This window comes from Oryza sativa, chromosome 9 (genome assembly GCF_034140825.1).
Source record: "Oryza sativa Japonica Group chromosome 9, ASM3414082v1".
NCBI lineage: Eukaryota > Viridiplantae > Streptophyta > Magnoliopsida > Poales > Poaceae > Oryza > Oryza sativa.
This window is the reverse complement of record NC_089043.1, coordinates 24,951,031-25,018,669: the sequence shown is the minus strand read 5'-3', so window position 1 is coordinate 25,018,669 and position 67,639 is coordinate 24,951,031. Positions and strand designations below refer to the sequence as shown.

At 42.3% G+C, this 67,639-nt stretch overlaps 10 protein-coding genes, 1 long non-coding RNA gene and 1 other non-coding gene across 14 annotated transcripts in view; 8 read left to right on the top strand and 4 right to left on the bottom strand.

Annotated features, from left to right (window-relative positions):
- LOC136351656 (uncharacterized) overlaps positions 1-643 on the top strand; it is a 3,356-nt gene extending 2,713 nt beyond the window's left edge. Inside the window, exons 3-4 of the mRNA XM_066303916.1 lie at positions 1-55; positions 155-643. The exon at positions 1-55 is cut by the window's left edge and continues 113 nt beyond it. Coding sequence (XP_066160013.1) covers positions 1-55; positions 155-287 — 188 coding nt within the window. The 3' untranslated portion in view covers positions 288-643. The remainder of the gene's footprint in view (positions 56-154) is intronic.
- A 947-nt stretch (positions 644-1,590) lies between these two features.
- On the top strand, positions 1,591-8,692 carry LOC4347635 (homeobox-leucine zipper protein ROC6-like). Its single transcript, NM_001422866.1, has 9 exons — positions 1,591-2,503; positions 2,604-2,854; positions 2,950-3,067; positions 3,180-3,917; positions 4,006-4,107; positions 4,205-4,438; positions 5,524-5,698; positions 5,776-6,185; positions 7,659-8,692. Exons 1-9 carry the CDS (start codon positions 2,339-2,341, stop codon positions 8,079-8,081), a joined length of 2,616 nt encoding a protein of 871 aa, NP_001409795.1. The 5' UTR covers positions 1,591-2,338; the 3' UTR covers positions 8,082-8,692.
- A 4,940-nt stretch (positions 8,693-13,632) lies between these two features.
- LOC136351829 (uncharacterized) lies at positions 13,633-16,512 on the bottom strand. Its single transcript, XR_010735096.1, has 3 exons — positions 16,283-16,512; positions 15,297-15,401; positions 13,633-13,923 (listed from the first exon to the last, which is right to left on the bottom strand). It is a non-coding gene; the product is annotated as an uncharacterized lncRNA (long non-coding RNA).
- Positions 16,513-17,474: 962 nt separating this feature from the next.
- On the bottom strand, positions 17,475-18,929 carry LOC9267672 (uncharacterized). Its single transcript, XM_015755282.3, has 2 exons — positions 18,390-18,929; positions 17,475-18,268 (listed from the first exon to the last, which is right to left on the bottom strand). The coding sequence occupies exons 1-2, from the start codon at positions 18,666-18,668 to the stop codon at positions 18,071-18,073; spliced, it is 477 nt and encodes a 158-aa protein (XP_015610768.1). The 5' UTR covers positions 18,669-18,929; the 3' UTR covers positions 17,475-18,070.
- A 4,691-nt stretch (positions 18,930-23,620) lies between these two features.
- Positions 23,621-26,859, top strand: LOC4347634 (RHOMBOID-like protein 2). The gene is made up of 5 exons (NM_001422865.1): positions 23,621-23,996; positions 25,192-25,355; positions 25,791-25,957; positions 26,042-26,289; positions 26,488-26,859. Exons 1-5 carry the CDS (start codon positions 23,716-23,718, stop codon positions 26,597-26,599), a joined length of 972 nt encoding a protein of 323 aa, NP_001409794.1. The 5' UTR covers positions 23,621-23,715; the 3' UTR covers positions 26,600-26,859.
- A 110-nt stretch (positions 26,860-26,969) lies between these two features.
- TRNAK-UUU (transfer RNA lysine (anticodon UUU)) lies at positions 26,970-27,041 on the top strand. Its single transcript has one exon. It is a non-coding gene; the product is annotated as a tRNA-Lys (tRNA).
- A 1,353-nt stretch (positions 27,042-28,394) lies between these two features.
- Positions 28,395-35,404, top strand: LOC4347632 (protein HAPLESS 2-B-like). Of its 3 annotated transcripts, none has more exons than NR_186599.1 (18): positions 28,395-28,690; positions 28,822-28,966; positions 30,046-30,134; positions 30,453-30,492; positions 30,739-30,796; positions 30,883-30,943; positions 31,466-31,544; positions 31,726-31,860; positions 31,961-32,133; positions 32,309-32,389; positions 32,459-32,559; positions 32,793-32,910; positions 33,191-33,223; positions 33,514-33,607; positions 33,710-33,798; positions 34,021-34,139; positions 34,327-34,382; positions 34,474-35,404. NR_186599.1 is itself a non-coding variant. In NM_001422864.1 (18 exons), exons 2-18 carry the CDS (start codon positions 28,889-28,891, stop codon positions 34,911-34,913), a joined length of 1,869 nt encoding a protein of 622 aa, NP_001409793.1. In that variant the 5' UTR covers positions 28,395-28,690; positions 28,822-28,888; the 3' UTR covers positions 34,914-35,404. The 3 variants fall into 3 exon arrangements, 2 of the variants coding, with proteins under 2 accessions (NP_001409793.1, XP_066159989.1); NM_001422864.1 differs by having other exon boundaries at positions 31,936-32,133; XM_066303892.1 differs by having other exon boundaries at positions 28,551-28,690; positions 31,936-32,133; positions 32,796-32,910; positions 34,474-35,105.
- Positions 35,405-36,420: 1,016 nt separating this feature from the next.
- On the top strand, positions 36,421-41,343 carry LOC4347631 (plant UBX domain-containing protein 8). The gene is made up of 10 exons (NM_001422863.1): positions 36,421-36,594; positions 37,861-37,922; positions 38,030-38,567; positions 38,759-38,859; positions 38,945-39,185; positions 39,266-39,454; positions 39,526-39,690; positions 40,160-40,303; positions 40,369-40,425; positions 40,927-41,343. Exons 1-10 carry the CDS (start codon positions 36,511-36,513, stop codon positions 41,038-41,040), a joined length of 1,695 nt encoding a protein of 564 aa, NP_001409792.1. The 5' UTR covers positions 36,421-36,510; the 3' UTR covers positions 41,041-41,343.
- A 388-nt stretch (positions 41,344-41,731) lies between these two features.
- LOC4347630 (protein YY1-like) lies at positions 41,732-42,499 on the bottom strand. Its single transcript, NM_001422860.1, has 2 exons — positions 42,136-42,499; positions 41,732-42,028 (listed from the first exon to the last, which is right to left on the bottom strand). The coding sequence occupies exons 1-2, from the start codon at positions 42,416-42,418 to the stop codon at positions 42,024-42,026; spliced, it is 288 nt and encodes a 95-aa protein (NP_001409789.1). The 5' UTR covers positions 42,419-42,499; the 3' UTR covers positions 41,732-42,023.
- Positions 42,500-44,413: 1,914 nt separating this feature from the next.
- Positions 44,414-48,016, top strand: LOC4347629 (E3 ubiquitin-protein ligase BIG BROTHER). The gene is made up of 7 exons (NM_001422862.1): positions 44,414-44,561; positions 45,311-45,463; positions 45,586-45,650; positions 45,800-45,844; positions 46,801-46,925; positions 47,052-47,160; positions 47,437-48,016. The coding sequence occupies exons 2-7, from the start codon at positions 45,319-45,321 to the stop codon at positions 47,470-47,472; spliced, it is 525 nt and encodes a 174-aa protein (NP_001409791.1). The 5' UTR covers positions 44,414-44,561; positions 45,311-45,318; the 3' UTR covers positions 47,473-48,016.
- A 3,241-nt stretch (positions 48,017-51,257) lies between these two features.
- Positions 51,258-53,915, top strand: LOC4347628 (F-box protein PP2-A13). The gene is made up of 3 exons (XM_015756771.3): positions 51,258-52,023; positions 52,569-52,687; positions 53,203-53,915. The coding sequence occupies exons 1-3, from the start codon at positions 51,709-51,711 to the stop codon at positions 53,630-53,632; spliced, it is 864 nt and encodes a 287-aa protein (XP_015612257.1). The 5' UTR covers positions 51,258-51,708; the 3' UTR covers positions 53,633-53,915.
- Positions 53,916-54,130: 215 nt separating this feature from the next.
- LOC4347627 (uncharacterized) lies at positions 54,131-57,433 on the bottom strand. The gene is made up of 9 exons (XM_015756773.3): positions 57,278-57,433; positions 56,995-57,182; positions 56,846-56,912; positions 56,115-56,167; positions 55,552-55,606; positions 55,381-55,455; positions 54,655-54,772; positions 54,501-54,547; positions 54,131-54,414 (listed from the first exon to the last, which is right to left on the bottom strand). The coding sequence occupies exons 1-9, from the start codon at positions 57,383-57,385 to the stop codon at positions 54,313-54,315; spliced, it is 813 nt and encodes a 270-aa protein (XP_015612259.1). The 5' UTR covers positions 57,386-57,433; the 3' UTR covers positions 54,131-54,312.
- Positions 57,434-67,639: the final 10,206 nt, after the last annotated feature.

The following is a 67,639-nucleotide window of genomic DNA, read 5'->3' as shown; positions in this document are numbered from 1 at the left end:
CAGAAACACAAGTGCAGCCATCACAAACAAGCAGCCCTGGACCAGTCACTAGGAGGTAAGCACCATTATGCTCTTTTCATTTTTCTCTAGCTTTCATTACTTATTATACACTGAACTAAACTTCTTTTATTATTTACACCATCACAAACACCAGGAGGTTGGCATTGGAGCTTGACCAAAGCTCTCAAGTAGCTCCAGCTATAGTGGAGCCACCCAAGAAGCTTACACCCAGAAAAAAGCTCGCAAGCAAGAAGAAAAGTGCAACACCACCTAAACTTTTGGATTGAAATTTGTCAACCTGCTAGTGAAATTGGTTATTTGTGGTCTACTATGGCATGATATTTTGGAAAAACTAATTGCAAGTAATGTGCGATGATATGTGCACTTTGGTATGGCATATTTTGCTATGTGGTGTGAATATCTTAAGTGTATGGCCTAACGAACTTAAGTGTATGGCCTGGCCTGATGTTGCTATTTCTATTATTGTGCTTTTGTAATGATGTATGGCCTTGCGTAATGGCATGTAACTTGTTATGTATGGCCTTCACAGTAACTCTGAACTTGATAGTGGTTATGAACTTGGTAGTACTATTTCTAACGATGAAGAAGTTATTATGGGATAAAAATTGATTTTTGTTGCGCATGTGTGTTAATGATGCAGTATGTTATGTGTTGAGTTGTTCTCAAGTTATTATGTTTTATCATTTATTCATGTGTGCGTAGTTGATTTAATTGTATTATGTTGGCTATTAACCACTTGAGAATGGAGGGGTAAAATTGTCATTTCACTAGGCCGGTCCATGCTGGCATGCTGATGTGGTGCTCCAACCCAACGAAAGTGGCAAAAAATTAGGGCGTAATCTCTCTCTAGTGGTAAATATGTTAGGCCAAATCTAATAGTGGCATATGGAGAGTTGACACTCGTAAGAGTGGCAAATAGTTAAATTTCCCACCAATCAAAGGTAGTAGTCGCAGTAACACAACTTTTCACCTATTTCCCTTTTTAGGGGGTGTTTATATGGGGCTAAAACTTTTTAGCCCATGTCACATCGGATGTTTGGACGCTAATTTGGAGTATTAAACATAGACTAGTAAAAAAACTAATTTTATAAATGAGAGCTAATCCGCGAGACGAATTTTTTTAAGCCTAATTAATCCATAATTATCAAAAGTTTACTGTAGCATCACATTGTCAAAATCATGGCGTAATTAGACTCAAAAGATTCGTCTCGCGAATTAGTCCAAGGTTATGGAATGAGTTTTGTAATTAATGTATGTTTAATACTTTAAATTAGTGTCTAAACATCCGATGTGACAGGGACTTGTATGTGACAGGGACTTGAAATAAGTCCCTGAAACCAAACAGACCCTTACACTACAAGTCTATACACAACCGGCTGCGGGTATGGAGAAGTACTCTGCACACGATATCCGAAGCTGATCGAATAAAATAATCGTCGTTATTCGCCGGGATCTGAGGCATATAAAAATGGGCAGGAGTATATGCATGGACCTGCGTCTGCTTACGTTCGTTCATCATCGGTGAGTGAGGGTGAGAGTGGGGGGCCGCCCATTTGACTCTCGCCGTCGACGCCGCGTGCGAGTCAGCCCCACTTGCGATTGATTTTTTTTACCCCGTTTCATCCTCTGATCGATCTTTACCGCTAGCTGCAGTTTTCTTGGGCGGTAACAGCAGTAGCGGCCTCTGTTTTATCTGCGCTGCTCGTGGACTCTCCACATGTCCAGCTTTATCTAACACGCTTGTTATTATAGCCATTCTCTCCAGCCACCCTCTCGCCTCCTCCTCCTCTCATCATCTCCCATCCTTCCTCCTCCTCAACTCCTCTCCTCTCTTCGCTTCTTCTCTCATGCTAGCTACTACTACTAGCTTCTCCTTCTCCTGTCGCACGGTGCGGCGGAAGTGGTAGTAGTAGTAGCTTTCTTGGTTTAAGCAAGGATCGGCGAGGACGGACGCCGGCGGCGACCGAGCTTGGGGTGTGTGTGTGTAAAGTTGTCTTCTCCGGCGGATGAGCTGTTGTTTCTTGGCTCGCGCCTCCGGCGTGTCCGGCTTGTTGCCTTCCATGTCCGCGACGCTGCAATAATTCGCTTCCATATTTGCTGCCGCCATGCCATGTATAGCCGCGCTGCTGATGCGGCCCTCCAGCCGTTTTAATGCGTGCCAAATCCTCTCCCCGAGGCTCATAAAAATTATTGAATTGTTGGGATCTGAGGGGATCCGCCGGAGTTGGTAGGATCACGGTGGAGTGATTTTGGCCGGAGGAAGAAGAAGAAGAAGAAAAACTGGTGTTTGTTTTGTCATTTGTAGTGAGCTCGCGTGATGAGCTTCGGTGGCATGTTCGATGGCGCCGGCTCCGGCGTCTTCTCCTACGACGCCGGCGGCGGCGGCGGCGGCGGCGGAGTACACAACTCCCGCCTCCTCCCTACGCCGCCCGTCCCCAAGCCCGGCGGCGGGTTCGCCGCTCCCGGCCTCTCTCTCGGCCTGGTAGATTCTCACGAGCTTTTCCACTTCTTTTGTTTGTGATTCTTTGCCGTGCTTAGATATTGATTTACTTTTTTAAAATTTTAATCTTGTGTTGGTTTAGCAAACTATGGACGGTAGCCAGCTCGGCGACGTGAACCGGTCGCTTGCCATGATGGGCAACGGCGGGAGCGGCAGCGGCGGCGACGGCGACTCGCTGGGACGCGGCCGGGAGGAAGAGAACGACAGCCGCTCCGGCAGCGACAACCTGGACGGCGCCTCCGGCGACGAACTCGACCCGGACAACAGCAACCCGCGCAAGAAGAAGAAGCGTTATCACCGCCACACCCCGCAGCAAATCCAAGAACTCGAAGCGTAAGCGTCAAACTCTCGATGACATCAGGAAAAAAAATAACGAAGCAAATTCTGATTTTTGATGGTTTTTTTTTTCTCTACGTGCGATCGTGCAGCGTGTTCAAGGAGTGTCCACATCCTGACGAGAAGCAACGGATGGAGCTCAGCCGGCGGCTCAACCTCGAGAGCCGCCAGGTCAAGTTCTGGTTCCAGAATCGCCGCACCCAGATGAAGGTTTCGCTTGCTGTTGCACAGATCAATCCATGATGATGTTTGATTCTTCTCGTGTTCGTTTGATCATGATTTTGAATTTTTTTTTGGTTCGATTTGTGGTGGTGGCGAGCAGACGCAGATCGAGCGGCATGAGAACGCGCTGCTGCGGCAGGAGAACGACAAGCTGAGGGCGGAGAACATGACGATCCGGGAGGCGATGAGGAACCCGATGTGCGCGAGCTGCGGCGGCGCGGCGGTGCTCGGCGAGGTGTCGCTGGAGGAGCAGCACCTGCGCATCGAGAACGCGCGGCTCAAGGACGAGCTCGACCGCGTCTGCGCGCTCGCCGGCAAGTTCCTCGGCCGGCCAATCTCGAGCATCTCCTCCCCGGGCCCGCCGTCGCTGCAGGCGTGCTCCGGCCTCGAGCTCGGCGTCGGCAGCAACGGCGGGTTCGGGCTCGGCGCGCTCGGGGCCTCGGCGGCGATGCAGTCCATCCCCGACCTGATGGGCGGCTCCTCCGGCCTGACGGGGGGGCCCGTGGGCTCCGCCGCCATGCGCCTACCCGCGGGCATTGGCGGCCTCGACGGCGCCATGCACGCCGCGGCGGCCGACGGCGGCGCCATCGACCGCGCCGTGCTCCTGGAGCTCGCCCTCGCGGCCATGGACGAGCTCGTCAAGGTGGCGCAGATGGACGAGCCGCTCTGGCTCCCCAGCCTCGACGGCGGGTTCGAGACGCTCAACTACGACGAGTACCACCGCGCGTTCGCCAGGGTGGTCGGCCAGTGCCCCGCCGGCTACGTCTCCGAGGCGACGCGCGAGTCCGGCATCGCCATCATCAGCAGCGTCGACCTCGTCGACAGCCTCATGGACGCGGTACACACGCACGCACGCACGCACGGTTAACTCCAAAAACAACGCATTTGTTTAAGCTGTGTACTGACGCAATGCAATCCGCGGCCAGCCACGGTGGTCGGAGATGTTCCCGTGCGTGGTGGCGAGAGCGAGCACCACGGACATCATCTCCAGCGGCATGGGCGGCACGCGCAGCGGGTCAATTCAACTGGTGAGCCATCGATCTCCCCCCTCTCCCCTCGCCGCGAGCTAGCTGTTCGTCCATGGCGTCTCGCCGGCTCAGACACGCCATGCCATGCCATGCGCAGATGCACGCGGAGCTGCAGGTGCTGTCGCCGCTGGTGCCGATACGGGAGGTGGTGTTCCTGCGTTTCTGCAAGCAGCACGCCGAGGGCCTCTGGGCGGTGGTCGACGTCTCGGTCGACGCCGTCCTCCGCCCCGACCAGAACGGCGGCGGCGGGTCGTCGTCGTCGTCGTACATGGGCTGCCGCCTCCTCCCCACCGGCTGCATCGTGCAGGACATGAACAATGGCTACTCCAAGGTAATTAACCAAACCAAAAGCAAGCAAAAACTTCTACACCTTTCTCCCGTCGATTGTGTTTGCACTTGCACGCACGGCGCAGCAAGCATGTGGCGGCTACAGTGGTGGCCTGGCCCGAGAGAGACACCGCCATTAAGACCTTGTACAGCTCAGTATTTTATGCTGGGTGAATCCAAAGCCGCGCGCGCCGCGACGACGGACGCGGCGCGCCAACCGATGCAGCGTCGCCAAGTGCCCCCAAGTCAATGCGCCCCCGTACGCGCGCATGGTGGTGATGACCGCCGTGGACGCGCGCGCGCGCGCGCCGAGGCGCGCGTAACAACAACGGCCGGTTTCGCCGGCGACGACTCAGCGACTCGTCGTCACTCGCAGCAGCAGCCAGCAACTGCTGCTTGCTTGACCTTGTACTGCGAGAGAGCTAGGCGTACGCCTCGTTAGATGAGCTCTCGATTTTGAAATGTTTCGATGCTTCCGCAGCCCAATATTCTCGCTGCGTCGTCCGTCCGTGCGTGCGTGCGTGCCACCAAGATCCAGTTTTTTAGTGTTTCTTTATGGAGTTCATCACAGTATTTTTATACGACCTCGAGCTCTTGGTTGCACTGTGGTAGTAGTAGTACTATATTACTGTTTCTTTGGCTCATCTTCTCTGCGATGCTACTGTGGTGGAGTAGAGCTTAGCTAGGGTTTTTTCGCAGCGGTCAATCCTGAATTTCTGGCGACGCATGCCGACCTCTGGATTTCCACTATGCTAACACTTGGTGTTTGTTATTCATTTCGACTGATACTAACACAGTAGTCTGTCCTCTTGTGCGATGGCTGCTTCCGGTGCTGGGGTTTTACCATGGTCATTTTGTTTTTGGGGTTTTTTTTGCGTGCCTTTTGCTGCTAGCTGCAAATCTGCAATGTCTAGTTATTGTTACTGCTACGTGATGAGGATGAATGCACCCGTCTTTTTCACCTGCCTCCGCCATTACTGCCTTGTCGAGGCTGTGACGAAGCTGAGCTGAGCTGAGCTCGCCGTGATGGCAGTAACTGATTCACCTGCCGGTAGCTAGGCTAATGTGTGTGTGTGTACGTGTGGGCAGGTCACGTGGGTGGTTCACGCGGAGTACGACGAGACGGCGGCGCACCAGCTCTACCGGCCGCTGCTCCGCTCCGGCCAGGCCCTCGGCGCCCGCCGCTGGCTCGCCTCGCTCCAGCGACAGTGCCAGTATCTCGCCATCCTCTGCTCCAACTCCCTCCCCGCCCGCGACCACGCTGGTGAGCTCGCCGTTCGTGCTAGTGCTAGCTCCGGTGGCCGGAGTTCGATCTTACTAATGGTTCTTGTGGTTTTGCAGCGATAACGCCGGTGGGGAGGAGGAGCATGCTGAAGCTGGCGCAGCGGATGACGGACAACTTCTGCGCGGGGGTGTGCGCGTCGGCGGCGCAGAAGTGGCGGCGCCTGGACGAGTGGCGCGGCGAGGGTGGGGGCGGCGGCGGTGGCGGCGGCGGGGACGGGGAGGACAAGGTGCGGATGATGGCGCGGCACAGCGTGGGCGCGCCGGGGGAGCCGCCGGGCGTCGTGCTGAGCGCCACCACGTCGGTGCGGCTCCCCGGCACGCTGCCGCAGCGCGTGTTCGACTACCTCCGCGACGAGCAGCGGCGCGGCGACTGGGACATCCTTGCCAACGGCGAGGCCATGCAGGAGATGGACCACATCGCCAAGGGCCAGCACCACGGCAATGCCGTCTCCCTCCTCCGTCCAAATGTAAGTTTTTTTCATCTTCCTACACATGAAAATCTCTACTACTCCTACATAAAAAAAAAACCTGGCGGTGGTGATGGTGATTGTGGTGAATCTGCCTTCTAGAGTTGATAGGATCTTTTAAGGCTAGATAAATGGGGTATATATATATATATATTAAAATAAGTTGCAATGTACGTATTTTGTTATTGCAAGTTACAACAAAAGGACTATGAAAAAAAGACACGAATATTAGGAAATGATCTAATATCAAATAATTAGAAGGGGTGAGGTTTCGAATTCAGATCGTCTAGCGTACCACCTTGTGGACCTAGCCAGAAGACCCTGGGCGTTTCTCACAAAAGAACTATACTAGTGTACATAAACTAGAAGGTTGTAGTAAATTTATCATTAGGTTCTTTTGGTTGCAATTCTTTAGTTCTTCAAGGATAGCAAGAAAAAATATTGTACAGGGCCCTGCAAAAGTGATAAACCCTAAATGCAAAAGAGGGAGAGGCACTATAATTAAGCTGAAAACTTTTACCTAATTAACATGGCACTGAGTGAGCACAGCCTATGCATTAGCTGCACTTGGCAGTTGTTGCTAAAGCTTTACAACATTTCAATTAGTAGTACCTAGTACTGTACTACCATGAGGGTGGCTGGTTGTATGCCTGTATGGGTAATGCATGGGCTGAGACTGATGAGCTAGCTTAGTGAGTGACAGAAGCAAGAGGACAATTCGGAAAAGGATAAAAATACCGGGTTGACATTTGTGAGAGAAGGCTAGCTGTTAACTTTCTCCATGTTTTGGAAGCTTGCTTGCAGCCTAGCCTTGCTGAGTTGCTGCCCTTGTCCTGGCTCAGAAAGCCTGTCAGGCTTTACCCCGTGTCTCTTTTTTATCTTTTCTTTTTTATTACTTTGGAGAGGATGACATCTTTTTCTTGTTTTTAACTTGCAACTCCTGATTTCTGACTGCATTGATTCTGGCAGTTGCTGCAAGCACATACTAGTGCTCCATGGTTCCACCAAGACTGCTGTTACAAAATTGTCTCCAAAAGTTTAGGATATTTTATATACATGCAGTTGTTGAAACTAGAATGTACTATTATGATATTATCTAAAAAAAGAAACTAGAAAGTACCACTCTCTCCGTTTCAAAATAAGTCAATTTTTATATATAAATCTAGATATAGGCTATGTCTAGATTTGTGTACAAAAGCTAACAGATGAATTAGATATGATTCATATACCAATTTTTCAGCTTTGCATTTTCAACGAATTTTCATGGTATGGCAAGTTAAAATTTTCCCTCTAGATTGGAGACCACTTTACAACTTTCATCTGCACCAGCTCATTCTATCTGGTTAATTTATTCCTGAACAATGTTCGAATTCACCAATATATGTTCAAACCCACCAAGAAATTCTTGCCTTGAATTAAGTTTTGTTCACTTCTCATATCTTGAAAAAACAAATACTAATGTCTCTCCTGCAGGCCACAAGCGGGAACCAGAACAACATGCTGATCCTCCAGGAGACGTGCACCGACTCATCGGGCTCCCTCGTCGTCTACGCTCCGGTGGACGTGCAGTCGATGCACGTCGTCATGAACGGCGGCGACTCCGCCTACGTCTCCCTCCTCCCCTCCGGCTTCGCCATCCTCCCCGACGGCCACAACAATGGCGCCTCGCCGTCTCCGGCAGAGGTCGGCAGCGGCGCCTCGCCGAACTCCGCCGCCGGTGGCGGTGGCGGTAGCAACAACACCGGGTCGCTGGTGACGGTGGCGTTCCAGATACTCGTCAACAACCTGCCGACGGCGAAGCTCACCGTGGAGTCCGTCGACACCGTCAGCAACCTCCTCTCCTGCACCATCCAGAAGATCAAGTCGGCACTGCAGGCCAGCATCATCTCACCATAGATAAGTGGACATTTGACGTGGATTCCGACTCGACCATTTTTGAGTCGAATCGGATGCCATCTCAAATGTCTAACTTTTGAAGGTTAGAAGACTGAGAGGACTTCCGCGGCGGGCGATGGCCGACCGAAACTGGCTGATGGATGCAACTCAATCGTTGATCAGGTAGAGTTTTCGAGAGGCGATATGCGAGCGAGGATAAAAATAAAATTAAGTTATATATAGTGTGTGGAGTATATTTGCATAGATGAGCAAATTAAATGGGGTGAGTTGCAGAGGGATCAAGTCAAGAACGAACCTTGCGCTAGGCTTGGCTCAAGCTGATGTGGTGGTTCGGGTATTGACTTAGTCTCTGGTGAAAATAAACCCCTAGGGCTTTGATCTCCTATATATATCTAGCAGTTTGCTTAATTTAACCATTTTGTGAAGTTTTTTTTAATTCTCCAAAATGGGGGAAATATAGAGAAACAATACTGATCAGATCCCCAAGATCGTTGGTGTTTGTTTAGTTTGCATAATGTTGGAATGAGTTGATATATAAACATGTTTATTTTGGCATACTATGTTTAATCAGAATGCCGTTGATAGATTAATTGAGAACATCATCAAAATCATATTTAAATTTTCAATTTTATTCTATGTTTGTTTATGCATTTTTTTTGGAATCATTTTTCTATCATGGTATCGTTTTAAATTGTGAAGGAAAAAGTCTATGTTTTTCTATTTTAGAGGTTTCCTCCTTGGGAGGTCTCCCAACTATTAATTGAGAAGTAAAAAAATAGAGCTGTTTCATTGACAAAATACATTTCTCATCTTAAGAGGTATATATAAAGCGAGATATGCATATCTCATATTATTGGTCAGAAGGTTTATTCGTCTTGATAGAGCCACAAGGGTATGTACCTCTTGACCAACAGTCCAACACTAAATACCTCTACATCTAAAAAGGCTCGAAAACAAATACAAAAGAGATTTTACAATTTTACTCCCAGTTATTAAATTAATTTTGATACTCACTTGATTTTTTAATAATGAAATTAAATCCCAGCCTCTATATAATAAGATGGACGTACACGACCTTTACTATATATCAGAGTCCTGGTTTATCACACCATAAAATGGTATAGATGCTCAACAAAACTTACTTGATTATAGGGAATATCAAACACATATCGTATTAGTAAACTTTCATGTATGCTTAATGAATATTTCCAGCAAACAAGTACGTATTTGCAAACTAAAGGGAGTGACGATAATTAGAGAAACAGTGAGAATCCTTACTTATTTAGGTTGGATTGAATTTCTAACCTCAAAATTTTAGAAATATGTTCCCGTCAGTTACAACTTACTAATTACAGTGTTAACTTGAAAATTTTAAATGAAGTAAAAAATGGTAAATAGAAGAGGGTAGTACAACTTTGTATGTACGTCTGGTTAGCTAGTTCTGTGTTAGAGCAGGTAATTAATTGCAGCATCACTTTTCGGCCCCCTTTGATTCAAAGGAAATTCATAGGAATTTTAGAGGATTTCTTTCCTATAGGAATTTTTCCTATATAGCCCTTTGAATCAAAGGAATGGATCTTATGGAATCCTATGAAATTCCTATGGATTGCCTAATGCTATGCAAATTTTGGAGGAATTCTAACATGAGGTAAAACCTCTTGGAAACTTTCCTTTTAAGTCTTTATCTCTCCTCTAATTCCTGCGTTTTTCCTGCGGTTCAATCAAACGACTATTCCTGTGTTTTTCCTGTGTTTTGCAATCATCTATTTTACACTTACATTCCTATCAAAAACCTGCGTTTTTCCTATTCCTATGTTTTCTCATTCCTGCGATTCAAAGGGGCCCTTCCTATCCAAAGCATACATATATGTACGTGAAACATAAGTTAAGAGACATGCCGTAATGCCTTGTTAATTCTCTGTAACACATCTGTCAGTAAGTCCTTTGTTGCTTGTCTAACTTTGTAGTATCAAGCTGATTAATGTGCATCAGTTGTCCGATATGGCTCTTTAATTATGTACATCGACATTAATAATGTCGAGCTACGTGTGTATCCGCAGTTAGTGTCAACAGTGTGGCCATTGTTCATGACAGCAACATACTGAGATACCCACATTTAGTGTGATGCTACTTTCTTGGTCGATCGCTCATCCCTATCCTTTTATATTTAGATAACGGTAAGCAACCACTTTTGGGCTTTTGGCCTCTAAGCACGTCATATTATATTGTCAATAACACTAATAACTTCCTGATACCTCAGGTAATTAGATATAAAAAAAGTAAATTTTATTTTGGATCACTTTTTATTACCAATATTTCGTTTCGAATCACCATTTAACCAATGTTTTTCAGTTTGGACAAGGTATTTTTACTTTTGTGTCACTTTGGAACATCCTCAACTCTTTTATCCATCTATATCCAATTTTTCATATGTTGAAGAAAACATATAGCTATATATTAGAGTTCATTGACAAGTATAAACCGACGTTCTTAGGATCGTTCATATGTTTGAGTTAAGATCGTTCATACGTTTGAGAAAAGAGTTAAGTGATCATCCAAAGCGAAACAAAGGCCAGATTACCTAGGTAAAAATATTAGTTAAAGGGTGATACAAAGTAAAATATCGGTAATAAAATGTGGGTCAAAGTGAAATTTACTTAAAAAATTATGCTAAAAAACATGGCACCTCCTTTAGGCTGCTCAGAAAGTGCTACTAGTATTTGCTTCTGTTTTATGGCCCTATTATTTTCGATTTATCCATCCACCAGATTATTTGTCTGACACTACAAAATATAAGGAGTATTTGTTTAGTTCAGTTCTTAAAACATTTTGTTTATCACTATAATTGAGAAGATAATCTGCGGCAATATAGTTCACTCGAGATTTTTAACAAATCTGGACCATGCACCAAAGTATTACTACGTACAACCTGCGTATCGTACTATCTTTGCTCTCTCCAATTTTGAAATACTCTCGGTATAAGTTTTCGAGAGGCAGCAGTGTGCACTGCACATTGCACACATTGAGGGGCGCTTTGAATCACAGGAATGAAAAAACGGAGAAATAAGAAAAACATAGGATTCTGACAGGAATGCAAGTGTAAAACAGGAGATTACAAAACACAGGAAAAACACAGGAATTTGAAGAGAGATAGAGACTCAAAAGGATTCTTTCCATGAGGTTCTACATCATGTTAAATTTCCTCCAAAACTTGCATGAAAAAAGACAATCCATAGGAATTTTATAGGATTCTATAGGATCCATTCATTTGATTCAAAGGGCCATATATAGGAAAAAATCCTATAGAAATAAGATCCTCTAAAATTCCTATAAATTACCTTTTAATCAAAGGGCCCTGAGATTGGCCTCGAGTTTGGCTGGTAGCCTGATGTAAACAGATGACTCTCCTCGGTGATGAAAGGGGGTACATCAGCTACCACCCGGTCTCATCTTTTCGTTTATACTTATACTTATACTTATTAACTAAATTTTAAATTTATAACTTTAAATTAAAGCTGATTTTTGGAAACTTTTCATTAAAATTTATTTTACCGTCTTTACTTTTAAATCACTAAGAGCACGTATTTTATTTGCAATATATATACCGTTTGGAGCCGGGTAAGGATAAGCATCCGCGTCCGTTAACTGCATTGGTGTGCGGGTCCCTCTGCCGCCGGGCGGGCAATAAATTGCGTTTGCTGCCCATCCTGCGCAAGCTCAGAGACGGCTAGCTGATCACAAATTCACAAGATCTCTCATATCCTTGCCTTGCAAAGTTGCAATGCACCCCCACCCCAACATCTGCTGCCTCCTGTCTCTTTGCGAGGACGTCCTTTACTAATACTTACATATTACTTTTTTTTAAAAAAATGAAAAATAAATCAGGAACATACTCCTCCGTAAAAAAAAACTAACCTCCTAGTACAACAGATTTGAACAGTTTTTTATTTTTTCAACGTAGGGAGTATAAAATGCAGGAATACTTGCAGCCAGGAATGAATGTTATACTTAGGATTTAAATTGAAACTCACACGAAAGTTGTGTTTAGATCCAAAGTTTGGATCCAAACTTTAGTCCTTTTCCATCACATCAACCTGTCATACACATATAACTTTTCAGTCACATTATCTCTAATTTCAACCAAAATCCAAACTTTAGGCTGAACTATAAACAGCCGAACTAGCGCTCCTCTTTCAACACCGGTGCCAAGAAAGCAACTGTACGGGCTGTAGACGGTGGAAAAGGCCCGTGGAGACGGAGCGCGCGGCGGCGCTAAGCTTTTACACGGAATTCGCGGTGGATCCAGCGACTTTCCTAGCGAACACGGCGACTGATCGAACCTGCCCCGATCGGGCGGGTATGGCCGCAGCTGTAACTGTGCACGTACGGTACGGCGGCCACTGTTGACTGTTGGGCTCCCGCGGAAGATGCTGCTTCTGGTCTGTAGCGAAGGCGAAGTCACCCGGACACCGGAAGCGACGGGACGGCCGGCCGGCGACGTCGTCCGTGCAGCCAGGTAGTTCGTTGTACTAGAATGAATTATATTTTTAGTTAGGTTAGATTTTTTGGGGATGGAGGGAGTAGCTGCGCCATCCGGTCCAGTTTTCTGTAGAGAACTTGACATATAGCTGTAGCTAGTAGTAGCATCCAGCCACTCAATCCTTTGCAACGACAGATCGACCGATGCTATAGCTAGTAGTAGCATCCAAAGGTTTACTCACTCCGTTAAAAAAAAACCCTCTTAGGACAACGAATCTGGACTAAGATAGTTCGGATTTATTGTTCTAGAAGGGATGGTCATATCCCCTCCTAGTTTAATTTTTTTTTGAACAGATGGAGTACGGCAAATAGCTGTCTGATTGGTTGGCTACCACAACTTACCACCATGTTTGATTACTCCCTTTGTTAGTATGATTTAAGTTTTTTAAAATCAAACTACTTTATACTCCGTATTTAATTAAGTTTATAAACAAATATAACAATATTTTCAACAAGCATAGCAATACTTTAAGACAAAGTCAAAAGTATTTTATAATACGAAACAGAGGGAGTAGCCGATATAGTAAAGCGGCAACTAACTTTCTCGATCACTTGACTACTAACCTTCTCGATCACTTTGACCATTGATCAACTCAGACAGGTATAGAAACATACAATATTTGTTAATAAGATTTAGCCAAAGGCTACATTCTTAGAGCTTTAATAGTAGTCAAGTTTGATTAACTTAGACAACTATCTAGTTATAGTCAGAGTTATAACAAAAATTTCTTTTAATAAATTTGATCCTACATGTATATATGGCAAAATTCTTTTGGGCCATAGTTAGAGAAGCTTCTAGTTACTGCAACTTCTTCTATAATCTTCAGGCTCGAGCTCTCTAAACAATCCACATTTTTCAAAAAAAATGTAGCTATAAAATTCAAAAAATAAACTAGAAATTAGAAACTAAGAAATCAAGTTTTTTCAGATTTTTACCAACCAGCTATTCACCAGCTTCTCATAATCAATAGCTTTCCAAACAGTCTTGTTTTGCTAAGATGTGACAGATTTTAGGGATTAACTTTATGCAAGTTTGATATTTCCTTCGTCACAAAATAAACACATCTAATGTTGGATGTGATATATCTTAATACTACGAATTTATATAAGATGTGCTATATACTAGATGTACTTATTTTGAGACGGATGTAGTAATAACTTCTATTGATAAATGGTGATAACCGCGGGTAACAAACATGTCGGAACATCTCAGTCCTAACAGGAGCCAATGACCAATGCTTTTTCAGGTTTATGACAGTTTGACGCCCCTGATCGAAAGTCGTCCGGGCATCCGTCCATCGATCTGCAGCCAGAACAAGAAAGGTTGGCCGGTAAAAAGGCTACTGACAGTCATAGCGGCAAGTGTGAATCAGGAGGCTCGGCGGTGGTGGTTATACTGCAGCGTTTCACAGTTGTGTGGTGCAGAGATCATGCATGGCTGTCATGAGGGTAAAAGGAGTTACTATATGCTGCTGAATTTTGGTAGTCGTGCAGTGAATGTTGGTTGAAACAGCCCCATGATTTTACACCGGACCCCCATGGCACGTACTTACATATAAGGCTTTACTAAGTCCTGTGTCATGGTCCAACGCTATGACATAAGCACAGCCGGAGGATAGTGCTGCTAGAGTTGAGGAGACTTACGTTGGGAGGAGAAGAACATCAAGAGAGGGATTGAACAAATCTCCCTCACAAAACTTACCTGAATAGCGATATACTCCCTCCGTTTCAAAATATTTAACACCGTTGACTTTTTAGTACGTGTTTGACCATTCGTCTTATTCAAAAAATTTAAGTAATTATTTATTCTTTTCATATCATTTGATTCATTGTTAAATATACTTTCATGTACACATATAGTTTTACATATTTCATAAATTTTTTTAATAAGTCGAACGGTCAAACATGTGCTAAAAAGTCAACGGTGTCAAATATTTTGAAACGGAGGGAGTAATACATCCCTCTACATTGCTGGTATGTTTGGGCTCGAGCTCAAGCTGTGTCTTCGAGCTTTTAAGCACGCTCAGTTTGAGCTCAGCTATATTTTAAGGATATACTAACCTTTTTACTGTCATCGATTGTATGAATTTACCACTAAATAGGGTTCAATCTAATCCGATCTCTAACTCTAATTCTGTCGGCCACTGTTCACTGGACTGGGATATTAGGTTTGGCGTCGACCTCCTGGCCTAATGCTGATGACATCCTGTTTAACCCCAAGAGAGGGAGAAGCAGAGCAGCAGTAGTATTGCATGTCAGCATGTGTTAGCTGTGCCTACAGAGCTGGACAATAGTAATCTTCACGTGGACCTGTTCCCAAAAATTGTTACTATTACCCACATGATTATTCCTTGGTACTAATTAGTTAAAAAGCTGTTTGTAATAACACCCCCCTTTTTTTCTGTAGGCTGAAGGCTGAAAGCTGAAACACTGATATGAGTGACCAAGAGTGGATGGGTCATGTGGGTCGTGCGTGCGGCGGCTGCAATGGCAATTATTGATGATACAAATACGGCCTTGCATTGGATCAACCCAGCACACCTAACTGGAAAGGCTTAACAGCAACGGCAATTAATCACACCATACCAAACGTAACTTACGTAATTCGTCCATACGCTCTTAATTCCATTCAGCACAATTAATTAGGAATAAGATGTTTATGTGATGTCAACATACCTGTGGGCCAAAAGAATCCAGCTAATATAGGCAACATAAATGATAGAGATGATATTTCCAGAATAATAAGTGCAATGTAGAGACCATATATCACCTCTCTTTGCTCTGTATCATTCAAGAAAAATAGTTAGCTCAGTTCAAAACACCCATGTAAGAGCACAAATAGCAAAACACTGCATAATGGTTTGAGAAAAAAAAAAGGAATATGGGTTTGGCGCACAAAAGTAATCCTGTATGTTTTTCCCATAAGAAGTAGCAACAACAAGGCAGACAGAAAGTAGAGGACAAAAGATATACCCGAAAATGATAGCAGAGGTACAAAAGCTGATAGAAAAGCTTACTATCAATTGAATTAAATAGAGCGAGAGAGACCTGCTTAATATGTCTGTTGGATTGTGGACAACATAGATTGTTTTTATACATTTCAATCTTCATCAGCACTTAACATCATAAATGAGGTTATGCTCGATTGCTAAACTAGACCTATATCCTTTAACCCATGCTGTCATCAATACATGTTACAAGAATAGACCATTTACTATAAGCATCTAATGACACTATCAAACAAATAAATTTTCAGAAAAGGACATAAAGCTAGATAGGAGACACAAATCAGAACTAAGTCCCATCACACAAGAAGGCCAAAAGAAAAATGACAAGCACGATTATCTGATATGTACAGAGAATGCTACTACTAGTTGATATTACTTGAGGATCATAGTATTATTATTTGAAGGGAGAGCTGACAATTTCAGGTGGCAAGAGGACAATAAGTTAGTTCAGAATTCAGAATAATTAAAGTATAATTGGGTGTTAACACTTAAAAACTCAAACTAAAAAAAGTAGGCAGTCAATGACATAAAAAAAATCCTAAAACAGGTTATTTAGAAAGTAAAAACATCTGCAAAGCAGTAAAATGGAGCCCAATGATAGCAGCATATTTGGCAGATAATATCAGACATTATAACCATGATGACATCACGTACCAATTAGTGGGTTCACAATATCATGCAAGTTGAAATTCAGAGGTTTCAAATGATATTCAGAAGAACAAATCCCATAGTCACAGAAAACGGGGTCGGTGGCAGCGATCCTCAATCCGGGAACACCGTCCCAGGAACACGAGGTCATTTTCGTTCCCATCTTGTAAGTAGCGTACCATGTTTCTCGACCCTGTTCCTCGATCCCATCGACCCGGGAACTTTGATCCTACAGACTGCCAATTCATTACATTCAGCATTCCAGTGCATATTGAAGAGTTAAAGTCTTTTATAAAAGTGCATATGGCAGAGACAGTCACAACTCACAACCACAACACAAGACATTCCAGCACTGTGCATTTGAAACAGTGAGCAAGCTGCAGACCTCAATAAGGCATGCCAACTGCAGTGCTACATGAGCCTTCATCATTCTGTTCCAAACTGAATGGACTTTTCCTGTAATATTTGTTTTCTGATTTTTCATCAATGTCTTTTGCACTGTGCATTGGTTGCCCTTTCAATCTGTACCGCGTTCCTTCATTGCAGATATGAAAGCCGCTGAGGTTACATTCACATGTGAAAATTTGTTGTTTTGCATAGAAGAATCATTATTAATCAAGGGATTGCAGAAGTTCCAAACTTGAACAATGTTTTGAAGAACAGTCAAGCTGATTAGTCACTAAGTGAAATGAAATAGAAACTCTTTTTGTTTAATCAGTCAGTGCTGTTTACAACCATGACGCTCTGAATAAAAGTCCAAATATCTTATTATCTTTGGATGGTAAAGAACACTACCTGTATGGTTGTCGACCATACCTAAAGTGAAAAACACATATCTAATAGGTTAGACCTTGCAGTCAGGTTAAACATTCTGAGAACTACAAAACTGGCAGGGTAAAATATGATACTAAATAGTAAGGTTCAGCAATCACAAATTCACAATGGACAGAAGACATAACATGTCTGCAATGTATAGTTCAAGACTGATTATGCATCAAATCGTAGTCGGATGCAATGATCCTTCGTTAACTAAGTAGAAGGTAAAGATTAGTGCCAGTCTATGAGTAGATACGACAACAGGATCCAAAAGGCCAGTCTTACTTTTCCTTGAAATCAACTCTGGAAATTAATTCTTTTGGACTGTATTTCCAGATTTCTTAGCCAAGACTCAAGACATAGCAAGGAAAACATAAAACAATTAATAAGATTAAATATTGACATTAACACTGACATCAAACAATTCAGTTTAGCTGGAGTTTCCCTGCAACACTTATTACACATAAAAGTTCAATTGTTTCTATACGATGTATAAGAAATGATAGGTAGTATAGTCACAGAATTTTGAGATGGCAATGCCAATCCCCAATAGGTAGAGAGAGAGAGAGAGAGAGATTCACTCCTAGTGTGAGAGACTGAGAGTACTCACAAGACTCAGTAAAAATTATCAGAAGAACGAGTGCTCAAAATAATGAGGGGTTTTCAGTTCCCATGCCTCTCTCTTTGTTCCTTCTTCATACAACGGAGTGCAAAACGAAGATGCCATCCGACCATTGCAGTGAAGTTAAATGCCGACACCCAGAGTCTTCATTTGACAATATCAACAGTTTTAGCACAAGATATCTCACTAGTTTTAGCCTCGGGTGGCAATATCTTCTCCTCAATCAGCATTGCTGCATCCGACTGTTAATTCACCATCAGAAGAAAGAGAGCTTATAGATGGTGTCAATACTTGTTCTAGAAGGCAAGCTTCCTTAGTTGATGTTAGTACCACAGTATGATTCTGCTCCTCAGTCCTCACTCAATGTAGAGTGACTCAACTCCCGAGTCATGGCCACAATCTCCACCATAATCACCATCAGCCTTAATATTCGCTCTCCGGTCACTCGCCTCACCAAGGAACTCCTCCCTCAATTCTGCTCCCCCACGACGACCGCCACCAAGCTCATCCCATCCACGACCCGTGCTAGTGAACATCCGGTCCAAATTCGCCTTCTGCGGGTTCAATTCCACATGAGCAGCTCTTACATTGTCCGCCTCGCCGCATAAATCTCATTGGGCTCAACGAGTTGACCTTTGTAATACGCCTCCCGAAGGAACACAGCGTGCAGCTTACCCTGGTTTCCCCTAGGAGGAGGATGTGCTCGAGGCGGAGGCGGAGGCGGTTGTGCGCGGGGGGGGGGGCGAGGAGGAGGAGCTTGCGGATGCGGATGATGGAGGCCGGCAGCGAGGAGGCGATGGTGTCGGCCTCGAGGCGGAGCGCCGTGGCGGCGCGCGGGGTGAGGCGGGGCGTGGAGGACGCGGTGGAACGCGTGCGGGTGGCGCAGGAGGAAACGGCCGGCGTCGAGGGGCGCGAGGCGGAGCTGGCGCCAAGACGGGAGAAGGGCACGGACATGGCCCCTCCGCCGCCGCCGGCGAGCGCGGTGGGGGTGGCCGCATAGAGGAGGACGGAGTAGAGGACGAGAAAGCGGCGCACTCCATGATGCCGTCGAAGGCGTGGTCCCGCAGAAGCAGCAGTGGTGGACTTGGATGCATATCCCGCCGCGACTGCGGCGGCGGCGGCGGCCGGAGTGCGGCGATGCGGCGGAGCATCGGGGTGTTAGGGGAGGTTTTGCGGGGTTGGTTGGTGTGGGCCGAATTGGCATGAGAAATCTTTGGGTTCAAGTGGTTCGTGATGCGGGCCTTGTAGCACACAATTGGGCTCTTTGACCGAAAAGGCTCATTGCAACAAGGCCTATAAGATATTTCGTCACGTTTGTGCGTGTGTTTAGTTCCAAAGTTTTTTTCCAAACTTCCAACTTTCCATCACATCAAACCTTTCATACACATAATTTTTCAGTTACATCGTCTCCAATTTTAACCAAATTCTAAACTTTGGACCAATCTAAATACAGCCAATTATACGGTACATAATTATATTTAAGATTTGTTCACTTTGTTGTCAACCAAATTTTTGTACGACAATAAACTGAACATGATTTCACCATTACAACTTTACCGAACTCCATCTATTTACAAAACTACACCAAATTTAAATTTTGATAGGGAATCAAACCAGACAACAACACATTTGCATCTTTTATATTGGCAACATTTGGCATTATCAATCTTTGGTTTTACCAATAAATAATAATAATAAGTTTCTTTTTTTGGAAATGATACAAGAAGGTATACCGTTCGGACATAATGATAACATTGATGTATCACCTGATATCTAGTAAGTATTGTTTGATACCTCATTTGAACGGTATGATACCTCCGAGGTGTCGCCTAATACCTTAGTATCAGCCTGATACTGATACTGGTAAGTATCGGCTGATACTAAGGTATTAGGCGATATCTCAGATATATCATCCCGTCTGAACGGGATGCCGTCCCGTCACATTCACTTTTTTTTTTTTTGCAACGAAATGGATATGTCCTTAGAGCCTGGCCCATTGAAATAAATAGTGATAGGGTTTATTTTGGCAATGAAATGGATATGCCATCGGAGCCTGGCCCATTGGCTGAAATGATCACATCATTCACATCGATTCTTAGAAAATGGACGTTGGAGTGATGAACAACGCAAGTTCAGTCCGGTCAAAAAAAAAAAGAAGAAAATATTACAGTAGTTCAGTCCTGTCAAAGAGAACTATAGCATAGTTCAGCTTTGCGTAATCCAACATTGTTTAGCTTTGCGTAATGCAAGCTCAACAATAAACTAGGAGGTTCCTTTGGCGTGTAGGAAGTAAGATCAGATTGTTTAGGAGTAAACTCAATGACAATATGGAGATAACCACCAAGTAGCATAATCCCTTTTGATTAGGACCAAAATATACTGCTGCTGCTGCTGCTAATTAACTTGGCAAGCCAATGATTCCCTTTCAGCAGCAAATGCTGTGGCATCGTCGGTAGTCGGTACCACCGGTAGCGAGAGGCGACATATGGGGTCAGTACAGCTGCCCTGCGGAAAATGATTTTGCCATCGAGACAACGTGACACCACAGCTTCTAATAGCCACTTAACTTATGTGGAATCTTTTACAATGGCGTCATGTGTTTTGTAAAATAAGGCAAAGGGCTAAGTACAGAGATTGGAATTTTAAGCAAATTGTGAAAATCTGAATAACCTTGATTCTTCGATTTCTGGCTTTTAATTTATTGTCAAGACTATATACTCCTTCTGCCTAAAAACAAATATAATACTACTACAAATATATTAGTTTTTTTTTATGAAGGGGGGTAACTATTTATTCTTTGACCTTTTAAAAACTGGTGATTTTGAAAGAAGTCTTAACTACAGTAGTAAGGATATGTTTGGTTACCGGTTATACTTTGCCACAACTAATGTTAGATAAGTTGTGACAACCATAAAATGTGATGAATAAATTGCTAGTCATTAAGTATGGTGAAATTGGTAAGGAAGTTAAGCTAACCAAACACATACATATAGGGGTGAAAACAGTAACGGAAATTACCGGCCGACTAGCGTTCGTTTTCGACTTTCTACCGGCCGAGCGATATGGAAATGGTAGTCGACCAAAACAAAAATGGAAATGGCAAAACATATGGAAATAAAAACGGAAATGGTTTTGCTGTTATATCGATCGTTTCCGTATCTACCGTATTCTTGTGGAAATTACCATTTCTTATAATATGGTAATTACCGTATTCTAAATATGTCGATATTTATAGAGCATGTCTATACTTGGCCCACAGCTTACAGATTGACTGACTCTTCAATCAAATCTCTAACTTTTATGCATGGCTAAAATAAAGTTAATTTATAATTTATATAGTATAAGCTTGAATTTATGTATACATATAACATACTTATGTAAAGTTAAATATATGTTTTTATAGTTTAATGTTTCCATATTTGTTACTGGTTTCCGATCTGCACCGACATGTTTCCGTCCGTATTATTCCGTTTCCGGTTTTCTGATATTTCCGATATCGTTTTCGTTTCCGAGAATATGGTTACGGAAATGATTGAGGCTGTTTTTCGATCGTTTCCGACCGTTTTCATCCCTACATACATAATAAATTGTGGCAGTGAAAAGTGAGGCGTGGTATAGTGTGGCTAGTAACCAATCACTAACGAAACATACCCAAAAGCTTGGGATCCGACATGTGGAGCCCTCACCAGTCACCACGAGTTCAGGAATGGATTGGGGGTCTGGCTTGGCTGATGAGTTGCTCGGTCAATTCATGCCCTTTGGATGCGGGCCAGGAGGCCAGGACGACGAAGGCTGAGGTGAAAGAAAGTGAGCGAGCCGTCCCTGTTCGTACAGTTGGATTTGTTGGCCACGGCCGTATACCATTGGCAGCATATCCATCCATCATGCATGCTTGCTAACTCCATTTTCCAGCTAGCAATTCGCCTGCGACACTTGAATGCATGCAGAAATCGCAGAGCCATGATCGATCGCCGATTCACCGGCGATCGATCGAGACGCCGAGACGGACGGGGATTGAAGGCACGTACACAGCTTGCAGGGCTTGCAGCCAGCTGCAATGCAAGCGGATCAAGATCTGGTGCAGTACTACGACTGCAACTTTAGCAGTTACAGTGCAGCCGATAGATAAAAAATCAACGGTTCAGGTGGCAGGAAAATACTGTTTAGAAAATACTATAGCAATGCGTCGACCGTTTCGCGGGCGTTCTCCGGCATCACTAGTGATGAGCTTGCTTGCATTGAATTGAGATCCGGTGCTGTAGTAGTAACGACTCTAACTTTAGCAGTCGGAGCACGTTATAGCCGTTGGATCGATGGAGCCAACGCCCTGATTCGCTCTGTCATCCTGTTGCACCATCGATGCTACAGTAATCGCTGCCGTACAGATTTGCTATAGTATTTTCTGAACAGTATTTTCCTGCCACCTGAACCGTTGATTTTTTATCCATCGGCTGCACTGTAACTCCTAAAGTTGCAGTCGTAGTATCCCTCGTCGGTGGGGGGACCTGGGTAAGCTGGAGCACGTACTCATACGTGACGGACCAGCTCGGTGTGAGCCCTACGCCTACGCGAGCGCATGCAATGCAACTGAGTAGTACGCCCTCGCACCGTCGCACGGCGTCGGTGCGTGCAAGGCACAGCCTTGGAGAGTTGGGGTTGTGGTGTGGCCGAGGCTGGGGACTTGGGGTCTCCCGTTGCGTGCGCCACCACGTACGTACGTACGCACGCACAGTACGCGGGCGGCGCACGGCGCGGTTAAATGCAACACCGGCCGTACACGCGCACAGTACGCACCCACACACAAAAAAGTTCCATTTACGACGCGGTCAGCTTGCATATGATCCCACCACAGTTCTTCCCAGATCTAACGCGGAATGCGCGACACGAGGACAGCCTCCACTGCTGCTGCATGCGGCTGCGTCGACGACGTGTCAGTCACCTTTTCCACGGATCCCAGTAGTAGTACAGTAGTACGTAGCATCTACTGTAGACTGTTTGTACTGTACATTGGCTACGCTGGCACGGTGAGGGTGACACAGTGGTGGCGGAGCGCCGTTTACCCAGTCGGCGCGGGCGCCCGTGCAGAGCAGGTGGCTATACTATGCTCGTCCGTCTCAAAAATATGACCCTAAATAAGAAATTAAGAATGAGACATAACTCAAAAAAATTAAGAACGAGACATAATCCAAGACAATGAATCTATATACGAATATATCTAGATTCGTTATCTTAGGTTATATCACATTCTTATCTAGATTGATTTTGAGGATGTTTAGACTGTAATCAAAACAATACCAAAATTTTGGTAATTGATAATATTATTAAAATTTTGGCAGAACTTTTTATCTATTTATCAATATTTAGTACAAAGACTAAATGTATGTACATATTTAACAGTTTTATAAAAATTGGTATGATTTAAAATAAGATCAATCTAAATATTTTTTTGGGAGGAAGTATGCAAGAGGAGACGCCACCTGGGCCGAGCGACAGTGCAACAGCTCACCCCCGCCCGCAACACGCACCCGCGTCCGTCGCGGTGCCGTGGCGTGGAACGATCCCCCCTCTCGGATCCACACGCTTCGCGCCTCGTCTCGCCACGACACGCCACACGTACGCCGAGTCCTCGCCTTCGCCCGCGTCGCGTGCTCGCCTTCCCCTCGCCTCCTCGCCTCCCCTGTGTGGAGCAGTTACTGCGAGCGAGCCGGACCAACCACTCTGCTCTCTCTCTCTTTCTCTCTCGACGCCTCGTCGGGGCCAGGAGGCGGAGACAGCAACGGCTCACCGCCCGGTGTCGCGGGGGACCCCACGCGCCAGCGAGACAGGCCCTCCACCCACCGCGGGGCCCACGCCGGTCGCTGTCTCCTCTCCCTTCCTCCTCCGCCGCATCATTTCTTCTTCCCCTCGCTTCGAAGCCAAACCCGAGCTCCGGGGAAACCACTAGTAGCCACTTGAGCTTCTTCTTCGCCACTGAGGGGAAGGGGAAGAGGGATCGGAGGAGATGGCGAGCAACGGCGGCGAGGAGAAGAGCCGGGTGGCGGCGGGGTACGGCGGGGGAGGGTACGGGTACGGCGGGTACGAGGGGCGGGACGACAGGAAGTGGTGGCCGTGGCTCGTGCCCACCGTGATTGTCGCCTGCATCGCGGTGTTCATCGTCGAGATGTACGTCAACAACTGCCCCAAGCACGGCAGCGCGCTCGGCGGCTGCGTCGCCGGCTTCCTCCGCCGCTTCTCCTTCCAGCCGCTCCGCGAGAACCCGCTCCTCGGCCCGTCTTCCGCCACGTACGTTCTGTCCACTCTCCTGAGATTTTTTTTGTTTTATCTTGTTGCCGTTGTCCATGGTGTCGCTCAAATTGGGGGCGTTTTGGGTGCGCTCGAGGCGGAATTGTGCGGGTAGATTGGGGGGTTTATTTTTGAGTTTCGGATCTTGCAGTTTGATCGAGGCGCTGCCAGGAATAGGAAGACGAGATTTTCAGCTGCCTAACTGGTCAATTTTGAGTAAAATTAGAATTTCTCGGGTGTGGTTTGGAGGTCTAATTAAAAGTACTCTCATCTTTAAGCACTGATGATGAACTGAAAGCGCGCGATTCTGTGTACTTAAAGTATGACCAGCGGGAGGAAATCTCCGAGCTTTTTCTTTGGTGGCCGAAGCTTTGCCCAAGGGGAATCCAAACAAGGATATTTTGCAACAAACTTCCTTTTCCTTCAATTCAATCTTTCACACCTTTTAATGTTTTTAAGTTCAGGAGACAGGGAACTCTGTGACTCTGTGCTCCGATGGTGACCATTCAGATCTCAATCCGGACTATAGCTTGGACTGATCTAGAGCTTCGTTGCTTTTGGTTTCTTAATCCACTCATAGCTTCAGTCTCCCTGTGGTGCAATTTGTTGCTAATAGGGCACCTTGGGATATAACCTCGGAACAGAGCGTGTGCCTTAAATCGTGTAGTTTTTGTGGCACAATACTAACTCATTTCGACAGTCTCTTATGATATTCGTGATGGCTGCTGTCAGTATTTAAGCTACAGACCTAGTACATTTCATATTGATACTTTTATCAGATTGCAGCTGGGAATTGTATGACATGGTTGCTACAGGCCTAGGATCATGTGTTATTATATACTGATACCCTACTAACAATATGTATAGTGTACTAGTTCTGTCAGAAAAAAACGTAAGCCAAAGACTGGTAAATGTTGGAGCTTTCTCTTTGACGGTACTTGTCTGCCTGCTTATTTTAATTGTAACGCCTTTGTAAGGAACATAATAGCTCAGTGGCCAGTTGGCCACAGAAGTCTGCTGTTTGCTTTTATTTGCGAATTTAATATAGGTCTGACTAATATAGTCTTGGATGAACAAGATTTTTATTAGATAATGGAATGAAAATCCCAGACTCTGCATCATATGATGCACCCAGCTTTCTTGGATGAACAACATGATTGGTGATCCTATTAACATCTCTCTTTTTGATTGGCAGTTTGCAGAAAATGGGAGCTCTTGACTGGAACAAAGTTGTTCATCAGCACCAAGGATGGCGTCTCATTAGCTGTATCTGGCTCCATGCTGGCCTAATCCATTTGGTTGTGAACATGCTGAGTTTACTGTTTATTGGAATCCGCCTTGAACAGCAATTTGGGTTCGGTAAGTTTCTTACTATGCTGATTCAGTGTCATTTTTAACTATGAGAATACGTTCTTAGTGTTAACATATATCTTTGAATACATGCCATCTCATAGAATTTCTGTTTTGTGGATGTTTCAATGTCAAGATATACACTGAACACTCCTGACCTGGTTTGAAATGCATGGCTATGGTTTCTGTTCTGATGACATTATGTTTCTCAAACGGATAGGATCCCAATACTTCTAGCAGATCTAGTAGTCGAAGCTGGGTTGCCATTCTTATATGAAAATAAAATCATAAATGACTTCATTTTTCTAATTGTCTCCATAGTTGTGTCACCTTTTGCTTCTTCTTAAGACTTTCTTTAGTGCTCTATTTATTATTCTATTTTGATGTCACCACTCCGTGCATGTTAATAATCTGTAAACTGACACTAGTTTCCTTACCTACTAGTTCGCATTGGTGCCATATACCTGCTATCTGGTTTTGGCGGGAGTGTGTTGTCTGCGCTTTTCCTTCGTAATAACTACATCTCTGTTGGAGCCTCTGGAGCTTTATTTGGACTGCTTGGATCAATGCTTTCTGAGCTTATTATGAACTGGACTATTTATTCCAACAAGGTTAGTAAATGAGATAGATGCACATACATTTTCACTATTCAGTTGCTTGATGTTTGTTTTGATCAAGCTAATCCACTCTTGCAGGCAGCAGCCATAATAACTCTTCTATTTATAATCGCAATCAACTTGGCTATTGGGATACTACCTCATGCCGATAACTTTGCTCATATCGGTGGATTTGTGACGGGCTTCCTTTTGGGATTTGTTTTGTTGGCAAGGCCACAGTTTGGTTGGATGGAACGACATGAGTTGCCCCAAACTAATCAGCCTCCCAAATACAAAGCATACCAATATGTTTTGTGGGTTGTGGCATTCGTTTTGCTGCTTGTCGGGTAAGTTAATTGGCTACAATATATGGTTAGAAATATTGGGGAACACCACTGTTATGTGCATATTCATAGTCCAAAATATGATATATAGAAATATGCGTTCATGCTGGTGATTTATTTCCTTATTAGTGGGCATCATCCAGATGGTGTATCTTTATGTCAAACTTGAAATGATCCTGATACCAAGAATTTGCAATGCAGGTTTGTGGTTTCACTAGTGATGCTCTTCAAGGGTAAGAATGGAAATGACGGATGCCACTGGTGCCACTACCTGAACTGCGTACCCACATCGAAGTGGAAGTGCAATACCTAAGGAGTTTAGTTTTCTGTTGAATTTTCGGCAAAAAAAAAAAACCGTAGTATTCAGAGGACCATTTTATGCTTGTGTGTTTGTAGATATATGAACAAATTTGTTTATCATGTTTGTTCTTTACTGTATCGCGATTTGTTCTTCCTGTAAATTTGTTCCGTCGGCCACTGAAGTTTATATAGGTTGAGCATTCTAGTTATTTTTATGCTTTCCCGTTACTTCTTGCTTCAAATGCCTTCATTGCAGAAAAGTTGTTCTATGCATTCTGGTCTGTTCAAATGCTCTTGATCTGAAGAGACAAAGCAATTGATGTATGGTGCAATTCTAAACGATCATTGTAGTTATAGTTGATCTATTTCTTTTCATTCAAAACGCCGTCCTAGCTCAGTGGTAGAGCGCGTGGCTTTTAACCACGTGGTCGTGGGTTCGATCCCCACGGACGGCGTTCATTTTTGGAAGCATCATCCCTTTTTTTTTTTTTGCTATATGAAGGTACTAGAAATTACCACATTAAAAAGGAAGTATTTGCAGTTTTGCACCATTAGTCCAATCATTAAAAGATGAGAATTATGATCATCCCTTTTTTTTTTTGCTATATGAAGGTACTAGAAATTACCACATTAAAAAGGAAGTATTTGCAGTTTTGCACCATTAGTCGAATCATTAAAATATGAGAATTATGATCGAACTCATGTAAGCACAGGTGTTACTAGTTACTAGTAATGCAGAGATCCTGAAGCATATTTATGTTACCAGCAAATTACTTCCTCCGTTTCATAATATCATTTTCCATATTCATATTGATACTAATAAATCTAGACATATATATCTATTTAGATTCATTAACATCAATATTAATGTGAAAAATGCTATAATGACTTGCATTGTGAAACGGAGGGAGCATAAATCAGCAAGGAAAAAAACAAAATAGACAGAACATACATGGAAAAGAACAAAAAGTAGACAGTACATACATACATGTCTAGGAGCTCTATGTATGGATGTGAGTTTCGGCGAGACTCTCGCTGGGTGGATCATGAATAGCATGGTGTTTGTACATTACACGACAAATCGTGAATCTTAAAACTAAGTCTAGTTATGCAAATGTGCAATCCACCATGATAGTTGTATTAATAAGAGAAGTACAAATGCAGACATGCAGACGTAGAGCTCGTTTGATGGATATTGTTTCACGTGAAAGTAAAATGGTTTAATTGAATAATGGTATATATTATGAAAAAAAACATGAAAAATCAGATAATTTGTAAAACACAAAATTTGAAAAAACACACACACACACAGAAAATTATTAGGATTTTGATCAATACATCCTCACTTCCAAATGGTGCGGTTAATGTGAAGTTGCAAAGCCATCAAACCACTCAACAGCCACACAAGATGCAAGACGTGTTTTACTTCCATTCAAAAATAAGTTTTATCTTTTTACTCATATCGTATATATCAACGCAAAACTAAAAATAACATAGTGTGCGGTGATAGTTTTTTTCTTTCCTAACTACAGTGTTAGTATTGTAATTTTTTCCTACTCTATTTTATGAATCAATGCACCTATAGGTATTGGTCCTTCAAAAGAAATTGAAAAGTAACTAAAATATTATTTACTTTTTAAAATCTTAAATTAATTATTCATCATTTTATCTACTTTTAATGTATTCATTACATGTTTTTATAAACTTCGATATAATAATTACTAACAAATAAATTTATTTTAGAATAAATGATAAAAGAAAACTTATTTTAAGACGAGGGAGTAGTATTTTGAACTCAAAACGGTTAATCTTCTTCCATTGCCCCTCCTCTCTGTCAGTTTCGCCCCGCTCCCCTTCGCTCTCGCTCCGCCGCGGGCAACCACCAATGGCGCCTCGCCGCCGCCGCCGTGCCGCTCGCTCATCCCGTCCCCTCCTCCTCGCTCTCCTCGCCGCGGCCGTCAACAACTTCGCGCCCGCCGGCGGAGTGGAAGTCCTCGCCAAGTCCCGCCTGGAGAGCTGCGCCCGCGGCGGCTCGGACGACGGCCGCGACCGCCTCACCTGCGACAGCAAGATCGTCGTCGACCTGGCCGTGCCCAGTGGCTCGGTAATCGCGCTCGACTCTCCGCCTCTCTCTCTCTCTCTCTCTCTCTCTCTCTCTCTCTCTCTCATTTCCCCCCAAATTTCTCTCCACGCCACTGTTCGTTTCGCTAACGTTTGCGGTGTGGGGGATCAAAGCGGCGGGGAGGCGTCGCTGGTGGCGCGGGTGGCGGAGGTGGAGGAGAACGGCACGGAGGCGGGGGAGATGCCCATCCGGGATCCCCTCATCATCACCATCAACAAATCCGAGGTGTATGCGCTCTACGATCTCACTTACCTCAGGGTAAACCCTCTGCTTCCTAACCTGTTGGATTCTGGTTTCTAACTAAGCGATACTGAACACCAGTTTTATGCGCGTTTTTTTCTGTGTATCATCCGTCACTTCGTGTGGCCCTCTTGATTTCTGCCTATTGACGTTTGTTGGAGTGAGATGTGGACGCTGGACAGTAATTGTGATGTTATTTTTAAGGAGCAGTGAACAAACTATTGTGTTGTATACTCTTATGTACTCCATCCTTTTCATATTATAAGTGGTTTGAACTTTTCCTAGTCAAACTTCGACCAAGTTTATAAAAAAAATATAGTAGTATTTTCAACAAAAAAAAATATTATCAAAATATATTCAATGTTAGATTTAATGGAACTAATTTGACATTTTAGATGTTGCTAAATTTTTCTATAAATTTGATCAAACTTAACAAAGCTTGACTAAGAAAAAAGTCAGACGACTTATAATATGACACGGAGGGAGTAAGTTTTAAATCAGGGCGGTTACTAACTAGGTGTTAAAATGTTTAGGTGTGGTATTCGATTTTGAGCAGAAAAGCAATATCCTGATATCTAACTTCAAAAAAGAGGGTTCAACTGCACAATCAAGTTATTCCTGATCTCAAAATTGAGTTGATGTGAATTTGGTTCCATCATCATTAGGGTTTGCGATATGTTCCAAGGCTCCAAGCTATATAAGTATAACATGCTTTGCTTTAGTTGGATGGTTTCTGACTAAGTGCTACTCCCTCCGTTTCACAATGTAAGTCATTCTAGCATTTCCCAAATTCATATTGATGTTAATGAATCTGTCTAGATTCATTAACATCAATATGAATTTGGGAAATGCTAGAATGACTTACATTGTGAAACGGAGGAAGTACAAAACATTGAAGTGTTCAATTGGTCGTTAGTAATCTTATACTTCTTATCTGACTCTTCTAAAGAAAATTCTTTTGTGCACTCTCTGTATCTCTTTTCGGCATGTTGACTGTTAGAAAGTTCTCCTTTTTTCTGTTTGTCAAATCACTCTATTACCAAACTGGACAGATGTTATCCTTTGTGGTCTGTAACATGTTTTTTGTGTATCTTCAGGATGTTGCTTACAAACCTGAAGAAAAATTTGTGAAGACACGTAAATGTGAGCCTGAAGCTGGTGCGAACGTTGTCAAATCTTGTGAAAGGTAATTCATTTTAGGATTTCAATCTTCATCACTTTTCTTTTGGGAAGGATCCAAGTTGGTACTTGGTAGACATCACATCACAATTGCCAGTTCATCTTTCTATCTTATACCATATTTGCTGTCAAATATGGACAATATGTAATCTACTACCACTGTTGGGAATGACTTTATTTCAATAGCATACAGTTTAGTTTCACATAATTCAAGCAATCTATTTGAAACATCCTAACCCCTAAGTACTGTTTTTTTGTTCATCCAATGCTTCAAATATAATAATTGTTGTATATACTGATGATGCAATCTTCCTGGATATGCTAGGTTACGGGATGAGAAAGGTAGCATAATTGAGCATACAGAAGTGAGAAGCATTTCCCCTTGTCACCCTTATTATCTCACTGTCTAAGCAGTTGAAATATTTAAATATACTAGTCTTCATATTAAGGAAAACACAGACACACCACACACCTGAAGCTCCTGACAATATACATCTGTGTGCTCAGACTCGATAGCATTATGTTGTTTGTGTTATTATTTTGACATCAGATATATTTACTATGTCTTGATGGTTACAATCTTGTCTTAATTTGCATTTGCATGGTTCTAGCCTGTTTGCTGCCCTTGTGGGCCTCACCGCCGTGTCCCTTCATCTTGTGGAAACATTCGTAAGTACCAACAGAAAAGGTTTTATGTATTCTTGATTTATCAATATAACATCACTTCACATCATTCATATCCATCTATTTTACAGTTGATAAAGTGGCGAAAGGAAAAGCTAACACAGCTCACTGTCTACGTTTTCCAGATGATTGGTATGAAATTAGTTGTGATTTACCATTGTTCTATGTAAATTACAATACTGTAAATATTAACTGATTAACTCACCTGCTGATTCTACAAATAAGCTACTGTCTAAACTATTGACTTTTGGACTTGTTTCAGTTGGCAAATTATCTTATGTTTTTGTACTTCTAGAACCCATACTACTTTATAATGCTCCCTTCAGCTATGAAGACATACGATATACGATTCATGTGGAGTACATTACATTCTGGAGACCATCTGTACAAAACAGCATGCTTTTAGTTTTCATGTCTGGAAGGAGTGCACAATAGCCTAATATATTTTTGTTCTGAGATGATCGAATCTATTTTACCTTCTGTAAATAACACCATGGAAACAGGCCTTTCACATATTGAAGAAGCATATAATGATCTAATTCATTTCTTTACTTATTCTGAAGTATGGGATAAACGTGCATCCCAGCCTCTCTGTTATTATGGCTATTTTATCAGGTAATTATTTACGCAAATTTGTGTATAATTGTGTAACAGGTTTCATGTTTTTGATATTGGGAGAAGATCCCTTTGGTTCAGTATCAGAGTGCAAGTAAAGAAAGGATCTTCTGAATCTGTAAGAATTGAAATTCTGCACTGTGACTTCTGACTGTTATAAATTGTGTTCTCTTGTAGAAATATGTAAGCAAGAATTGTCATAGTTACATATATTATGGCACTGTGTTGTTTTGAACCTTGATTATGCCAAGCACTTCCCAAAATTTGGTTATCTTTGCTAAATTAGCATTACACACCAGGAGGTTATTGTTGGTCCAGAAAATAGAACAGTTGTTTCTGAAGACAGCTCCCTGAGAGTAAATTTAGTTGGCGACTTTGCTGGTTATACAAGTCTTCCATCTTTGGAGAACTTCTACCTTGTGACTCCACGAAAGGTAATCGAAAATTTTAGATAAGAATATTTCCCTCACATGAAGTTTCATTGTGCTTCTAAATCTAAAATGTTGAAGGGTGTTGGCGGTGGTCAACTAGAAGTGCTTGGTGATGACTTTTCCAGGTGGATGCTGTTGGAGAGAGTCCTGTTTACATTAGATGGTCTTGAATGTAATAAGATTGGAGTTGGCTATGAAGCTTTCAGGAGCCAGCCTAACTTTTGTTCATCGCCACTTGACAGCTGCTTGGGCGATCAGCTTTCCAAATTTTGGGAGGTAACACTAAAAAGTAGATCTGTAACTATTTCTTTTATTTCTTATTGCTACAACACTTGTGCTTTAAGTTTCCATGTTAATTTTGTTCATCATAGCATAACTGAGTACCAAGTATCTTGTTATTAAATTGTAAAACTGTTTTGGTCTTGAAAGATCATTCACCATTTTTTTTCAGATTGACAAAAACAGGGTAAACAATAGCCAACCACCCCAATACGTTGTTCTGGGAAAGTTTGAAAGGATCAACCAATATCCGGTTAAGTTCTTTCTCTTCTCTTCTTATATGCCAACATTGGATAAAGTTTTTTGATAGATACATTTACAGAATGCAGGAGTTCATACCTTTTCTGTGGGAATCCCAGAAGTTCTCAATACCAATTTGATGATAGAGCTGAGTGCTGATGACATAGAATATGTCTATCAGAGGTACTAATAATACTTTTGCATTATACGACTGAATATTTATTACCAGTAGGCACAACCTTACTTTTAAATGTATACAATTTCAGACATTATTGCACTAAACGTAAGACATGGTGGACAATTTTACACACAATTTTCTACTCTGGTGTTACATTTCAATTCATGTTATAAATCACTAATTTATGTTCTTTGCTTAGCAGTATGTGTAATATGTTAAATTTCCTTGTTAATTTCAGAAGCTCAGGGAAGATAATTAGCATTAACATCTCTTCGTTTGAAGCCTTAAGTCAAGTTGGCAGTGCTAGAGTCAAAACCAAGAATATTGGAAGACTTGAAGCTTCATATAGCTTGACGGTATGCATCTTGTCAAGAAATTGCTGTTTGACAGGTTACTTTGTTATTTTTATTCTATTTTTTAACGAGTTCAAAAGGAGAAATTTGATTTTCTAACTGTCATGCAATTATTTTCAATCTGGAATACTTACATGTGCTGATGCATCATATGAATACTAGCGATACATTTTATCATAAAATTTTATTTTACTCTTTTATTTTTATCTAGCCATATACTAGATGTGTAACTTGCCCTTTATTTTCCTGAAATGTTAACAGTGGTTTCTCTTTTCCTTTGCAGTTTGACTGCTTAAGCGGCATCAATCCCGTTGAGGTAATGGTACTATAGTAATCACATTCTGTGATTTTGCGCACACTGTTTTTTTCCAAGCTTGTTCACTTTATTCTGAACCTTTCAAAGTATATTGAATTCATACAAGATTGAGTGTACTGCTTGAGTTTTCTAGATCTTTTTTTTTTCTGAATTCTTCGTATGAGGTTGTTGTACATGATGTGTACATTTGATCATCAAGTCATCATTGTACTTAGTGCTCTAGTTATGTACTAGTCATTAAGTTTCTTCTCCTCAAGTAGTGAAGTTAGTCTGTTTTTTTCAATTTACAGGAGCAGTACTTTATCATGAAGCCTGATGAAAAGCTTATTCGGACATTTGATTTGCGTTCGTCAACAGACCAAGCATCGAACTATACATGTCAAGGTCAGTTATACATAAACTAGAGCATAGCATGTATTCTACTGTTCATAATCCTGTGTTGGAGACTTGAGACTCGACATCTGATTTCTTTCTGCGCTATTGCAGCTATTTTGAAGGCGTCAGATTTCAGTGAACTTGACAGAAAAGAATCCCAATTCTCAACCACAGCTACAGTTCTTAACAATGGAACACAGGTTGAGAAATATTCATGCCTTATAATAGCCGATCTAGAATTTATTGTCCTTTTGCTTTTGTTGAAGTGCAACGAGGTAGTTTAGATCTGCATACAACCTTAGCATTGTCCGGTTACCTATTAATAAGCATTTGCCAACTTATCTTGGAGCGTGTTTGTCCAATCTAGTACCTTGAGCAATCAAACACACAGACACTCATGGTTCTTGAACACAACTTTCTAGATTGGTTCGTCCGAAAACCACACAAAGGGTGGCATCTGGGGTTTCTTTGAAGCCATCAAAGCCTGGTGCGCCAAAATGTGGCACATGCTGATTAATTTCTTCACTGGTACAACATGCAGGTGCGTCAATAAACTCCTTCCAGCCCGCACTTTCTCTTTTCTCCCTCCGATTGATGCCCATCGACAAAAGCTATATGCCATATGCAAAGACAGTGCGGCGTTTTGTATTGATATAGTAGGAAGCCATTCTTGTGCTTCATCTATTTGTGTCACATTTCTGACCTCGTAGATCATTCTCATGTGGCAGCACGAGATGCTGGAGCTTCCTCAAGTTCGTCATCCACGGCCTGCTACTTGTCGCAGGTGCTGTGTCTTCTTCATCAGGTTGATTGCATTTCCATGCGTGCTTTGCTTACCAAACGTGATAACATATGTTCCTCATTTTGGCTTTCAGTCCTGTGGCTTCTGCACCGGAAAGGGCTCTTCGATCCACTGTACTATTGGTGGGACGGCGTGGTCGGGTCGGAGGCGCAGGAGCGCGCGCGCCGGAGGCACAAGAGAGCTCACAGCCACAGGCACTCCCACCACCACGACGCGCACAAGAGGCACAAGACCGAGCTTGCCGGCCACCGCCGCCACCACGTCCTCCACATACATGACGACGACGACCCGGTGGCGGCGGCGGCGGCGGCGGAGCACGTCATCCTCCGCCGGCACGGCAGGCACGAGGCGGCGCTCGGCGTGCAGCACAGGGACGGGCTCAAGCTCAACAAGCACCGGCGCCACGGTGGCAAGGCGGTTGCGCTACTGCCGCCGGGGGAGATCATCGTCCGGGACGGTGGCGGCTGCGGCGGCGTGGAGCACGGTGATCGGAGGCACCACGCGTGGCACTGACGCCGACGCCGGTCGCCGGCGCGGTTTAAAATGGCGTTGACATACTGACAAGTGCACATTATGATCGATGTTGTAAATGTTGCTGCTGACGCACGGAACCATTGTATTGTGTGAATGCTGATGTTTCATCTGATGCTTCCTCCCGGTGTGGCGGTGTAGTCTTGGAAGTTAACCCGAGTGTGGTTTCTGGAATCTGGTGGGTACGTTAGAATTGGAGTGTGAGAGTCAAGCTTTTGTTGGTTGTTGCGACAGTGCGACACTGACGTTTCCTCCTCTCGCCGTAGATTGCTGTCTGTTTGCGTGTGATTTACTGGACTTGTGGGGCAGGTTAGAGGCAGAGCACCGTGAGGTGTTCATTTCTGACGAAGTACTAGGAGGAGAGTAGGTACAGGGGCACAGTCAAGGAAAAGCAGAACATAGGCCTTGCTTTTCAATAGTAAAGGGTTATGACTAAATGGCTTCTTCATTTTTAAATAGTGTTGTTAACCTTCAAATTGTTTGATCATTCATCTTGCTAAAATAACATGTAATTATTATTGATGTTGATGTGACTTGTTTTTATCGTTATTAGATGTCCTTTAAAGCGTGATCTATTTTTTTCATATTTGTATAAACTTCTTTTAAATAATACTACGACGTGTGATTAAATGTTTCCAAAATCCAAACATCAAGAACATCCTATATTTAAAGGCACTAACTCGGAAAATTTGCTTGTCCTAAATCTCGAGAATTAACAATAGAGACTAATCCAATATGGGTACCGGGGGACTCAAGTCCCCCCTTTGTATCCCCATCGAAAGAAGGAGAGAGGGGGAAGGGAAATAAACGGAAGAGGAAAAATAGTAGAGGGGTAAAGGAGGAGGAAGAAGATGAGCCCCCCCAACCAACCCTAGCACTAAAGCCTCTTGAACCGGTGACCAACATGGTAGCAAATGAAATAAGAGAAGTATACCAACGATGATGATGTAGTATGTAGAGCTAGCAATAGCAATGGACATTGATTCTTACTTCCTCCATCCCCAAATATAATGCATTATTGTGTGGTGAATGGGAAGGTGGTTGGTGTCGAAGGATAAGGTGAGAAGAAAAATTGAATAGTGAATAATTAATTGGATATGATGTACTCTATATTTCTTATATTTAAGTAAAAATTTTGAATGCATATATCTCTTATATTCTGAGATAAAGATAGTATATAAAAGTAGTTTAAATTGTAGTTATTCCTTTATTATCTCAATGGCAAATCTTTCTTTATAACTAACCATCCAACTTCCATCTGTTCTACTCTACATGTTTTCCTTGGAAAATTCTCCAACTCTAGTAGGAGTACATATCTCTACTCTTTGTAAACGTTCCATGGTTCCACCACACGTGGAATCGTGGATTGCCAAATTGCCATGCCCAAAGGTCGGTTTTGGTTTTGTTATCGCGAAATCGACCGCTGAGACGGTGAGAATGACGCAGAAGCACCCGTACAACTACATACCGAATCATCGGCGCATCGCTGCTCCACCGCATTGACACAAACACAAACAGATCGATCGCTCCTATCCTCTTTCCCCCTTCTCCTCGCGTCGCCTCCACAACCCAACCAACCATGGCGAGGCCGCCGCAGGAGGCGATCGACACCTTCGTCAGCATCACCGGCGCCGACGAGGCCCTCGCCGTCCGCAAGCTCGAGGTGCGTACATCCCACATGCCCCCCCTCCCCGCCTTCCCCACCTCCCATCTCTCCCCTTGTAATCCCGTGCGGTAAATCGCGTGCGCGCTCGTGGAGGGGGTGCGGATTTGGGCGAGTCGGGATGGGGGCGTGGTCGCGTGGAGCTAGCTAGGTTTGTGATTCCTCCTCCTCCTCCGGGCGGGGGTTCATGCGGCGCGGCGCGATGTGGGGGGTTGAGGTGGAGGTGTGGTGTGCGCCCGATTTGTTTTACTTGCCGTGAACTCGTGATGAATCTGTGAAGGCGCTTTTACGGAATTGAATTCGCTTGGAACAAATCTCGTGGCGTTAGCTCTGTCTGATTGCGAGCTTATCGCGCTCTGATTTTGGTGGGAGCGCGGGTTTTGGTCACGGAATCTCGGATTGATTTGGCATTGATACCATATCCCTGTTAGATTTGTAGTTCCAGTTTCATATGACTTCCTCACGCGCATTCAAGTTGGGGCTTGTAGAGTTTGTATGAAATTCTTGTGATTGCTCATCTAGAGTGTTCAATAACTCAACTTAGGTAGTTAGGTTTTCGCAAGCTGTCAATTCATGGTTTGTCCATAGTCCCTACCATCCGGTGTGCTGGATTACTGGATCTGATATTTGGTTGTTTGATTTTAACTTGAACACAAAAAACACAGCTGGGTATAGTGCTATCTAGAGTACCTTCGAATGGCCATACGCCCCTCACCTCAATCTAGCCATCCCTGTCCCTGTCTCTTCTGCTTTGCTTATCTTCTATCTAGTGTGATCTGTCCTGGGCTTAGTCGCGTGTGGGAGGAAAGGAAAAAAAAAAGGTAAGTGAGCTTAGTGCAAATTCCTCAGACATGCTCTGTTGTATTATTCCCTCCGTTCCCAATTGATCATCATATTACATGAGAGCACCAAGACCAAGGAAAGCCAATAACTCTCCTGGAGTAAATACTGGACTATATTTACTCCGGTAACAAACTCAATGCATGCACCATCCCCGCTACTTCCTAGATAATAACAAAACAAGACATTGCATGTTGGTTGTAGAGGGTTGTGTGCATGGATGTATGCGGATATTTACTCCCATGCACAAATAACAAATAGACTTTGGTAATGAATACTAATATGATGATCATTTGGGAATATACCATGATTAATTAGTAAGTGAGGGAGTACCTCTGAAATGATTGTTAACTGCAATGATATTTTTCCTTTGGGTTTATCTATATTCATCTATTTATAATGGCTTACCTCATCACTGTAACTCAGGAACATGGTGGCGACCTTAACACGGCAATCAATGCACATTTCAATGAAGGAGACAGTACAGTGTACACCTTTACTATTTTCCATCCAACTTTATTTACATATAAGATTGCTTTCCATATGCCCACACTGTACTGCTAGAACTGATGAATGAGATGCTGGTGTTCTACAGGAACAGAGCCAGTCAAAACAATATACCTGAGAGTCATGATGATATGATGGACCTGGATGGACCACTTGATAATGCATTTAGAAGATCTTTGTTCCCTGAAACTTTGCGTGACCCTTTTGCACTGATGGACACAAACTTTCAGCAAAATTATTTTGACAGAGTTGGTTCCACAGATACTTTCGGTCATGGCCCACAGGTTTCACACCCTAGAGAGGTGCGAGAGATACCTATCGAAGTTAAGGATAGCAACCCGCAAACAGGCCCTTCTGGTCAGGCCCCTATTATCGAGGATGTCACTGGGCATGAATCTTCATATGGTCCTGAAGTTCGTGGGGCTATTGTAATTGATGATGATGATGATGAGCAGCCATCTGCCCCTTCTCTTCATGCTAATATTGATAGCTCATTGCAGCCGAACCCTTCTATTCCAACTGCACCTCCATTGGTTCATGTTACTGACTATGACAATGATATCGAAGAGGAAATGATCCGGGCAGCAATTGAAGCTTCAAAAAGGGATGCTGAGGCAATGACAATTGTAAGCTTGCACACCCTCATCTCCTTTGCTTTAGTCTGCCATGTGTTCTTTTCTCCCATATAAAAATGTGAATGATTAGAATGAGCTTGCTACAGCTGATCCTTTATTCGCAAGTGTATTAATTTTCCTCAACCACGCTTTTGTTAAACTTCTCTTTCATGTGCCTTACCTACTTGTTTCAAAAATGTTAGACAGCAGAGCAAGGAATAACACAGCCGCCAGAGGGAGTAAACATTACAGAACATTCTTTTGATGAAGAGGACAAGGGAACTGCAAGCGGAACAGCTGGAAGGTGAATATTAATTTTTACTAACATGCTCTTTAATCCTCTTGCTACCCAGCACTTGATCCCTTATACGTGTCCTTTCTTTTCGGAGGCAAGGATTAGCTACAGAAAAGGTTGGATCATCTAGGCAGCCAATAGATGAAGATACCCTCCAAGAGGAGACTGAAGATGTAGAAGAACAGCCATTAGTTAGACGTCGTTCTAGACGCATCCCTTCTGGAAACACTGAGTCAGCACAACCTGTGTACACGGTCGATAGTCCTCCCTCAAGTTCTCAGCCTCAAGGAAATTTGAATGATCGCCAGAATAATGGAGATGAATTTCCATCAGAGGTATTCTTTTCTGTAATACTAATCTTCACCCTAAGGTTAAATTATATGTTATTCACTGTTTGCCTCTTCCTTTGGAAAAGTGGGGTGGCATTTCTTCTGAGGAGCATGATGAAGCTGTTATGCTTGAGGCTGCAATGTTTGGTGGAATTCCAGAAGGACCCATGTATCCGTTCTCAATGCCATCTCATAGAAGCCCAAGTCTTTATCCCCATGTAGAGCATGCTCCATCACCAGCATTAACTGAACAGCGGTTGTTACGTGAGCAGCAGGTTTGATCTTTAGTTTGACCTATTTGTTGGTATATGCAATGAATTGTCATGACTGTTAATTTGATTTACAGGATGATGAATACCTTGCATCACTCCAAGCTGATCAAGAAAAAGAGTTGAAGGCCCTACAGGAGGCCGAGCTTCGTCGCCTGGAAGAAACTGCTGCAAGAGAAGCTGCCCTTGAAAAACAGAAGCAAGAGGAAGAGGAAAGGCGTAAAAAACAACTGGAGGAAGAGGTAAACCTTTCGTTAAAAATAATTATGGAATTAATTGATCATCAACAACAGTCTTTTCAATACTTGAATGCTAGGTATTTAGATCATAAGTTCACATTTTGAGCATATGAAACTTGGTGCTCTGGTGATCTGCTCTATTTTATATGTTACAAAGGGTTCTACTTTGAGGCTTAGCTGCTGGTTGATATACTTGATGAAACTCTGCATAAAGTCTAGATGGATACTACCTAGCATCATGGCATCTTCTTTCCTGACATTTTGTATTATTATATTGATATTTTCTACATTTTGTTGACAAGCAATTCGCTAAAGCAGTATCAAGTTCTTATAAAGCTGTATGACAAACCTGGTGCTTTCTTTCTGCAGTTCCATTGAGGCTTTGTCCATTATTTCCTTAATTCATATTGCACTTGTATTCTGCACCATTTGTAATGTGTGTGATGTGGTTCCTGACGTTTTATGCAAACAGGAGCTAGAGTCCAGTCTTGCATCCAAACAAGCATCATTGCCGTCAGAGCCAGCTGCAGACGAGGAAGGTGCTGTCACACTTGTAGTCCGCATGCCTGATGGTAGTCGACAGGGGCGTCGCTTTCTGAAATCTCATAAACTTCAGGTAGGCTTACTTTCTGTCCTTCTGTTTTATGTGGATAACCACTAATACATGCTTTCCTCTTGCAGTTCCTTTTTGATTTCTTAGACATTGGCAGGACTTATAAGCCAGGAACCTACAGACTGGTAATTCGCTACTGTTAGTTCTTTTTTGAAGGTCACCCCCTTTATTTGACGACATATATTTTATCTGTACTCCCAGAAGAGTGAATCTAGTTGTGGATGTGAGAACGACGAGTCCATAGTTTAGCTTCTAAAGGATAGGGAGATTCATTTCAGGGTACATTAAAGTGTTTCTTTGCTGCTCCTTCGCTGACTTTTCTGGTGATATACTCTAGTAGTATGTGCGACTTCTGATCTTGTTAGCTGAAGGGCTTCTGCTAAATCAAAGTTTTTAAAACTAATAGGCTACTGATCTTGTTAGCTGAAGGGCTTCTGCTAAATCAAAGTTTTTAAAACTAATAGGCTACTGCCATGCTTGGAAAACCATTTCCACAGTGTAGCTGCTACCATTTGATTTGAGTGGGCATTTCCTTTTTCACTCTTGTTAAAATTGTGGAACTGTTAGAAATTGTGTAGTCTGAGACAATTGTGGAACTCATACATGTACCATTCTGTGACATGCAGGTAAGGTCGTACCCAAGGCGTGCTTTCACCACTGGTGAGGGCGATATGTCATTTAGTGATCTGGGCCTAACAAGCAAGCAGGAAGCCTTATTTCTAGAAAAGATTACAGAATAGTGAAGAAAGATTTAGTCATGGTTAGGGACACCCTCAGAAAGTTGTGTTTTTACATTTTTTTTTATACTTGCATCTTGCTTTTGTTAGTAAAAATAGTACAACTGGTTTATGGTTCAGTTGAGAGTCCTCTTCTGCGGTGTGAAATGGCGGTGATGCCGTGATGTTGATACTTCTCTCCTTTTGAGTTCGATGTTAATGTCAGGGTAAACCATAAACAACATGGAGCCAGGATATTTATAGGATGATGATACCTTTAGTTAAAACCATATGACATTGTTCGTTTCAAAGAGTGTCGATGGGACAGTTCTCCTGAGCCAGTTTCATTGTGGCAATGCACATTGCTGATTTTTCTTCTCTTTTGTTTTTAGTTTGATCAAACAGGGCAAACGACAGAAACTCTAGCTTCTACTTTGTGCTTATTCCTTATTTTGCTCGAGTTCTTTTAGTGGCAAAGAAATTGCCCCTTTATCTTGAAGCTCAAGAAGGTCGAAAGCAGGGTTCGCCTTCCTGATTGAGCTTCGGATCTTGACCCTTAATGGTAATGACGGTTTTTGCTAAATTTTGGTCTAATTTCCTGTTTCAAATTTGAATTCTTGAAAACCATTTAAAATTTCACTCGGAATCTGCTTTCATCTCGCATCAAAATTTCGCGGTTTCGTTTCAATCGGCTTTCGTGGAAAACATGAACCTTGGTTGAAAGACCCTGCACATGGTAGTATTAGTATATCTCGAACGACTTGTCACTCCAGAGTTAGATTAATTTGTCGTTCATTGAACGATCAGCAGAGCAAGCAGGACAGACACGGCACGCACGGCGTGCATATGCGACACACAGATGCTAACGAGACCACTACTACGTATACTCCCATTCATAGCTGCAGGGATCGGATCGCCTGATGACTTGTTGCCATCAAACATCTTATTCAATCTTCTCTTCTCATCCTCGCACGAGCAAACGCAATTACCTTGGCACACCATCTCCATCACTCTGCAACGATCAGTTCATCGGTTAGTTGATTATTAATAGGGGTTTAGTTTAGTCTACAAAAACACAATCATCGATAGATAGCAAATCGATTTTATTCGTTTTCTTACGGCAGGTGACGCGCGGGAGGCCGCACTTGGCGGGGAGGCTGTTGATGATGTCGAGCGTGCCGCAGGCGCAGTCGTGCGACACGGCGCCCAGCGCCGAGCAGCACTCCGCCGGGGGCGCCGGCAGCGGCTGCCCCGGCGCCGGCGCCACGCCGACTCGCGCGCACGGCGCCAGCTGCGTGAGCTGCGCCGCGCAGCTCGGCTGCTGCGCCTCCGCCCCGCGCATCGTCATCGTCATCGCCCCCGCTACCAACACCACCAGCAGCGCCGTCCTCGTCACCGCCATCGCCGTGAGTGTCTTCTGCCGCCGAGGGGCTCTCGCTCGTCGTCGATGCCTGCACGGTGCGTGCGTGTGTGTCGTGGTGGTGGTGGCGATACGCGACGCGAGCTCGATTTATAGGAGGGGATCGAAGGAGGGGAGCGCGCGCGGCGAGGCCCGCGTTGCTCACCTACGCCGCGCGCATGCGGCGGACGCGCGGTCGGCGCCCGCGCCGGCCGGGAGGACGAGGGCGCAAGCGTGTGAGCCACCGAACGCGCGCGCGCGCCGCGGCGCGAACTCTCCATCGCGTCGCGGCGAGCCGAGAGCCGACGAGAGCGTTTCGCGCGCGCGGTTGGGCCGGCGACAAGATGGGCCGTAGCCCTGGGCCTCGTGCCATCTTTTTTTTTCTTTTTTGCCTTTTTTGGCCTGGCAATTTCTTTTTGTTTTTAGTCTTTTTGTGGTGATAATGTGTCGTCTTCCGGTGAACTAATTTACTCGTTGATCTTTTTGTGTCCCTTCGAATATTCGCAGTGGTAGAAGATGACTACTACTACCAGTAGTTGATCTCGAATGGCAACTTTTGTGCAGAACTTATTCCACGGCTATGTCAGCTTCCACTGTGACTAAAAAAACTACGGCCATCTTTTGGACTTGTTCTATCTTGGAACTGAACAAAAAGGACGATCCTGATGTACACACGGCATAGTTTCCAGCACTGGATGCCAAGTTGCCAACTGTTACCACGATAATGGAAGCACGAGATGAGATATTATACAAGTCCAATGGATCAAGATCCTGTGCAGTTGTTATTGTAACTGTAACTTAAGCCGTTAACATGTACATCACATTTCCTACTCTATCAATGTCTTGTGCGGGTTGTTTCAAAAAAACATGTACATCACATGATCTAGAACGGAAGGCCAGGATATGAAGTGGTACTGCAGCAAAAACACTGTAGCAGAGATGTACTATTATGCATGTACTGTAGCAGTCATCTAGAGCCGTTGGATCTGAAAACGAATGGACATGATTGTGTGCAGTTGCTATTGTGCAGTTACAATAGCAACTGCATTTGATCTTAATCCAAGTCCAATACATGCAGAACAGTAGCTACGAGCTGGAAAGGATGCAAATCTGGGTGACACTGACAGCAACCGTGGAAGAACAACAGCAGCAAAGTCCCAGAGGGATGGCAATTTGAAGGAATTTAAATACTCTAATATTACTCCACCCGTTAAAAAAAACAACTTGCTACGCATAATATATGTTCGGATTTATAGCGAGAAGTTAATTTTTCATGAGAAGAAGAATATATATGTAATATGTACTAGGAGAGTACTCGCTTCATAAATATAAATATTCATAAGTTGTCCAGTGAAGATAGCTTTAGAAAAAACTAGTTATTTTATTTGTCAAATTTTAAATTTTGAAGTAGTTAGATTATCTTTCTAGTAGTTCTGATTGGTTGAAAATGTTTAGATTTTCATGTGTTAAGAGTTCCGTATCCTAAAAATAGTAATATAATTTTAAATCATATATATATATATATATATATATATATATATATATATATATATATATATATATATATATATATATATATATATATTGTTGAACGGTTTGTGCTCTGGTTGCTATCCTGTTCTGTGGAATGAAACCAACCCGTTTGGAAGGACCTGTTTGTTGTTTGCAACTTGCATTGCTCTCATTCTCCTCTCCGATGAAGACCTGCCACCGGTCTGAACCATCTGATGTCATGGCCAATTAAACACACAAAAACAAATGCTGAGCTAACAGATTAGGATTCTGATACCACCTTAATCAGACGAAAAGGACGTAGCTTTGCAATTCTGCACCGTTTAATTTAACCCACAACCAAACTGTTCTCAAGTTCATCGCTCAAAATAAAATGAAAGAAAAAAGATAAAGAAAAGAAAAGCAGAAGAAAACAAGAGGAAGATAGTAGGTGGTCTCCATCAGTTTGACTTGGGAGCAACCGCTTCCACTGCACGTCGCTCGCATAAAAGCTTCTCGAACACCACACGGTTGGGAAGAGAGAGGTGAGAGAGGAGGAGGAGGCGGACTCGCCGGAGCCGGAGGTTGCCGGAGGCGGCGGCGGCGGCGGCATCGCGCTCTTCTCCTTCGCTGCTTCTCCGGGGAAAGAGGCAAGGTAGTAGTTCGCATCCATCTGAGTTCTCTCCTTTCGTTTGCTCTGGGAGAGGGAGCGATCTCTCCTTCCTTGGTTTGTTCTTGGTTTGAGTGCTTCGTTTCTTGATTGGAAAGTGGGAGAGAGAAGAAAGTTCGCACCTTTGTGGCGAAAAAAAAATCTCACTTTTTGTTTGTGCAAAGAAAAATTCTCTCTTTTTGGTTGGTCGTGTGACATGTGGGTTCGTGGCAATTGGAAAGGCAGAAGAATCTCGTGTGCCTGCGAGCTGTATCTCTCCGAGTAATGTCAATCAAATGAATGTTCTGATGGAGGATTGTTCAGTTGTATTTGGGGGAATGACGTCCCCTTTTCACACATTTATGTCAGTCCTGTTCAGGTGAAACTGGATGGTGCTTTACTAGTAGCTGTGTACATTTGGGAGCATCTAAATTTGGGGAAACTGTTTATAAATTTGAACAATGTTCGATAAATTTTAAATTGTAGTTACTAATTTAAAGAGTCAAATTTATATGCATTTACATGGAGCCATGGAGGATGTGGTATTCTAATAGAGCATCAGGCACAGTGGTCAGTGGGGACATTGTAGTATGGAAATTACAGGAAGTGTAGGTTGCACATTCCTGCTTCTGGTGGAAGCATGAACATCTAATCTGAGTTTTTTTCTGAATTAAGATGGATTCTTAGACAGGTTCTGATTTGTAATGTTTGATTTACTTGATGTATTGTCAGTGTTAATTAGCAAATCATTGCAGGTTCATCAATGGCAACTCCAAATACCTATTCAGTCCATATCTCCTCAGAAACCCACAGGATTGAGGCCTGGTTGGCATCTGATGAAGCTTTAGCTAGGCAGTTGCAAGAGGAGGAGAATGCACATGATGCTATTGCTACAAGAGAATTTGCTGGTATAGTGCTACTCCCACATACCACATGTTCACCATTTTTTTTGCTTTGTTTGAGGTGCATTCATTAGCTGTACTCAACTGGCATCTACACTTACCACATGTTCATGATGCATTTTTTTTAGGTAACGCATCCTTGGAACCATCGTCACCAGCTGTTGAGTACAGACCTCCCAATAATGCAGCTCAGGTTTGTTGCTTTTGTACTCTAATGTTTCCTCCATTGTTTCATAGGAATCATCTACACCTTCCAGTGGAAAGGGATTCCACTTCCACATATATGAACTTTGTATGGAAGGGGTCCCAGAATGTCTGAATTCCACACGTTTGTATTTGCAGGTTGCAACGGAAGACAATGTTGACCCTGATAATATGTCTTACGAGGTATGTTGCTATACTTTTACCAAACGGACAATACAAATTATAAAATTCTCCTTTGCTATAGGATTTCGAAAAGTGTACTTCCTCAAACAATACTCCATGATGAAACCAATCTTACATACAGAGGAGAGAAAAGAAAAATTGGTTTGGACAAAATGGGAATGCATTTATTAGATATCGTCGATTGTCAATTATTTATGAAATGATAAAGCTATCAAGAGTTACAAGTGTTTGTAAACATATATTGGTGGTTTTCTAATTTTTTGCAGATATATTAAAAATGTGCTGCATATATACTTTTCTCACACACAATTCATGTTTTCTGCTACAATGAACCATCTTTAGGGATTGTGTTTACTACCTATTTAAAGGTTCATTGGCAACAAGTTCTCTCATTCTTCCTTTTGTGAGTTAATGTCAAAATCAATCAGATATATTCCAATTTTCTCTTTGGAACAAAATGAAATGAGTGCCATGCAGAAGACTGCTGAATGTGCTACTTATATTGAAACAACTCATATGCAAAGAGGTTATACAGTTTTTATCTAGCACTAAGTAATTGTCGAGTCACCTACATTTGTTGATATGAAGAGCCAACACAAATGTTGATATTTTCCAAAAATCAACTGAAACGTCGAATTTGAAATCAAGTTGTAGAAAAGGGTAAGAAGGATGTGCTCATTTCAAACAATAGGAGAACTGTAAACTATAGAAACTTGAAGTCTTAAGGACACTACACTAACCCTGAAGTCACTCGCCATCATAAGCAAAGTGCCAACATTATCTGTCTGGAATCTGGACTCGTCATTTAGGGGCTCTTTGGCTAGGCAGCAGCTGTATGTTTCAGCTTTAGAGTTGTCCTTAGAATCCATCTCATTGAGAAAGCGTACTTCAATTGAAATCTATAACTTCCTCGCATTCTGGGAAGTTCGTTTTTTTATTGTCTACAATTTTTGTAGCAACTACAAGCATTAGGGGAAGCAGTAGGAAATCAATCCAGAGGATTATCTGATGACCTGATATGCTATTTGGTGCCTTTTAAGAACAAATGCAGCTTCTTCTCCAGGAAGAAGAATGATGAGGAGTATGTGCCAGTTAATTTACTTCCAATCATCCTTTTTTTTTAATTTTAAACGTGGCATAATCATTAGTGCTAAGGCATGTTTTAAGTTGTCTGACAAGCATACAACTATATGATATCTATGTGCAGATGTGTGATCTGTAAATCGACTTATAAAAGCCGACAGAAATTGATAAGATTGCCCTGCAGCCACTGTTACCATGCAGATTGCATAACTCGCTGGCTTAAGATCAATAAGGTAAAATATACTACTTTATACTTGATGTTGTACCTCCAAAATGCAAAAGAAGTTTCTGTATTCTGTGTATAGATGCTAAATGCTAATATATGCGAACAAGAGTACCTGTAACGTCTGAATATTACTCAAGAAATTCGATACATAGAATGTGATACATTGTCTGAACTCTGTCTGATGGGCCGAATGTTGATTGCTTTGTATACAAACTTGCCTTGTCTAGTATAGGAAGATTATCCCATGTATTCTGGATCTGATTTTATGTCTGTTTTCATTCAGGCATGCCCAGTCTGCAATGAGGAGGTATTTGGGTGAATCACAGCGCTTGTGGCAACGCTGGTGATGTTTGCGTTGTGTTCAGACACGTTATGCTCCTACACCCTATGCTATACACCGGTGCTCAAGGAAAATGCGTTTTGGTATACTCGTACTACTAACTGAACCATGCCATGGCCCATGGCTGTGATGTGTCCATCCAACTGAGTTTTATCACAAATAGATAAATCTGTGTGTGTACTAGTACTATGGTTGCCATTTTTCTGGTAATGCAACCTAGCAGAAGCAGCTAAATAGATACTCTATGTATTGCGCCATCTTTTACATGATCTCTGCTGTGGAAAGAAGCACAATTGTGAATGTTCTACACCCCTACTCTGCCATCTTCAGTTAATTCAGCAATACTGCATTTGCTCTACAGCTTGTGTGTGTACAGTGAACATGGTTCTTTCAGCCAAAACTTTTGTTAGCATATAGTGATGTTCTTTTCTTTTCCTTTCTTATTTTGTAAGGTAGATGAAGCAGACATATCATAAACCACAGTCAGAAACTTTCCAGCAAAAAGGAAAAGGCTTATGTTAGTAGACTTGCTTGCTTTTTCCTAATGTGTGTTATTTCTTTTTCTTTAGGGTAATGTGTGTTACTACCTCCATTTCAGGTTACAAGACTTTCTAACATTGCCCACATTCATATAGATATTAATAAATCTAGGCACACATATATGTCTAAATTCATATATATATATATATATATATATATATATATATATATATATATAATATGAACGGAGGAAGTATTTCTTAGTGTGTGTGGGTGTGTCTGTAAGGGTTTCACCTGTCTTCTTTAATGCAATGTTACGCAGCTCTCCTGCGTGTTGGATAAAAAAATATCCTTGGAACTTGGATTAGTATTCAGACTTCAGAGTATAATTGGCTGTTTAAACAATGAAAAATGCTAATGATGACACTGTCAGCTGATTAATGGAGCATGATCCAATGCTGACTCAGATCCACTCCATCGTGTATAGATTCTTTTGTTGATAAATGTTCTTGTCGTCATCTCTTTTCCATTGTTAAAAAATGGTCATTTCCTACTCTATTATTCTCCAAATCAGCTCTCCAAGGTTGTAAAGCTTAAACTGACGTAGACATGCAACAAACAAGCACAAATGGAAGTTGTGCTGTACCTGAAGATTTCGTCCTTTTTTGACCTTTGTTTATTATATTTGATCTCATACAACAAAAGAGTATTCATTTCCAATTATTTCGCGAGATTTTATTCTTATTTCAATTTTCACCTCACGATTTGTTTTTTCCCCTGAGCTGTTCATTTCAATATTTTTTGTAGAAAAAAAAACTCTTGCCCATCTTAAACTAGTTATCTTTTTCATACATTTGCATGTCAGGCATCAACCAGTACCAAACACCTGATGATGGCTCAAAAAATTGCCATCAAGATGTCCATTGCAGGCCACACCTGGAAACAGATAACTTTAATTATTATTGCAACAAAGCTGGTTCAGATCAGGAACTACTACTAAAGTGCTAAGTAGCACCTATTATTGGCATGTTATTCTACACCTCCTTTTGGCTGAAATGGCCAAACTCTCTCTTGATCCAGTGACCAGTTCCAGTCAAAAATGGGGCAAACTGACACAGACAGTTCAGAAGAAACACACAATGAGTGGATTAATTGCTCAAACATGCAGGTTGCCAGATTTATCTGATGCTACTACAGCTCTGAAGGAAATTTTTGCATAGATGTCATCAGTTCAGATGCATGCTTGAAGCATAGATGATTAATGTTCATTTAATCATTTATTGGTTGGTGTTAGTTGTTAGTGCTACTAGTAGTGTGGTACTTACTCTGCATGACAATATGATACTACTAGATCTTATCCACAGATGACAGATTCTATGCCAAACCTGCAGCTTGTATTGTTTATAAGCAATGCTTCCTCCACTAGACAAAATTGTTGATTGCTAGCTTTACACAGGAAAGAATTTGATGAGAACATCAACAAGGCATATTAAAGTGAGGCCTTGCAAAGTTTCAGTTAGACAGCATCACGAAAAGATCAAGAGTCTTTTCCTTTTCTTTTTCATCCAGAGGAAACTAAAAGAAACATCTAGTTTAGCTAATGTTTTGCTTTCATGACACAAATCTCTGCTCTTCAGGAAGAACTTATCAACTGAACTGAATAATAATGACAGGTAGACCTTTTCTCTACAGTGAATTAAACCGTGTCACTTTCAGATTATGTGCTGATCTGATCAGCAAAAACCAACGAAAAATAAAATCTTCCATGTAGCACGAACTCGTGCAAATGCAATGTCCTTGACTTTAGTTGGAAAGTGAAATGTCCTTTGCACGGCTGCATCATCTGGACCTCTATTTTATTTTATCTTTTTTCTTAGGATTGGACTATGGATGTTGCATCTTACTTGAAGCTTAAAGGCAATCACGATTGATTGAGGGGTATACGTGGTTGCTCACTATGACCTGAGAGGAAAAAGAAAAGCTCCCTTTTCTTCTGGAACTCTCTGAACTTAATTAGTATTTGCAGCGATTGGCTGGACGTCTAAAGATCAGCAAAACTACCATTATCATTGAACCAGCTAGGCATCTCAAGATTGTTTTTGACGAACAAGACATCTGGGTTGCCTCTCATCCACTTTCGGCACCGTCTCTCTGTTCTCCTTTTCCTATTCGGACCGTAGCAGGTGCACTACAGTCCACAACATTACAACTACAGTATATCAATTACAATTATTTTCTTAATCTTTCACGAACACGCAGAATAATTACAAGTCAATATATTAGAAAAAATAGAGGTTTTGTTATACAACGTAATCAGTAAGACAGACCTATGCCTAGAGGGAAAAAGAAAACACAAAATAGAAAAGAAAGGAAAACTACTGTTGAAAACACTGATATATGACCGATAAATTATAGAAAAATAAAGTAGGATATAAAATAATTGATAGGTAAAATTTTTATATATACTTATTTTTGTCTGTTTAAAATTTTAGATAACAACGTAAATGATGAAAGACATACTTCAGTATTAAAACCAGTAAAGATTTGATTGATGAATTACAATCTCACCAGTGTGATGAAATCTGAGCATTGTAGAAAGCAGGAAGGGGGAAGCAGAAACAACCGGAAGCCCACAGCCACAGTTCACTACAAGTTCAGTTACCAGTCGCAGTTGGCAATTTCAGATAAGCACAGAAACTCTCGACATGTCTCATGCGAAAAGTCTATACGTACTAACTTTTTCTTATTAAATTTTTACTAACACTGACATGTCATGCTATGAGTGCATCTAGATTTTTTATAACTTCTATCTACTTGAATTAAACGGTTGAGATGATTGTTAATATAAATTTAGTAAGAAAAATTTAGTATGTGTAGCGGTGCTCTTTCTCGTGAGATGGACCTGACCGTTCGCCCGTCTCGGTTCATGTCAAAATTTAACAAGATCAGCATATGACCATGGCGGCTGCAGCCAGCGAACGAGAGCTCAGCTCAGAGCTCAAGAGAGGGGAAAAAAATGCTTCGCGATAAATACGATATTTTTTTTTGAGATTTTTTTCTTTTTGAGAATTCGATAAATACGATACGACCAATAAAAGGCAAGCGAGCGACAGCGACGACTCGCGCCACCCCGCCTTGAAAAAAGCTCGAGTCTTTGGCCTTTCCCCATGGGCGAAAAATCCAGCCTTTTTTTGAGTCTTTTTTTCACCATCGGTGATCACACACACGGCACCCTTCTTCCCGGCTTTTCTGCTGCTGCCCATCGTCTTCTCCCCCCTCCCCTCGAAACCAACCAACCTTCAACCTAACCCCGCAAGCAAACGCCCTGACCGACTAACCCTCGCCACCGAGCAAACTCGAGACCCAAAGCCACGCAACTTTCTTTGTGTTCTTTGATTTGTTCTTGGCAATCGCATCAGAGATCTATTGATTGATTTTGAAGCAGAGGAGGAGCAGAGAGGTAGACGAAGAGCTGCAAGATTCTTTGCCTGTTCAATCGACCGTGCTTTGTGAGAGCATACGACGGCGGCGGCGGCGAGGGCGCGGCGTCTCACCTGCCCCGACGGCACGGCGACCGAGGAGGGGAGGCCGGCGACGAGATGGGCTCCTTGCCGCTGAGGAGTGGTAGCAGCCTGCCTCCACCGTCCTTCTCCAAGTCGCCGGCCTCGCTGCTGCTGCTGTCCAAGTCGCTCACCCTCTACTGCTGAGAGAGCTCGAGCTCGAGCTCGAGAGCTCATGGGCGGTGTCACCTCGTCGTCGGCGGGGGGAGGCGGAGGAGGGGAGACCGCGCTGGGGGACCTGCCGGAGAGCTGCGTGGCGGAGGTGCTGCGCAGGCTGGACCCGCCGGAGATCTGCCGGATGGCGCGGCTCAGCCGCACGTTCCGCGGCGCCGCGTCCGGCGACGGCGTCTGGGAGGCCAAGCTGCCGCGCAACTACGCGCGCCTCCTCGCCGTCGCCGCCGACGGGGAAGCCGCCGCGCTGGAGGCGATCCCCAAGAAGGAGGTCTACGCGCGCCTCTGCCGCCGGAACCGATTGGACGGCGGCACCAAGGTGCGTGCTTTGGCCGCAACCCTTTTTCGCTGTGTTCTATTTAAGGCTCAAAAATCATGTAGTTTGCGAACTTTTGCATGTTTATGTTCGTGTGAATTGATACTAGTTTGTAACACAACATTGTGTTGTGATCTTGTGGAAATTATTACGCCTGTGATTAACCAAAAGTATAAGGACTTGAAATGATCTTATTGGTTGAGCTATGGCTTATAAACCGAGAAAAAAATGAACGAAGCAACTAAAAATGGTTTTAGGTTAGGATGTTTGTACTTCTACTCTTTAGCAGTTTAAAAGTTAAGGCTGAAAAATAGGAAGTGGTGAAAAAAATAACTAGATTAAGTTTCAAAATTCAAGTTGTGGTTCTGGCTTATAAGTTCATGGGATAATGATTTGTGCCCTTGTGTTTGGATTGTTTTGGTCTGATTAGCTTCAGCTATCTGTCAATTTGAGAAGGAGCTAAGTTACTTGTTTATTTAAAGTCTCTCAGGTTTGGATTGTTGTTTTCGTCGGCTATACATATGAAATTTGTTTTGTTGAATGTGTAGGAGTTTTGGCTGGACAAGGGTGGTGGAGGTGTCTGCATGACAATCTCTTCAAGGGCACTTTCAATAACTGGCATTGATGATAGGAGATATTGGAATTTCATTCCAAATGATGAGTCAAGGTGCCTTCACCAAAACCAACTCTCAGATTTGCAGCTTATACTGGCTACCATTTGTAGAAAACTTTTTCAATGATTTCATATGATACATAGGGATATGAAGAAAAGGAAATATAGTGGCATTTAATCTGTTGAATTTTGTACTGGAGGAAATCATTAATTCATCTCATGTGAATTTGTTAGCATTTAGGATATGTAGTTATTGATTACCTTATGTTAGATTTTAATGTTCTGTTTTCCTGTGCTTGTGTTGAATCGGATCCTGAAATGCTGGGAAACACAAACAATATTACCTGATCTTGAATACTAGTTCTTCCGATGTCTGCGTTGATCAATCACGCTTTTCATGTGAGCTAACGGACCATATTACCTTCAATGCCATAACATACTAACATAGTGCTTAGAGCTTCTAAATATGGTCCAAATGCATGCCTTGTGCCACATGTACTTTTTCAATCATATGATCTATTGCAACAATGTTTCACACCTTCATTACAAGTTTGCTGCTTCTGCTTCAGGTTTCATGCGGTTGCTTATCTCTCACAAATTTGGTGGTTTGAGGTCAGAGGGGAGGTTGAATTCTGCTTCCCAGAAGGTACATATAGCCTATTTTTCCGTCTTCATCTAGGCAGGCCACTCAAGCGACTAGGACGACGGGTTTATAGCTCCGAGCACATCCATGGCTGGGATATAAAACCAGTGCGCTTCCAGCTATCAACTTCTGATGGACAGCAAGCTCAGTCCAAGTGCTACTTAACTGATCCTGGTGTCTGGATCAATCACCACGTCGGCGATTTCGTCGTGAAGAGCTCTAATGAACTAGTGAAGATCCAATTTGCAATGGTTCAAATAGATTGCACACACACAAAAGGTGGACTCTGTGTCGATTCCGTGGCTGTAAAACCACAATACCTCGCGAAGAAGAAAGCATCTCGGATATATGTGTAGGTTCTTCGATCAAGTTCAGCTGATTCTCATCGATACCGCATAGCTTTGTTTTTATGCACCACTTGTGTGCTTGCTTTTGAGTTTTTTACAGATCCTGTAATATGTAGTTCATGGGGTAAGTGATTTTTATTTCCTCTTGTCCCTCTAGAAGCATGTTACACTTGTAAATTGTTAATTTAGCATACAGATAGCTTTTGTGGCTCATGATCCTTGACACCCTGTGCACCAATGTTGTTCTTCTGGTAGTGTATCAAAAGCTTTCATGGAGCAATTTCATCCTCAATTTCTGAGTTCTCGACTTAATGAGAAGTGCTAGTGCGTTTTGCTCATCAGTAACTTCTGAAGCCATTTTACACAGTTGTCTGATATGTTGCTGCAGTTCATCAGCCTGTAACTGTTGAGGTTCATGCGCAAAGCAACATGCTTCTTCAGCTCTGCTCAATTAAGAAATACTAAATTTGTGATCTGGTTTTCACTTTGATTCCAGAAAATGATAAATTAAAGCAGCAAACAAAACAATATTTTATCCATGATTTAAGTTTACAACAGCTTGTGGTTATCAGTAATCAAATTTCAGCTACAAATCAAACGTCCATGGATAGCTTTCGCTCTAGGTTGTACAGGACGCTGGACCAGTGGATCATGAAAGAATCAAGCTAAAGGCAGCTTGAGAGACATCATTATGCACCATCTCCATTCCTTCGATATGGCATGTAGCGATGATCTTTGGAGGCGTTCTTCCTCCGCCGCTTCTCCATGAAGGCATCAAGCTTTCCTGCCTCCTGTAAAACGATATACTTAAATCGAATCCAAAGGGGGAGATCCATAAGAGTGGAAAGTTAACTGTCATGTGTCCTGAGTATTTTACCTTGAGCTCATTGTACTTGTTCATCAACTTCCTTTCACGAATTTCAGCTGATCAAGAAAAATGGAAGTAAGCATTAGCACAATAGCACTGTAAGTAAACACGTAATGAGGGGGGGGGGGGGGGGGGGGGGGGGAAATGGGGTTGAGGAACCAACATTTCTTCAGATAATATGGTCGCTTTCCAGTCTTTGTTGCTTCCCTCTCTTTCTTAATATGTTCACGCAGAATCTCTGACTCAACGTTCTTCTTAGGATGAGACCTCAATTGTTTATCCTGCAGATGTATGTGTCATCAAGGCATCAACTAAATATACAAAAAGATTGAGCAACCTGATAAGATTGCTCATGCAAGCCTATGATACATCATGCATATTTCTTACTCTCACTGTAATAGTAAGATTATCAAATTGTACTGGCCAATTGCTTGCTGGATGGGGCCAACTAGTTTTCTTACTTTAGTTTCATGCTAAGGTGATTATCCTATCGTGGCAACTAGCAACTTCAAAAAATGAAGCTTGCCACTGTCTTATCCTTCTTGAATTCTTGAAGCAACAATAGATGATGTTGATGATAACTACATTATAATTTTTATGATCTTCTACAAAGCAGTTATAAAATATAAACAGATCTAATCATGCAGCACAACAGGCAATGCCTCCTTAACAGGCTTTACAAGGCTGAGGTGCAACGTCTTATATTCTATCAGAAATCCAGTACAAAAAGAACTCAAGAAAATGGGGTCTAAAGTCTGATGACTTTTTCTTCGTATATGAAAGTTTCACTGAGCAGGTGCCACAAATATAACATCAATTGGAAAACACCAAAGCTCTTTACTCTTCATTGATATAACTCCAAAATGTCAGAAAGTAGAAACAAACTTACAATCCAAGTGATGCGACTCTTCATTTCTTCAATGGCATTAGGGTCCTTTGATTTCTTAATCGATTTTTGTAGTTTCTGGTCAGAAGCATCAAGACAGTGCAGGAATCAAATTCAGTTTTGTCAATAGAAGTATCTACAAACAAATGAATCTGCATAAGGAGTAGAACAAACCTCTTTCTCTGCAGGAAGTTCATCATCAAATAAGAAATTGTATCTTTTCCTGAACCTGCATACCAACAGATTTGATCAACGTGTCAGTAGCTTTTAATGGAAAAGACACCTCAACTACTTAGTACCAGGTTAAGCAAAGAATATAGGCATATAGCACCATGAGAGGATGAAACCTTAGGAGATATGGGAAGGGAAACAAATGCAAGTATCAACAAGAAAATAACAGGATTCCAATAGGATATGCTTAGACAAGAATGTAAATGACCCAGGACTTCTAGATGGTATAAAGCCTAATAGAACCACTCTATGAAAGCAAAGCAGAATTATCCAAACAAAATAGCATACAGCATATGATACAATGGTACAAGTTTATTACTCCCTCCGTCCTAGAATATAAGAAGTTTTAGAATTGGACACAGTTATTAAGAAAGTAGGTAGAAGTGAATGGTGGAGGGTTGTGATTGGTTGAGAAGAGAATGTTGGTGGAGAAGTTGTTATATTTTGAGACAAATCATGAGGGCTAAAAGTTGTTATATTTTGAGATGGAGGGAGTAAAATCTTACCCTTCTTTGTCAACAGGTCCATATACAGGTTCAAATCTTGGGTCCCTGACAACCTAAAGAAAAGCAAATTTAGCGGATGGAACAAGGATCACAAAATGGTATATGTTTGCCGCTATTGGTGACCAAACAAGAGCACATTGAGAATTTATATATTAATAACTGCAGCAATGGTTTGTAAACTGTCCCTTAGCATGTACGGCACCTATATTGAAACATCAATAAAAATAGAAAATGGTTTAAGTAGTTTAGGGAAACTAAAGAGAAATTAGAAGCAATCTATCTATGCAGATTTTGTCCTTGGGCTAAATCCCAATAGAGGAACCTATTATGAATGCCACCTACACCTATGCACCAGAGCATAAAAAATGAAACTCAAATCCACATGATATACAACAGAATTATCTTTTGTGGCGCACAATAACAATTGCTACTTTCGCATGAATATTCCACGTGCAGCAGCATTTATATACAGCCATGTTGAAGCGGCGAAAAAATGCCCGATTTCAACAGGTTTTATAGGTCGAACTTGAACAGGCATAAGATTGCTTGTTGGAGTATCTATCTACAAGTTTGCACAGGACAACAGCATGGTGAGTCTTCAAGGCTCAACTCACATAGACATTACTCCAATTTTCCACTACCAAATACGAGTAGTAATCTATTGAACTGAACCCTACTGGTTGCTGCTCCTTGCAACACACACTGTACAGTTCAACAGAGTAGCAACTCACCTTCTTCGGAACCTGAATGATCTCCCTGAACCTCGGTGGCCGCACTTTGGTGCTGATCTCCATCGGCCTGTTCAAACAACGCACGAACCAATCAGTACCAACACCATGAACCCTAAAAACGAAACCAGCTCCGCGCCGATCATCCGGACCTTTTCTTGCTCGCCCTGCGAGCCTTCTTCTGCGCGGCGGCGGCGGCACTAAACCCGCGGCCGCCGAGCGACCCGTCGGCGCGGGCGCGCTGCAGCTCCCCGAACGGCACGTCGGCGAGCGCGCGCTCCAGCTCCCGCTCGGCGTCACTGTCGCTCTCCGACTCCGACCCCGACGACGAGGAAACCTCCTGCGGAGGAAGCGGATTGGATTCCCATGAAACACTCCATGGCTCCGCGACACGGAAGCGGGGGTAGAGAGAGGGGCCTGTGGTGATGGTGCTACCTCGTCGTCGCCCGATTCGTCGGAGGCGGTGGCTGGATCCTCGTCCTCGGCCTCACGCCGGCTCGACGTCGACGCGGCGGCATGGCCGCGGCTGCTCCGACCTCTCATGGCGGCGGCGGCGGCGGCGGCGAGGGCAGTGGCAGCAGCAGCAGCTTCAGGGTTAACCAAATGGACCTGGTTTATCTATCTAGGCCTAGAAGGCTGGACCGGCGAGCTCATTCTGGGCCCGGTTCATCTCGGCCCAATAGTTATACTGGTCTGGGCCTAAATTCCCAGACTGAATTCAGGTTTTTCTCCAGCCCATTCTGCAAATACTTCCTCGTGTCATAACGTTTAGAACAATATTTTTAACAACAATTTTATACTAGAATAAATTTATAAAATGCAATAACTCTATAGTATTATGAGTAATATTTTTGAAGGACAAATGTACTCATGCCTTTTTTTTAAAAAAAAAAAACCTAAGCATTTGATAAACTAGTTAAAATTTTAAAAGTTTGGTCAAATCTTGTTTTGAATTTCAAATATTTATGAGTAGATGGAGTACCATTATATTTTATACTGGAGTACCCCCTCCGTCCTAAAAAAAATCTTAGCTATAAACCTGGACACATGTGTGTGTCCAGACTCGTAGCTACAGTTTGCATTTTTTTTTTGGACAGAGTAGTACTTTGTAAAAATGCTCTAAAAGATCGATCTTTTCCAGTAAGAACAGAGAAAAAAATCTACTTAAATAGCACTATGTGTTCTTGCTGAAAAGATCCCGGAGGCACACAATGACACAATACATCTACCCAATACATCTACCCGGTCTCTGTCAAGCACACATCTCCATCGCTACGTAAAGCTCCATCGATAGCACGCGTAGTAGAAAAATCTGCACATCTTCCTTTCCAATTTCCAAACGCCAGAGAAAGCTCAGAAGTTTTTGTTAGCTTCTGAATTCTGATAGAAAAGATTGACGACGACGATAGCCATTCATCAGAATTCAATTCAGAACGAGATTTCGACCGGCCAGCGGCCAATGCAACTCCTTGGAAATCTCCTCGAAGAAGTTACGCCATTGCTCTCCTTTTGGGATCATGTATTCGTCATGTACATTAGCCAAGTTGCCAAGCAGCTGCTAGCCTGCTACTGACAGACTAACTGAACAAGAGAGAGAAAAAAAATATAAACTCGTTCAGTTGTTCTCTTGTGACTTGTTCTTCTCCCCGGCCGGCAAAGTCTCCACCTTATCGCCAGCTGTTTCGTGTTTTCCACCACTCGTTGATCTGGATGTCATAGTCGATTGATGCTAATTATGCTCGTCTTCTATTCTGCCTATTCATTAGCTTCTGAAAATCATGTTCATGTATGTGTCATTTTCGGATAAACAGTTATGTGCATAAACTGCAGGAACTAAAGGCCTCCGGTGTAAACTTAGCAGAAAGTTAATTGAATTTTTTTTAGATAATGGAACACGGAAGCGTTTTATTGGTCTCAGTCAATTACATCATGGTGATACAATTGCTCTGAGAATACTCTCGGCCTTTGGATAACTAAGATGCACTACAATGTACGTTTATGTACGTTTGCCTGGACAAGGGGTGGATTCAGCAGCACGGTTTTCTGTTCGATCAAGCCAGTGGTTTTCGCACAAGGCATCGATTTCTTCAGTTGGAGGGTCAAGATCAGAATCGTTCAGAGATGGAAAAGGAGAGGTTGATTTCATTCATTCATTCATTCATTCTTCCGTTCGTCCATTCACTCGCTAACCGATCAACCTGTCCTCCTCCAACTCCAAGGTATTGCCAAGTCCATGATAGCTTCCTTTCTCTGCGTCTCCATGCAAAGAAAATGATGGTTGGGACTTTGGATACCATGGTGCTGGATGGATGATGCTTTCAGCATGGCCTACTACCAGCATTTGCTACAATACCAATGCTTCACTCTTTCTCCATACCTTAATTCGCATACACTCGCGTCGGTGCAAAGTATGCATGTACCAGATGTGAGACAGTTTAGCGTTTGAAACAGATTATTTGTTGGATTATTACGGTGGATTATCTACTTGATTACAGAGATAGATTAAATACTTTGAGAAATAAACTTAATAGATATCTTAAAACAAGTAGGTTTTTTTTTTTAGAATTCGTATTTTTAAGAAGCATGGAGCAATTAATCTGTGACAATAATCCGGTGAATAAGTTGAAAATGATGGGGCTGAGCCTTGCTTATCTGCTTGCCTGATGAACTGCAACTCTGAAAGTCCATCAGTTTCAGAAACTCATCCTTGCAGTGCTACTTTGCTGAACTGCAAATTAGATTCAGAAACTCATCTTACCTCTATGCTGCTTGATCTGCTTCTTGTAAACTGGGGAGATGTACGAATGGATAATTTGAGTTGTGGTGCTACACAACACTACATCAGTGCCAGGTTCTTGGTCACAGAAAGTAGTAGCAGCTAGGTCCAGCTTACCTGGTCTGATCCTGGGTAATGGGGGGCTGGCTTAATTGTCACTCGCCTTGCATTTTTTAGAGAAGAACTCGCATTGCATTAATCAATGTTGACAGCTACTGTATGATTTGTTGGTTGTTTGGATCAGATTAACTAGTGCTTTTATGGATGTTTTATTGTTTCTTTTAGGTCTTTGCTTACCAACAGATGAACAGTGACAGGAGTACGGCAAAATATATTTGATTGTAGTGAAGGGAGACAGGCTCTTCACGCCTCATTTTCATGTAGTTCTACTTTCAGTCACAGGCAGTACTATTTTAAACTTGCAGGCGTTTGCAAAGTTAATTACAGCATATAAGGTAGCTGTTTAATTCAGTTGTAATGTCCTGTTTTTTTCCCCCATTAAGTTTCTGGGTACCGCACTGAACATATTATCTCGCTTTCTTGGCTGATACAACATGATTATGTGACCTATATATAGGTGACTTTAACTCCCTTTATTGGCTGGTGGTCATAAATTAACCGACAAAATTATATTTGTTAAACTCTCACATCGCTAAATAAAGTGAACGCATTTCGTTGCTGGGAATTTATGGATGACTTAACACGGAGAAGATACCCTCTTTCTACTCTTTTATGATGTTTTGATGATTGAGATGGGAAAAGAGGAAGAAAATGGTTGTCCTGGCAATTGAACTCTTACTACCGACAGATAAAAAAAAAACTCATTTCTTTTCTGAAAGAAAAAGTCATTTTGTTTATCTGAATCGCCTGCATGATATACTTGTGTAAGAGTCTGACAGATTAACAAAAAAACATTGTAGTGAAACTGAATATTTTGGCACTTGAACAATGCAAGAGTGCTACTCTACTTTGTATTGAGTTGTGATTCAAATTCATTTGCACTTAATAAAGGCCAGCTTCTGCCGTAGCGGAGCGACCATTGGGTTGTGCACCTGGGGACGCCCAGGGGTGCGGGGGTGGAGCCCCCGTGGTATGGATCGTCATCCCTTTTAGGGTTCCACCATATGTATACCTCTTGTAAGCCGCCATGCGGCGATGTAACCTCACCTCAGATATAGTGAAGATATTTTGCTGGCTGGCGCCCGTGGTTTTTTCTCTCCTGTTTTGGGAGGGTTTTCCACGTTAAATCTCGTGTCTTCTGTGATTGATCTATTGTTATTTATCGTTTGTTCTCCTATCGTTTCCTAACACTTTGATAATTAGCTTTAAGCACTGCAGTTCAATCTGATTGTCCCCATGTATGCTGGCTAATTCTATCAGCCTAGTGCAAAGCGAGGACCGCCAAATTGCAGTATTTTAAGCACTGCGACACACTGCTCACATTTTCCCAATTGATGCATCAGCTTCAGAAGAATCTCTGAATTTTTTTTTTAGGCAAAGCTTCAGAAGAATCTGATGTGATTTTGGCACATACTCCTAGATGCGCATATCTTAAAATCAATCAACCGTGCTTGCAAGAGAGAGTGCGGTTGCCAGTACATTATATGCTCATGATGGTATTACATGTCACAAGAACAAAAGCAAAAGCAAAGGCAGGCACACATTATGGCATTAAAGAAGTATCATATTATTGCTGAAGCATAAAGATTCAAGCTCAACAACATGATTGCTGCCTGATAAAGCCTTATGTTAATCGTTGCTCCATGCATTGCTCTCGTACTTTCCTCTTCTTGTTGTGCCAACTTTTGTCAAGCTTTTGTGGTTGATGTTTTACTCCTCACGTTACTGATAGTCTGAAATGTCTCTGAACATGATCACTGAACTGAACCGTTGAAATTCAGAGAAATGATTTCGATCCATCGGTCAAGGAGTTGACCCGGTGAAAGTGCAGACCAAATGCAACTTGATCGACTTTAATGATAAAGAAAGCCCACAAATTATCAAGTGATCTTACAGCTAGTTAAGTGTACCAGAACTATAATCAACTGAAACTGAAGTACCAGTAAGTGCTAATTTATATTTGCACGACAGCTACAGGTAGAAAGCAATTAATCATCAAGCTGAGATGAACTGATGAACACCGCTTGTACGTGCAGTATTTGATATGCCTTTTGACTAATCTCATCATATCACTGATGAGATCGATCACGAGAAGCGTCCGGTTCAGTGCTACCATCCAATGCAGATTTTGTCCGCACACGTTATTACATCGGGTATTGCGAGATTACACCAAATGCAGAGATGATTATGCGTTGTCGCGCTCTGCAAATCGGCCATTGCTGACGACTCTTCCATGGAAATGGTCACAGGTCTGCATATACCAGAACGAAATCAGACACATACGATGGAATAATGGATGAATTGGATGTACAAATCCGTGTGCTCTCTGGTCGTTTTGTACGTTGGCAAACATGTTGGTTTTTGCAACATTTTCACTAGAGGCCAAGAAAGAAAACTTTGCTGAATATTGTACCAACTAACTATTAATCATGCAAGCTTTACAAGTTTCGAACTTGATCTGAACAGTGTTCAGTTGCACAGTACTCTGCTGCTGATGATGATGATGGTATAACTCTGGCTCTGCCTGAATCTTCCTGCTCTTATTTTTCTCCAGAAAGGGAACAAGGCTGCAAGGTTGGTTCTTTTTTAAAAAAGAAAGAAAAACTTGTTCTTCTATGCTCTATGGGGTATCCAAAGTTAGAATTGCCTGTGTAGTCCAAGTAGGACAATCGGTGGCAAAAGCAGCCAAGTAGGACGGTTTGGCTGCACATACTATGGTGATAATTCTGCTGGTTAGCTAGTTCAGCTGGAGTTAAAATTACAAAACTTAATTTTAAGGTTTTCATTATAGTATAATTTTTAGCATTGATTTTTAAACCATAAACAAATACATATATAAAAGTTTCAGCTCTGATTATTTTTCTTATATACTTGTACTTGCTCCCTCCGTCCTAAAATATAAGTATTTTTGGACCTTGGATCGTTCTTCGAGTTGCTATTTTAACCAACGATATCTACAAAAGTAAGATGTTTTTGTTGAATAGTCCCACATTGGTTGTGGAAGGGCAAATGACCTAAGATATAAGTGGGGGAGCCCCTCACCTCAATGGCTAGCTTTTGGGTGGGAAAGGCCCTTTACGATCCTATAAGTGGTATCAGAGCCTTGTTTTCTTCTTTAGATTTTTATCGATCTAGAGTTTTTGCCATGACTACTCCCGCTAGATTTTCAACTAAGCCTCATGTTTTCGATGGAATGGATTTTTCTCATTGGTGTAGTAGGATGCAATCTTATATTATGGCTGAAGATTATGATATTTGGAGAAAAGTTTCTCATCCTTATGTGATTCTTGAAGCTATTAATATTGCTGCTAAAAAAACTGCTTTTAAACAAAATTGCAAAGCTTGCAACATTCTTTTGAGTGGTATTTCTCGTTCGGATTATGATCGTGTTGCGCATCTTCAAACTGCTCATGAGATTTGGACTGCTTTGAGTAATTTTCATCAAGGAACAAATAATATTAAAGAACTTCGTCGTGATCTTTTCAAAAAGGAGTATATTAAATTTGAGATGAAACCTGGAGAAGCTTTGGATGACTATCTTTCTAGGTTTAATAAAATTTTGAATGATCTTAGATCTGTTGATTCGTCTTATGATGCTAATTATCCACAATCTAAGATTTCTCGCCACTTTTTGAATGGTCTTGACATGTCTATTTGGGAGATGAAAGTTACATCTATTCAGGAGTCTGTTAACATGTCTACTTTGACTTTGGATTCACTTTATATAAAATTGAAAACACATGAGATGAATGTTCTTTCTCAAAAAGTTGATTCTAAGTCGAATGCTTTGGTTTCTTCTTCTTCCTCTTTGGATGTTGATACTTCTTCATCTAAGTCTTCTTTTCTTGCTGTTATTAATGCCACATCCGATGATCAACTCGAACAAATCGAGGAGGAGGATTTGGCTTTGGTTGCTAACAGAATTGCTCGAGCTATGAATAATGCCAGGAACAGGAAAAGAGGTGGCCCAAATCGTTGCTTTGAATATGGTTCAATTGATCATCTTCGTTCGCATTGTCCTAAGCTTGGGAGAGGCAAAAGAGAATATAAAGATGGTGAGAAGACCAACAACAACAAGCCGAACAACAACAAGTCGAAGGGTTCATCCCAAGGGAGGAAGCTGGACAATCTTAGGAAGGCTTTTCAACAAGTTTGCGCCGCCTTCGAGCCACTAAGTGATGTAGATGGTGAAAGTGGAGATGATGATAAGGGAAAGAACATCTCCGATGTTTGCTTCATGGCGCGTGGTGAATCTAACACACAATATGAAGATAATGAGGTGAGTGCTTTTGAGGAAGCTATTAATATTTTGAGGGAAAAAAAGAAGTGTGAGAAGATGTATAGAAAACAGGAATTTATCATTGAATCTCTTAAATCTGAAATTGCTAGATTAAAATCTCTTATTCCTAATGATGATGATTGTGAGATTAAAATTGCGAGGTTTTAATGAATGAGATTTCAAAAATTAGAAATGTTAATGCTGCACATGATTTGAAAAATAGATCTTCTCTTGCTTGTAGTTTTGCTTTGCACACACGCACTTTGGATGAGTTGTTTTTAACTAAAAAGTTGTTATAAAAATATCGAATTGCTTTTCATGCCAGTTTGATGTTTAACATGATTTCTGCTAAAAAGTTAAAACAACCTCATGATGTTTTGGATTGCTCAACATGTAATTTGAATAAGATGAAGTTAAAAGATGCTTTAGGTCGTGTTGAGTACATGGAAGACGTTGTGAAAAACAATGAAGTGCTTTCTTGCCCTAATTGTTGTAAAAGCAAATGTGTTATGGTAGATTGTGAAAATTGTGCTAATTTGGAAAAAGAGGTTTCTTATTTGAAAAATTCTTTGCTAAGATTTTCTGATGGTAAAAAGAACCTCAACATGATTTTGGATCAGTCAAAGGTTAGCACACATAACCGTGGTTTAGGTTTTAATCCTTATGCTTATAATTCTAGACATCCTCCTGTTGTGTTAAGTATTGGTGCTAGAAGTGGTGAGATTTTGGTTAAACTTGATAATAACAAAACTGTGTTTAAATCTGCTGGTATCATGTCTACTATGAGTGCATCTTCTTCGAAATCCAATATTGTGCATGCAAAATCTCCTGTTGTTGCTTGTGTTGCTAAGTCTTCTAATGCTACCAATGTGTCTAATCATCATGAAAAATATACTTGTTCTTTTTGTGGCAAAGATGGACATATTGTTGGTTTTTGTTTCAGATTAGCTCATAAACAGAAAAAGGAGAGAGAGATTGCTTTTGCAAAATCAAAGTGGCAAAAATCGGGTTTTCCCTCGAGGAAACCGGTCAGACCGCAGTGGGTCCTGCGGTCAGACCGGCGACTAGTCAGACCGGCTATTGAGCGTCGGTCAGACCGGGCACCGGTCAGACCGGCGGTACAGAGGCGGTCAGACCGGCCCCCGGTCAGACCAGCCACTTTACCTCGGTCAGACCGGCCTCGGAGGATTTTTTTCTGAAAATTCTAAAATTGATTTTGCACGTGGATATATGCCTGTTGGATCTTCTGGTCGTGTGTCTCAGTACTGGATTCCTAAATTTTTATTATCTTCTAACCCCAGTACTGAGGCTTCGACTTCTGCTTGTGTGTACGCTTTGGTGGCAAGGAAGGAGAATGTGTGGATCGTGGATTCCAGTTGTTCGCGGCACATGACCGGTGATAAAAATTGGTTCTCCTCTCTCAAAAAGGCATCCAAGACTGAATCGATTATCTTTGGTGATGCTTCTACAAGTGTCGTTCTCGCTACAGGTTTGATTAAGGTAAATGAAAAATTTGAATTGAAGAATGTAGCTTTGGTTGAGGACTTAAAGTACAATTTGCTTTCGGTTTTACAAATTGTTAATGAAAATTTTGAGGTTCACTTTAAGAAAACTGGAAGTAAAGTTTTTGATTCTTGTGGTGATTCTGTGTTGAATATTTCTCGCTATGGGAGAGTGTTTAAAGCTGATTTTGAAAATCCTGTTTCACCTGTGATAACATGTTTGGTTGCTAAGTTTGATAAAGATGTGATGTTTTGGCATCGTAGACTTGGACATGTTGGTTTTGATCATCTCACTAGATTAAGTGGTTTGGATCTTGTTCGTGGTTTGCCTAAACTTAAGAAAGATCTTGATTTGGTTTGTACACCGTGTCGTCATGCTAAGATGGTTTCTACTTCACATGCTCCTATTGTTTCTGTGACGACGGATGCACCGGGACAGCTATTACACATGGACACTGTTGGTCCAGCTAGAGTGCAATCTGTTGGAAGAAAGTGGTATGTGTTGGTTATTGTTGACGATTTTTCTCGATATTCTTGGGTTTTCTTTATGGCAACTAAGGACGAAGCTTTTCAACACTTTCGTGGTTTGTTTCTTCGATTGGAGCTTGAATTTCCTGGTTCTTTGAAAATAATTCGAAGTGATAATGGTGGTGAATTTAAAAATGCTTCATTTGAACAATTTTGCAATGAAAGAGGTATTGAACATGAATTTTCTTCTCCTCATGTTCCTCAACAAAACGGTGTTGTTGAAAGGAAAAACCGTGTTTTGGTTGAGATGGCTAGAACGATGTTGGATAAATATAAAACTCCTAGAAAATTTTGGGCTGAGGCTATTAACACTGCTTGTTATATTTCAAATCGGGTTTTCTTGAGATTTAAACTTGGCAAAACTTCTTATGAACTTCGATTTGGACATCAACCCAAAGTTTCACATTTGCGTGTTTTTGGTTGTAAGTGCTTTGTCTTGAAATCTGGAAATTTGGATAAGTTTGAGGCACGTTCTACCGATGGATTGTTTCTTGGTTACCCCGCACATACTCATGGCTATCGTGTACTTATTTTGGAGATTAACAAAATCGTTGAGACTTGCGAAGTTTCTTTTGATGAGGCTAGTCCAGGTACTAGACCCGATATTGCAGGTACACTGTCACAGGTTCAGGGGGAGGATGGTCGTATTTTTGAAGACGAGAGCGACGACAACGACGATGATGAGGTCGGCTCGGCCGGTCAGACCGGGCGCCAGGCCGGTCAAACCGCCGGCACACCTCCGGTCAGACCGGCCCATGAGGAGCAGTCAGACCGTCCAGGGTCGTCGGCTGAGGGTTCTGTTGATGCAGTTCGAGATGGTCCTCCAGAGATTACAACTTCAACCAGTACTGATACAGAACGTGGATCAACTTCAGAAGTCGCTGCTCCTATGCACATTCAACGACGACATTGTTAACGACCAAATTTGGTAATATTAGCATCGGAGGTGAAGATGGGATCGAAACGGAATCGGAGATAAGGATTGTTGCGGGAACATAGTAAGAATCGGCTGGAGTCCAGATCGGCTACGACTAGAATCGGCTAAATCTGAATCAGACTGGGTTAGGTGATACAGCCGATTCCGGCAATATGACTCGTATCCAACATTGGGTTTGAGTTGATATGCTTCAAGATGATTGCCACACGTGGATAGATTCCTGAAAAGGCAATTGTATCTATTAATTAGGATATTTTATGTAATTTCCTTAGAGATATGCTTAGGGCAAAAGTCTGCTGCAAAGACTTATGGTATCTTAGAGTTTGTTAGAGATAATAGTCGTGTCCAGTATGGACATATCTTGTAATTCTCGGGTATAAATAGACCCCGAGCCCTATGTAAAAAAGGAGAACACACGTTCAATACAATTTCGGCGCATCGCCACCTTTTTGCTTTAGTTTTATTTCGACGAGTTCTTGCTTTCGGGTTGAGCTGCATCGGTTTCGATCTTCAACAAGAGGTAAAACTTGTTATGACGGCTTGTGTTCTCGGGATTAGTGCTTCCATCTTCATGATACTCTAATCTTGTTTACGTAATTCGTTGAGTTATCATATATCGTACATAATCTCTGGCAATATCGCTACCTAACCTACA

Coding starts and splice junctions, on each gene's coding strand:
- LOC4347635 (NM_001422866.1), top strand. CDS start 2,339: ATGAGCTTCGGTGGCATGTTCGATGGCGCCGGCTCCGGCGTCTTCTCC. Junction 3,918..4,005: donor TCGACAGCCTCATGGACGCG/GTACACACGCAC, acceptor ATCCGCGGCCAG/CCACGGTGGTCGGAGATGTT. Junction 5,699..5,775: donor CCCCGCCCGCGACCACGCTG/GTGAGCTCGCCG, acceptor GTGGTTTTGCAG/CGATAACGCCGGTGGGGAGG.
- LOC9267672 (XM_015755282.3), bottom strand. CDS start 18,668: ATGTCCGTGCCCTTCTCCCGTCTTGGCGCCAGCTCCGCCTCGCGCCCC. Junction 18,269..18,389: donor TCCTCCTAGGGGAAACCAGG/GTAAGCTGCACG, acceptor TTGAACCCGCAG/AAGGCGAATTTGGACCGGAT.
- LOC4347634 (NM_001422865.1), top strand. CDS start 23,716: ATGGCGAGCAACGGCGGCGAGGAGAAGAGCCGGGTGGCGGCGGGGTAC. Junction 25,356..25,790: donor TGAACAGCAATTTGGGTTCG/GTAAGTTTCTTA, acceptor CTTACCTACTAG/TTCGCATTGGTGCCATATAC. Junction 25,958..26,041: donor GGACTATTTATTCCAACAAG/GTTAGTAAATGA, acceptor CCACTCTTGCAG/GCAGCAGCCATAATAACTCT.
- LOC4347632 (NM_001422864.1), top strand. CDS start 28,889: ATGCCCATCCGGGATCCCCTCATCATCACCATCAACAAATCCGAGGTG. Junction 31,861..31,935: donor ACCTTGTGACTCCACGAAAG/GTAATCGAAAAT, acceptor AAAATGTTGAAG/GGTGTTGGCGGTGGTCAACT. Junction 33,224..33,513: donor GCGGCATCAATCCCGTTGAG/GTAATGGTACTA, acceptor TTCAATTTACAG/GAGCAGTACTTTATCATGAA.
- LOC4347631 (NM_001422863.1), top strand. CDS start 36,511: ATGGCGAGGCCGCCGCAGGAGGCGATCGACACCTTCGTCAGCATCACC. Junction 37,923..38,029: donor AATGAAGGAGACAGTACAGT/GTACACCTTTAC, acceptor GGTGTTCTACAG/GAACAGAGCCAGTCAAAACA. Junction 39,186..39,265: donor GAGATGAATTTCCATCAGAG/GTATTCTTTTCT, acceptor CCTTTGGAAAAG/TGGGGTGGCATTTCTTCTGA.
- LOC4347630 (NM_001422860.1), bottom strand. CDS start 42,418: ATGGCGGTGACGAGGACGGCGCTGCTGGTGGTGTTGGTAGCGGGGGCG.
- LOC4347629 (NM_001422862.1), top strand. CDS start 45,319: ATGGCAACTCCAAATACCTATTCAGTCCATATCTCCTCAGAAACCCAC. Junction 45,651..45,799: donor CTCCCAATAATGCAGCTCAG/GTTTGTTGCTTT, acceptor TTGTATTTGCAG/GTTGCAACGGAAGACAATGT. Junction 47,161..47,436: donor GCTGGCTTAAGATCAATAAG/GTAAAATATACT, acceptor GTTTTCATTCAG/GCATGCCCAGTCTGCAATGA.
- LOC4347628 (XM_015756771.3), top strand. CDS start 51,709: ATGGGCGGTGTCACCTCGTCGTCGGCGGGGGGAGGCGGAGGAGGGGAG. Junction 52,024..52,568: donor GATTGGACGGCGGCACCAAG/GTGCGTGCTTTG, acceptor TTGAATGTGTAG/GAGTTTTGGCTGGACAAGGG. Junction 52,688..53,202: donor ATTCCAAATGATGAGTCAAG/GTGCCTTCACCA, acceptor CTTCTGCTTCAG/GTTTCATGCGGTTGCTTATC.
- LOC4347627 (XM_015756773.3), bottom strand. CDS start 57,385: ATGAGAGGTCGGAGCAGCCGCGGCCATGCCGCCGCGTCGACGTCGAGC. Junction 55,456..55,551: donor AACTTCCTGCAGAGAAAGAG/GTTTGTTCTACT, acceptor GCTTCTGACCAG/AAACTACAAAAATCGATTAA. Junction 54,773..55,380: donor AGAGTCGCATCACTTGGATT/GTAAGTTTGTTT, acceptor ATACATCTGCAG/GATAAACAATTGAGGTCTCA.